At 50.4% G+C, this 71625-nt stretch overlaps 1 protein-coding gene and 2 pseudogenes across 1 annotated transcript; 1 reads left to right on the top strand and 2 right to left on the bottom strand.

The window, feature by feature from the left end:
• LOC129651723 (rho-related BTB domain-containing protein 2-like) overlaps positions 1-2624 on the top strand; it is a 12571-nt pseudogene extending 9947 nt beyond the window's left edge.
• Positions 2625-19615: 16991 nt separating this feature from the next.
• On the bottom strand, positions 19616-57936 carry LOC129651024 (liprin-alpha-1-like). The gene is given in 21 exon segments (XM_055579754.1): positions 19616-19866; positions 19869-19905; positions 20017-20057; positions 20060-20097; positions 24414-24432; positions 28702-28895; positions 29746-29897; positions 31779-31808; positions 34048-34258; positions 36077-36300; positions 38036-38119; positions 38462-38536; positions 39343-39477; positions 43924-44070; positions 45980-46201; positions 46421-46522; positions 46873-46964; positions 47613-47781; positions 48252-48353; positions 50745-50839; positions 57789-57936. Coding segments are annotated over 21 exon segments (2568 nt in total).
• A 4395-nt stretch (positions 57937-62331) lies between these two features.
• LOC129651722 (2-hydroxyacyl-CoA lyase 2-like) lies at positions 62332-64383 on the bottom strand (annotated as a pseudogene).
• Between the last annotated feature and the right edge of the window lie 7242 nt (positions 64384-71625).

The following is a 71625-nucleotide window of genomic DNA, read 5'->3' as shown; positions in this document are numbered from 1 at the left end:
TTGGCAGCAAATGGGGAGGGTTCGGGAGGTGGTGGGTAGGAAGGAAACCCATTGACAGACTTGGTTCCCCCAGTGGGCAGACCCATCTTATCCTGCAGGCCAGAGGATTCACCCCAACATGCCAAGAGAAGAGGCTGGCTGTGGCAGGAAGGGACGGAGACTTCAGGCAACCGTTGGGCCGGAGAGGGAAACCAGAGCCCTGTATAGACGTGGTTGCTGCCTGCTGGGGTCATTTAAGGCACACTGGGGACTCTCCATCTAAGATGGACTTCCTTCCTCCATTTTCCCAAGTGACAGTGTCAGTTGCTCAGTCATGTCTGGCTCTCTGCGACCCCGTGCACTTTAGCCTGCCAGGCTCCTCTGTCTATGGGATTCTCCAGGCAAGAATACTGAAGTGGGTTGCCATTTCCTCCTCAAGGGGATCCTGCTGACCCAGGGATTGAACCCAGGTGTCCTGCATTGCGGGCAGATTCTTTACTGTCTGAGCCACCCAAAACAGGCAAGCAAAATCTCCCCTACCAGCCCTCAGGGTGCCAAACATTCTAAAGATTAGTTTATGAAGTTAAAATATGGCAGATATGCCTGGGAGGTCAGCTCTCTAAGCCCGGTTGTCAGCACCTTAATGCAGGCTGCTCTGGTCCAGCATGGAGGATGAGGGGTCAGATCTGAGGAGGGCAGACCCAGTAAGAGGCTACCTCATAGGACTGTGGGTTTCTGGGGCTGCTGGGGGCAGGTCACGGGTGAGGTGGTGGTGGTGGTGGGGCCAAGGAGCAAATCCATGTCATTCCGTCATGGTTTTGTGTGGCCTTGCCTCTCGAGGTGGGTTCTTTGTGACTCAGGGCCTTTGCCCACCTGCGTCAAAGCTCTGGCTCTGAAGGCAAAAGTAGACATCTGTGTGCAGACCTTGGCCCATGAGTCCCAGCACAGACATGCTCCTGTCTGTTCCCAGTTCCACTGTGCGTACCAGTCGGCTGACTGGTGTCTTCACCACATCTGCACCAACTACAACAATGTGTGTCGCAAGTTCCCCCGAGACATGAAGGCCATGTCCCCAGGTGAGCATCCCCAGCGGCATTTGTCATCTCCCTCTCCTTGGGTCCAAGCCTCTGACCCAGGGCGCCCGGAGGCTTCCAAAGACCCTTGTGGGTGGGGAGTAGCCTGCAAACATGCACCCAGCCCAGCGGAGGGGGTCCTGGAAAAAGCGCTGGTGGGAAGGGCGGCCCCCCCGCCCCGGCCCACCAGAGACCTTGGGCAATTCACTCTGCCCCTCTGAGCTTCTGCTTTTCACAGGTACAGTCAGACTAGAGGTGGTATTTTTTAGATGTTTGTGGACCAAACTCCACATTAAGAAAAACATTTTTGTTTGTTTGTTAATTTTTACAATGTTGGTTGGTTTCTGCCAAACAACAATGCAAATCAGCCATAATTATACATATATCCCCTGCCTCTTGAGCCTCCCTCCCATCCCCACATCCCACCCCTCTAGGTTATCAAGAATTACATTGTATCTTGTGACCTAGTACACATATTGAAAAATTTATCAGTTGTTTTTAATACTGTTCACGACTCATGACATTAATTTCATAACCTAGGAATGGGCACAAGTCACAGTTTGGACAACACAGATCTGGGCATCCTCTGGGGTCCCTGCAGCTTGGTCTCTGCTTAATTGATGTCTCAGGTCCTGGGGCCTGACAGGAATCCAGGGGTCCAGGATTCATGGGATCCAGGGAGAGGTGTGGCTGGCCTCCCCCAGTTTCTTCACTGGGCACCGTCTGCTCTGCTGTGACCCTACTCCCCACTAGTGCTCTACCAGGTCTCCCACTCCTGCTCTCTCCTCGTCACCCTTCTAGCATTTTCTTTCTAAAGCACAGCTCCAACTGCCTCACTTCCCTGGTCCCAAACTTTTGTGGAGCCCCCACACCTTCTAGAAGAAGTCCAAACCCCTCAGCCTAGCCTTCCCTCCCATCTGACCTCCTGCATACCCCCACCCCCCACACCTCCCCTCTCAGAACCTCATCTCTGCCAGCTGCACCTGCTGTTGGCCCAGCCAGGCTGAGCATCTTCTTGCCCACAGCTCTTCTCACCATTTCTCCCTCATCTGTTGTTGCAGCCTGCTTTATTCTCCAAGCCTTGATAGGATCTTCCCTCTGCCTTTGAAGAAAAATGCAAGTGGAAATGCCTTTCCCCAGTGTGGACTGTCGGCTCCACTCCCTGGGCAACTGACTCTCTTTGGGCGCTCAGTGAAGGCAGGGCTTCCGCTTCTGGTCCCCAGGGGTTGGCATGTGGGCCTAGGAGGACCAGAGGCATGTTCCATGGCAGCGGGGCAGGGGTGGGAGTCCCTCTGCCCCTCCTCCTGCATCTTCCTCACCCAGCCCTACTGCCGTTCTGCCCCAGAAAACCAGCAGTATTTCGAGAAACACCGGTGGCCACCAGTCTGGTACCTGAAGGAGGAAGACCACTACCAGCGGGCCCGGAAGGAGCGCGAGAAGGAGGACTATCTGCACCTGAAGCGGCAGCCCAGGCGGCGCTGGCTGTTCTGGAACAGTCCGTCCTTGGCGTCCTCTTCGGCCGCCTCCTCGGCATCCCCATCCTCCTCCTCGGCTGTGGTCTGAGATGCTGCCACCCTCTTCTGACCCTGCTGCTGTTGTCCCCACTTGTCTTTGCCCCTCTGCTCCTCCGCATCGCCGCCTCCACCTCCCAGGGACAGAGGACTCGCATAACCAGGACCCTTTGGGTGGAGCTGCTCTCACCAGCCAACATAGCTCAGCACAGAGAGGAGGGAGCCTGGCCTCGTGGACCAGAGCAGTGGCCCTGTGCAGAGGTCCTGATTCCATGGCTGGCCGGGAGACAACTCTTGGAGGCGGGCATCGGGGAGAGAGCTGAGGACTGTGGCATCTTGTCTGTGGGTCGCAGAACCCTAGCATCAAAGGGGAAACTCTCCTGCTGGGAAGCTGTGTGTCCTGGTCTGCGCAGGCGGCCCCCTCCCAGGGAGCAGCAGTGGGCAGGCAGGGTCCTACCTCTGTTGGCCCCACGTCTCCATTTATGGACTTGAAGGGTTATAGTGGCTTTGTGGGCCTTTCCACGTGGAGCCTACTCAAACCCTCACTGGAAAAGTCAGGGTAGAAATTAAGCCTTCAGAGCCCAACTCCAGGCTTCCACCTCTGTGGTGCAGCTGCCAGAAGCCGCAAGCAGAAGGCTTGCCCTCTGCCAGCATTGCTTCCGGGGCTGTGGGCAACCAGGCCTGAGAAGGTGGCAGAGGTTTTCCAGAGCTTCAGCCCTGGAAGCAGTGCTTCTTGGTGCAGTGAGAAACTTCTCTTTCCCCCCATCCTTTACCGCTCAGGTTTGGAAATGGAAACAAAAGGAAACACTGGAACAGGGGGAGAGAAAGTAGAGGGTGATGGGACCTGAGTACAGCAATCCCATGCTCCTTTGGGCTCCTCCCCCCTGCTGCTGGCCAGCACAGCTTCTAATGGGGAGAGGGTAAATTTTGCAAAAATACACAATGAACAAAATCACCACCGACAAAAACACTGTGGCCTCTGTCCCCTCAAAGGAAGAAAAGCAGAAAAAGACCCTGGATGGCTCTCATTCTTACGAAGCCAAGCAGGGGTCCCCATGTGGATGAGGCAATGGTCGAGGTGGGAGAATTGACTCCGATGCTTTTCAGGAAAGCAGTGTCACCGGCTGTGACCAAGGACGTCCTGGTCCCACTGACTGACTCTGGAGGGCACGGTGCAGGCCTTCAACATGCTGGGGATGAGGTTGCAGGGGCGGGGAGGGTGGGCTCGGGAATCACCATGGTGTTGGACCCATCGTGAGAATCAGTCTGTTGTCAACTTCAGCAGGTAACTCCATAGGATATGACCATGTTGAAGGGGTGGGATGTGGTAGGGGTCAAAGGTCAGGGAAAAGGGCACTGACATGGAGGATAGGAGTCTTTGCAAAGAAGGATTGTAATGAAGTACGTGACCTTACCCAGTGCTGGTTGGTGATAACAGGGAAGAATGGGGGAATTGAACAGGAGCAAAACCAAGGTCAGTCCAAAGAAGAGGAGGGAGGAGACTGGAGGATGGTGGAGGATTAAGACAGTATCTTGCAGCCCCATGGGGGAAAGCTGGGCCACAACTGACCCTGTCCCCCTTTTCTGATTCTGATTTGTATCTCATTCCACACACCCTTGTTAGAGTCAGAACACAGGGTCCCTCTGATGAAGGTGGAGCCAGAGAGACTGAGCTCCTGTCCTCAGCACTCAGGACTCATCTAAGAAAGATGCTTTAGGGAGAGGAACTGGGTTTTGGTCCCAGGGCCCGGTGTGGGGGGCTCCACCCCCAATAATGTGGCATAGAGCAACCCCCCCCAAAATGGAACCTCTGCATGAATTTTGTGGTGCCAAGACCTAGAGATTTGAGGTCAAGGCCTTGTCAAGAGAAGGAGCAGGAGGTGGCAGGTCAAGTAGGTCTTGAATGGCTGTGACCCTTGGTGTCTGAGCCCTAGACTTCAAGGCCGTGGCTGCCTCCCCTCCAAGTCCTCCAGGTGGCAGGCTTGGAAACCAGACATGTGCTGCCCTCTACTGGCTGGTCAGCTCACTTCTGCTGAGCTCAGGCTGAAGCTGAGGTGAAGGGGACAGAAGGGGACCCTCTGAGGTGGGGTGTGCTGCTCTGCACCAGCCCCTTCACTCTGGGAAAGCTGTAGGAGGGGCCGTGGGGGCCTCTCAAGAACTCTAGGGGGTTCCAAAAAAAAAAAAAAAAAAGAACTCTAGGGGGATGGGAGAGCCAGGACCTGAAATCTAACGGCAGGGGAATTAGGTCTCCATGAGCTTGCAGGCCTGAGTCGTCTGGCCCAAAGATGAGGATGCAGAAAGGCCAGCAGGGACAGAAAGGGAAGGCGGCTCAGGGGTGGCAGGAGGCTCACAAGTGAGAGGCCACAGCAGGATTCCAGCAGGCAGGGTCTTGGCACCCCTTCCCAATAGCTCCGTCAGAGCCAGTCCATACCTCCAGGAGCCCAGCAAGCCCAGGTGGGACTCAGAGATACCACCTGGGGAGGCTGTGAGGGACCTGGGCCAGCCCAGTCAGGGGAAGGGCAGGGAGGAGAGGGATGGAGGAGGGGCTGAATTCCAGTCCCCCAGGAACCTGGTGCCCAGAAATCTTGAGTCAGAGCGGGAGACACATTCATACAGGGCAAGCTTGAGCCTGAGGCATAAAAGCAAGAAGGAAGGAGTGGGTCACACGGCAAGAACACACACACCTGCACCCGTATCACTCAGAACTCTAGAGGAGAATGGGAGGATGGGGGAGGAAAACACAAACATGCCTCTTTTTATATAAAATTGCATATTTAATTTGGTCATGAATTCATAAACACATGAGGATTTTGTACCTAATGGCCTTTCTTGTACTGTTTGATATTTCCAACAAACTCTTCTAAAATAAGAACTTCCAATGGAGAGAAGAGTGAAAAGATAAACAACCACTAGTGAAACAATTAAGTGCCTATCGTGGGTCAGGTGCTCTTTGGATTGGATATAAAACAAGGCACCTTCATGCTCTCATCAAGCTTACCTTAAATAAACATGATGAACACTGACAAGGCTAATACTTTAGGTGGGCACTAAGGAAGTCCTCTGAGAAAGGGATAAGTGACCTGACACTTGATTGACAAGAATTCATTTCTATCTTCCTCTGAAGATGAAGGCAGAGTGTCCTCCACAAAAGGAACAGCAAAAGCAAGAAACACGTGACTTCCAGGGAACAGGGGGCAGTAGGGCAGGACCTCTGAAAGGGAAGAGGAAAGGACTATTGCACCAAGGCCACTGAGGTAGGACCCTTACCAAACTCCACTGGAGCACCATACCCTGAATGTCCCTAAATATTCAGCCAATTCTAGTTTGGGTCCAGCCATGCCAGTCTTGGGCACACAAAGTTTTGAGATGGAAAAGATCAACTGAGAAGTACTACTTTCATAACATCATCCTGCCATGACTGGAATACTATAGAGATAGGTGTGGTGGAAGGAGGGCTGAAGTGCTTACAAAGTATTTTTTACAGTAAGAGGAAGTGATCTGCCCTCCCTGGGCTGAGGGTGCTGCAGTGCATCTTCCACACTAAGAGTACTCAAGCAAGGAGACCTCCCACGAAGAACTGGGAAGGGCAAATGGAGGAGGAGCCAGAGAAGGGGAGGAGACACCAGGAGAAGCCCGCTTGCATGTCTTCATTCTGAAAACAAGATCACAATACAGATGGGGCAAGATGACAGAGCAGAAAGACCCTGAGCTTGGGTCCTCTCACGGGCAGCCCAAATTACAACTATTTGCAGAGCAAGCACTGATAAAAAAGACAGGAACCCACCAGCATAGATCTTCAACAACTAAAGACATAAAGCAGGAACCACACTGAGATGGTTGGAGTGGGCAGACTCACACTATCATCAAGTACCATACTCCTGGGTGGACAACCCACAAAGTAGGGAATTATATTGCAGGGTTTTTCCACCGGAGAGTTCTGAGCCCCAGGTGGGCTCTCCAGCCCAGGGATCCTGCATCAGCAAGATGAACCCCCAGAGCCTTTGGCTTTGAAGGCAAGCAGGGTCCTAATTTTGCGTGTCCCACAGGACTGGAGGAAACAGACACTTCAGTCTTCAAGAGCACACACATGCACTGGGACCTAGGGCAAAAGTGGTCACTTGATGGAAAGCTGGGTTAGAGCTGCCTGCTGGTCTTAAAGAGGGTCCCAGAGGGGCAGTGGGTGGGTGTGGCTCAGGCTGTGGGTATAGACACTGGTAACAGCTGTACTTTTCACACTGTCCATGGGATTCTCATGGCAAGAATACTGGAGTGGGTTGCCATTTCCTTTTCCAGTGAACCATGTTTTATCAGAACTCTTCACCGTGACCCACCCATCTTGGGTGGCACTGCATAGCATAAGCTCATAGCTTCATTGAATTACGCAAGCCCCTTTGCCATGACAAGACTGTGATCCATAAAGGGGATTGACAGAGGAGCCTGGCAGGCTAGTCTATGGGGTCACAAAGAGTTGGACACAACTTAGCAACTGAACAGTAACAGCCATACTTGGAAGCTTCTTCTATTGGTGGACACGGGTGCTCATAGGCACTATTGTGGGATCTTCCCACTAGCTCATAGCCCCAGTAGCTAATGAGTTGGGTGGGGTTGATCAGCCCCACCCAACAGCCTGTAGTCACCACTGCTGGGTTGTTGTTATTGTTCAGTTGCTAAGTCATGTCTAACACTTGCTGCTACTGCTAAGTCACTTCAGTTGTGTCCGACTCTGTGCGACCCCATAGACAGCAGCCCACCAGGCTCCTCCGTCCCTGGGATTCTCCAGGCAAGAACACTGGAGTGGGTTGCCATTTCTTTCTCCAATGCATGAAAGTGAAAAGTGAAAGTGAAGTAGCTCAGTCGTGTCCGACTCTTAGAGACCCCATGGACTTCAGCGCACCAGGCTCCTCCGTCCATGGGATTTTCCAGGCAAGAGTACTGGAGTGGGGTGCCATGTCTAACACTTTGCAGCATGTAAATGGACTGTAGCATGCCAGGCTTCTGTGTCCTTCACTATCTCCCAGAATTTGTTCAAATTCATGTCCACTGAGTCAATGATGCCATCCAACCATTTTACTCTCTGTTGCCCCCTTCTCCTCCTGCACTCAGTCTTTCCTAGCATTAGGGTCTTTTCCAATAAGTCAGCTCTTGCATCGGGTGGCCAAAGTATTGGAGCTTCAGCTTCAGCTTCAGCATCAGTCCTTCCAATGAATATTCAGGGTTGATTTACTTTAGGATTGACTGGTTTGATCTCCTTGCTGTCCAAGGGACTCTCAAGAGTCTTCTCCAGCACCACAGTTCAAAAGCCTCAATTCTCAGCCTTCTTTTTGGTCCAACTCTCACATCTGTTCATGACTACTGGAAAAAATACAGCCTTGACGATACAGACCTTTGTCGGAAAGTAATGTCTAGGTTTGTCACAGCTTTTCTTCCAAACTGCAAGTGTCTTTTAATTTCATGATTGCAGTCACTGTCCACAGTGCTGGGATGCTTCAGGCCAAACAACTAACAGTCCCACCCATCATCAGACAGCTGAGTAAAGACGTCCTGAGCCCACCGCCACCTCTAGGCATGCCTCTAGACATGGCACTGCCCACCAGTGGGCCAAGACCCAGCTTCCCCCGCCAGTGGGCAGGTAAGGGCCCTGCCCTCCAGGAAACCTTCACTAGCCTCCAGACAGCCTCACCCACCAAGGGGCAGAATGCAAGAAAACCACAGTCCTGCAGACTGTGGATGCAACCTGTACACAGCAGGTGACACCCTGTCCTAGGACCAACTGGGCCCCAACCCTGCCTGTTAGTGAGAGGGTAACAGGCAGGAAGGCAAGGGGTCTCCAAATGGAAGAAATAGCCTACAAGTGTCAGACATTTTTATCTCTCTCTTAAGCGGCAGGAGGAAACATACTAGCAATATTTTTTTCCTTCTCTATACAAATTTAAAGAGAGGTTTCTCTTAAAATACTGTGTTGCCATAATGACACCTGGTTTCACCTGAAGTTAGCTATTCTTGAGCCTAGAGATAACCAATGTCTTTTTCTTATGGAAATGTTTGTCTTAAGCTATGCTAATGTACTATGTCTTTACCCCAAACTCTGTCTCCAAGTTGGTTCCGCCTCTTGGCCCAAAACCTACTTGACAAACCAGTATGTTATACTCAGATATTGTTCCCCTAATCTATGTAAATGAAACTATTTGTATGGTCGTCTGCCCTTCTTTAAGATTCAAGTTAATTATTTTATGGCCCAAGATTATCTCAAAATGCATCTTATGGGCGAGGGGCCTGGTGCTATTCTGAATTATAAGACATTTCTTTCTTTTATTAACAGACTGCTAGTGACTATATAACATCCAACTGAAGACTAGCAAGGGGGTGCTCTTTCTGCCCCCTTCTGATGCCTATGTCAGAAGCTTTCTCTATCTCCTTTATACTTTAATAAAACTTTATTACACAAAAGCTCTGAGTGATCAAGCCTCGTCTCTGGCCCCGGATTGAATTCTTCTCCTCCGGGGGCCAAGAATCCTGGTGTATTCGTGTGATTCAACAACAACCTTTCATTAGCAGGCCAATACAAGCTTCAGGACATGCCAGATTCGATCCCCAACTGTGTCAGGAACTACCCCCTACCCCCACCCTGCACCAGTGATCTGACCCCAACTCGGGATACTTGGGCCCTATAGCCAGACTCCAGGGCATGGCTCTGTCTGCCAGTCATCTGGCACTAACCCCAGGACCTGGCTTCACCCACCAGTGGGTGGGCAACAGCCCTGGCGTTCTCTGGACCCTGGCCATGCCCACCAGTGAGCCAGCACTAGCTCCAGGTCCCATGGGGCTCTGCAGCCAGCTTCCTTGGGACCAGGCACCACTAATGAACCGCTGGCAGCCTCCACACAGGGTAGGCCCCAGCAACCAGGCCTGTGACACCGCCTACAGAGCCCACCCCCAACAACAGAGGGAACACCCCCTAGAGCAGGGCTCCCCAACCTCCAGGATCTAATGCCTGATGATCTGAGGTGGAGCTGATGTCATAATAGCCAAAATAAAGTGCATAGAATTGCCAATAAGATATTGAAGAGAAGTAGTAAAACAGCGCATCCTGGTCTTATTCTCGATCTTACAGGAAAAGCTTTTTGTCTCACTACTGGATAAACTCTTTGAAAAAGCCCTTTGATTTTTTTTTTTTTTTTTTTTGATGATTACTTTTTCCTTCTAAAACCCAGGAACAATATTAAGCAAAATGAAGAGGCCAAGCCTCAGAGAAACGTGGTTCGGTATTTTAAGAAGGATGAATATATAGTTGGTCCCTCAGAGGACTTACAGAACAAAGGAGTTTGACCACAGTTTAGTTTGCCACTTCAAGCAGAGCTGTATTGGAGAATCCCAGAAGTTTTAAAAGCAGATAAGTTTTCTGGACTCTTGGAATATCTTACCAAAACTTCGAGATCAGCTTCGAGAAGTCTTACAATAAGTAGGAATGACTTGTCAATATTACAAAACTTATTTCCTAGCTTCCCTTTCATTCTGGTTTGAAAACCAATAGCCAGGTCAAGATTCTAAAGTAATGGAAAAGTATGTTTAGTCACTGGAAAATTCTTTCAGGGACAATATAAGCATATGTATCGTACAAAGCAACCAATTGTCTATTTCTTTCTTGGGAAAGGTAATAATATGAACAGACTTGTTCACAAAGGAAAAATCGATCGACGTTTTAAAAAGACTGCTGCTGCTAAGTCGCTTCAGTAGTGTCCGACTCTGTGCAACCCCATAGATGGCAGCCCACCAGGCTCCTCCGTCCATGGGATTCTCTAGGCAAGAATACTGGAGTGGGTTGCCATTTCCTTCTCCAATGCATGAAAGTGAAAAGTCAAAGTGAAGTTGCTCAGCCGTGTCTGACTCTTAGTGACCTCATGGACTGCAGCCTACCAGGCTCCTCCGTCCACGGGATTTTCCAGGCAAGAGTACTGGAGTGGGGTGCCATTTAAAAAGACAGCTGATATGAATTCCTTGTGGCAGAGTGGAGATGCACAAAAGGAGGGAAAAGCCCAAGAACTTTTGCTTTGGTTCAAGGGACGAATTGAAAATAATTGTTTGTGCAAGGATATAGATCAGTGGGAAAAAATTACAATACCCATCATACCTGCTTTTTTGGATCAACTTAGAAGTGGTAGAAGCATAGAAAAAATAATCTTTTTATAATACCTGGGGTTTTCCACTGGAGACCCACAGGCTTCTGACAGGTTATGTGAAAGTCTAATCTTCTCCCTCCAGTTATGTGGACACAATAGCACTTAATTTTTTTTAGACCCAAGATCTATCCTTTAATTTGACAGATTTATAGATACAGCCTCTGACTTTTTGCCCCTGTATGTGCAATATTTATATTTCTTCTTAAGCATGCTATGAGTCCCATACGGACTGTGGTGAAAAAGGAAGGAATGAGAGATGTGGAAGCTATCAAATGTCTTCCTTGGTTTGGACAACACCACTGAAGGCAAACTAAGGGGGAGTTATGGATGGAATTGAGCTTCCCTGGTGGCTCAGACGGTAAAGAATCTGCCTGCAGGGCAGGGGACCCGGGTTTGATTCCTGGGTCGGGAAGATCCCCTGGAGGAGGAAATGGCAACCCATTCCAGTATTCATGACTGGGAAATCCCACGGACAGAGGAGCCTGGTGGGCTACAGTCCATGGGGTCACAAAGAGTTGGACATGAATTAGCGACTAAAACAACAAGCTCTTCCCTCTTCATATCCTGACACCTTGACAAGCCCACATTGTACATGAAAAGGAAAGGCACAAGAACCTTTCCTGTGATGTGAATGGAAATTAAAACCACAATACTGTGGTGCCCCATTTTTACTTCTTAGACTAGCAAAGGATTTAAGTTCAATGTGGCGAGGGTGTAGGGAGACAGGGAAACTTGTTTACTCTTCAGTTCAGTTCACTTGCTCACTCGTGTCCAACTCTTCGCTACCCCATGAACCACAGCATGCCAGGCTTCTCTGTCCATCACCAACTCCCAGAGTTTACTCAAACTCATGTCCACTGAGTCAGTGATGCCATCCAACCATCTCATTCTCTGTCATCCCCTTTTCCTCCTGCCCTCAATCTTTCCCAGCATCAGGGTCTTTGCAAATGAGTCAGCTCTTCATACCAGGTGGCCGAAGTATTGGAGTTTCAGCTTCAGCATCAGTCCTTCCAATGAACACTCAGGACTGATCTCCTTTAGGATGGAGTGGTTGGATCTCCTTGCAGTCCAAGGGACTCTCAAGAGTCTTCTCCAACTCCACAGTTTAAAAGCATCAATTCTTCAGTGCTCAGCTTTCTTTATAGTCCAACTCTCACATCCGTACATGACTACTGGAAATACAATAGCCTTAACTAGATGGACCTTTGTTGACAAAGTAACGTCTCTGCTTTTTAATATGCTGTCTAGTTTGGTCATAACTTTCCTTCCAAGAAGTAAGCGTCTTTTAATTTTCATGGCTGCAGTCACCATCTGCAGTGATTTTGGAGTAAAAAAAAATAAAGTCTTTCACTGTTTCCGCTGTTTCCCCATCTATTTGCCATGAAGTGATGGGACCAGATGCCATGATCTTAGTTTTCTGAATGTTTACTCTTAGCGTGAGTTAAAATGGTCCAGCCTTTTTTTCTTTTTTTTGAGGGCTTTATCATTATCTGAGCAAAAGTATAAAATTCTCTAACCCACTGACACAACAATTTCACTTTGAAGCATTTACCCAGTAGACAATACACATACATGTATGACTCATACAAGTATATGCTACCCACTCCAGTACTCTTGCCTAGGAAATCTCATGGACAGAGGAGCCTGGTGGGCTACAGTCCATGGAGTCACAAAGAGTTGGACACGACTGAGCGACTAACACACACACATACACACACACAGACAACAGCTATTATCTCTCCTACTCACTTGACACAAGCATGTATTATTGTTGCTGTTGTTCAGTCGCTCAGCCGTGGGCAACTCTTTGTGACCCCGTGTACTGCAGCACACCAGGCTTCTCTGTCCTTCAGTATCTCCTGGAGTTTCCTCAGACTCATGCCCATTGAGTCGATGATGTCATCCAACTGTGCATTACCTTCTATTTTATTTTCGTTTTGTAGACTGCTTGTATTCTGACCAGACAATTCTGTCAATATAATAGCTTTCTCATTCTCCCTTCCCATTTTTTACTTCCGAAGTCTTTTTCTTTTCCATACTGTGTCTTACATATGTTGTCTAACACAGAGTTTGTTCAGTGGTCATCGATCTTGATTTTATGGAGACATTTTTCATTTCCTGGGTCTATTTAAGCTTCCCATATGGCTATTATTGGGCCTCGCAGGCTGAGTCAGCTGGGGGCTGTGTCTGCTGTGCAGAGAGGACAGTAGACTGGAGCAGGTGTGCTGCGTCTGCAGTGAAGTGGGTGCGAGTTTCCCAGGCTGGGTAACTTGAGATGTCTGCCTTTACTCTGTGCTGAGGTATCAGCTGGGGTCGGGTTCCTCTGTAATTCCACTCCGTCCCCCTTGTGCCCAGATCAGACTCAGCCCAGAATGACAGGGCTTTTCATTCGTAGCCCAGCACCTGCTTGAGAGAGGGGCGCCCCCCACGACCAGAGTGTCATCCCTGCTTCCTGCAGTGCTCTGCCTGGTGCTGACTGTCTAATAAGAAATAGAGTCTCGTCAGTGTAAGACCAAGGCCAATCTGGGGGAGAAAGCTGTTTTGATCAGAAAGTTGGGAGAATCGCTAAGCTTTCACTCTGGCCACATTTTTGGAAGAGTTTGCTCTGACTTCTTAGTGATGAAGAGTCATGCTGGGAGATCCTTTGGGTGCTGCTGCCTCCATGTTCCCTTGTTGATGTTTTCCGGGTGAGACCCCTGAAGCTGCAGATGGGTGGTCTCTGCCACAGGTTTTTGGAGGTCGCGGTGCTCTGGATTGGCTGTTAACTGTGGGCATTGGATCCAGCCTGGGAGGGAGAGAAAGTAACAGCTCCAGACTGGAAAGTAAAACCTGCTTTGCTCCCCGGCTGTGGAAGAACGCGCTCCCTGAGCTGCCTGCAGAGTTGTCAGAAGTGGCGATGACCCTGTGGGGGTTGGACCCTAAGCTGCCGCTGAAGTTCCAGATAAACAAGTGGGAGAGGAGTTGGTAGTGGGCCGGCAGGCCCCTTGCTTTATTGTAGGAGGGTGCCAAGGTGGGGGTGACTCCCTAAGTAGGAACTAGGCTTTGGACGAGCCGCCTCCTCGCCTGGCATTGGGTCATGCGTCAGTCATCTGTCCTGTGTCCTCAGTGTGCACAGAGAGGTCCATGACCACTCTCCATTCTGCCGAGGGAGCCTGGTGCCTTCCTCTAAGGGTCGGGCCTGGGCAACTAGAGCAGCACGGGGCCACTCAGGGTTCGGGGTGTAAATATTTTTAGCTTCCTGGCCACCACAGGGTCTCGGGTGGCTCCTGAACTAGCTGTAGTGTCTTGACACAAAGTTAGGCATCGATTTTCTGTAAATGAACAACTGTTCAGAAACATATGTATGTTCCAGAAAGCTTTATTTACAAAGAATCTCGGTGCTGGAGGTGGGCATGGGCCATGGCTTGCTGACCACACAGCGCAAAGCTCGGGGTGGACTGCTCAGTCAGCATGTGGGCTTCGGAAGTCACCAGACCCACTTCCCTGACTGGGGTCTGATGAGGCGGTGGCAGGCCCCACTGCACACCTGGGCGGGCTGGATGTGTGGCAGGTGTTGACCCTGAACGTGGGGTGTGCCTGAAGCATGTCATCCATGTTCCAGTTTGTGCCCTGATTCCTGGGTCACGTGCTTTGACAGTGTCCCACCTGAAGAGGGTGATCACTGCCAGCAGTCTTCCTGGAAGTGGGCTTAGGAGTCGTTGGCAGGCTGCTGGCTCTGTGGTTCTGGTTGGGGGCTGGCCTCCTGTTTCTTCATGCTCAGGCACCTCAGAAGGCTCTCTATGGCTGGGGTTCTTGGGAGACTTCTGGGGAGCCTGGTGTGGAGAGGGTTCAGGAACACCTGACTAGGGGGCCCTGGTGTTGCGATGCCTCCTGGAGTTACCTCCCTCTGGGCCGGCTTCCACGTTGAGTGATTTTGTTTGCATCACCCACACTGAGCAGAAGGGCAGGCTGCCTCAGGGTTGGGGGGCGGGTCCAGTGTGGCAATGCTGGTGGCATCTGATGCTTCACTTTTGCCCCTGTTCCAGTCAGCTGTCGGCCATGAATACCAGTCAAAGCTCTCCAAGCACTGCTTTCAGGTTGACTCCGTCTGGGGGTTTGGAGGCAAATTTGGTGTCCAGATGGACAGGTGAGTGAAATAGGTGAGTGAAGCGTTGTGAGCAGACAAGAATCAGGGTAGTGGCTTACCCTTGGGGATCAGGAAGGGGGCTCCTGGGTGCTGGCCGTGTGCAAGGGCTTCATTACCAAAAAGATATCGTGTGTGCCTGTCTCTGGCCCATGTGTGAAGCTCCCACAAGATGGTTTGAAGACATCAGGAGAGGGCAGTGCTGGAACCCACCCCTGCTTCAATCTACCTCCGCATTCTCACCAACCATGTAATCCCACCATGGAATTATCCATAACATGACTTCTGTCTACACGGGGTATCCTGTGTTGAGCTTGCTGCCAAACCCTACACAAGGGTGAGAGACCAACGGCAGGGTGGTTAGGACAGATGTCAGGCAGCTTCCGGGGTCTTCTCTTGCAGAGGTCGTAAAAGAGCCTTGGTCAGAGACCTGCTTCTCAGGTACAACACCAGTCTCAGACACCAAAACTCACTCTTTATCAAGCAAAGAGTTGGCATATGTTTTAAGTAGGGTATCCAGTAAACTAAGAGGTCTATGCTAGTGGGATCTTAGAGCAGAGAAAACTGTGCCAGAACCTTGAGTCCATGAAAGAGAACAAGTTGACATGGATGAACTGACCACCCAGAGCCACCATAAGAAGTATATTAGTTAGCTTGCACTGTGTAACAAACAACCTCAGATCCTAGTGGCTTAAAATAACATGTATTTATTATCTCAGGTTCTTTCGGTGGGGTCAGAAATTCAGAAATGGCTTAGCTGTGCGATTCTGGCTTGGGAGTCCCTCATGAGGTTATCGTCAAGATGTCATGGAGGGCTGCGGGTTTCTGAAGGTCGTTCTGGGGCTGGAAGATCAGCCTGCAAGATGGCACACTCACAGGGCTGTTGGCCGAGCCTCAGCTCCTCCCCACACGGACCTCTCCTCAGGCTGCTTGAGCGTCCTCACAACATGGCGGCTGGCTTCGCCCAAGGCAGGAAGTCCAAGAGAGAGTGAGGAAGAGTCTGAAATGCCTCTGACGGCCCTCTTTTCAGTAGTTACATGCTGTCATTTCTACCTTATTCTATTCATTAGAAGCGAGTCACTAAGCTCAGTCCATACTTAAGGGGAGGGAGATTGGGTTCCCTTCTGAGCAGAGGAACACCCCAAAACTTGAGGACATAATTTAAAACCACCTCAGCAAAACCCCAGGGACAGCAGTATTCTGGGAGCTTCTTTCGGCTTAGACTTTGTGACGGACTACGGGACGGTACCAACTGTCGCTAGCCCCCCTCCCTCCTCCCCAGTCAGAAAGTGGCCTCAGCTGGCTGTGTCTACAGGGCCTAAGACCTCTGGGTGTCGGCCACCGTGTCCTCACTCTGGAGATCACACTCATTCTCCTCTAAGCATCGCACACCTGGAACCCAGCATCCTGGGCAACCCAGGGAGCATACCACATCCTCTCCCACAAGTTGGCTCCAGCACCAGTTTTTAAATATTTACTAATTTGGCCATGCTGGGTCTTAGCACCAGTTTTTAAATAGTTACTTATTTGGCCACGCTGGGTCTTAGCTGCATCGCGCTGGATCTTTTAGTTGCAGCACGTGGGATCTTTAGTCATGGCATGTGGGATCTAATTCCCTGAGCAGGGATCAATCCCAGGCCCTTTGCATTGGGAGCATGGGGTCTTAGCCACTGGAGCATCAGGGAAATCCCAGTAGCATCATTTTTTGAAGCAATAAGACAAATGGAGCCTTCGATTTGATAAAGTCTCAGCCAATTCTGATAAAGAGTGCCTGGTCACATTTCTGAGTTTTGGGCAACTCGGCAGGATGTCAAAAAATTGGGCCCAATCACACGTACAGGCTCATTCTATGATTTCCAGGACACAACTGTAAATAACAGTTCATGTTCAACAGGCCCAAAGAGAACAGCCATTGTGGGTTATCTACTGTTGCACAGTGAACCACCCAGAACTTAGTGGCTGCAAACAGCCACACATTCTCTCTCATCAGGCTGTGGGTCGGGGGGCTGATGGGGGCCTGATGTGTGGTCGATCTCCAGTGGGGACACTCCTGCGTCCACAGTCGGCTGGTGGGTTAGCTGAGGTTGGCTGCTCAAGGGTGGCCATGGTTCATGATGGACAAGCTGGCTGTTGGCAGGGATAATGATGGGAGTCTTGTCCTCCAGCAGGCTGGCCTGGGCTAGTTCACAGGGAAGTGGCCAGAGAGCAATGCTCTCAAGGCCCTGGAAGCTTGTCACTTTGCCTCTTTCTGTTGGCCAAGCCAAGTCACAAGGCCAGCCCAGAAGCTGTAGAAATATGCCATGCCTCTTTACAGGAAATGTTGCGAAGTAATGTGGCAAAGGGGGCAGTTACAGGCCAGGGCAGGAGAATCATGGCCTCCTACAATCCCCTCCATGTGTGGTCTTCTTGACTTGAAGCTGAAGAAGAGATTGGATAGAACGCAACATCTTTCCGCTGTTGTTATTGTTGTTCTGTTGCTAAGTCGTGTCTTACTCTTTGCAACCCCATGAACTGCAGCACCCCAGGCTTCCCTGTCCTTCACTATCTCCTGGAGTTTGCTCAAACTCATGTCCATTGAGTCTGTGATGCAACCTGACCATCTCATCCTCTGTCTCCCACTTCACTGGATAGAACTGAACATCTTCCTGCTAAAAACTCTTTAAAAGCAAAAAAGACAGCTTTGAAACAGAGTTAGAAAGATCTATTTCAAGCCAAGGGCCAAAATCGCACTGAATAGTGATGTGTTACTAGTGGTCTCATTAAAGTCAGGGACAAGTCAAGGATGTTGTGATCACCTCTGCAAATTATCAATGCTCTGAAAGTTCTAGAATGTGCTATCAGACAAGAAAAGTCAATAATAATTGTAGTTGCTGAAAGAGGGAAATAAAATAGCCACTGATTGAAGATGATATGATGGCCTACCTGAAAAACTCAAAAGTATCAGCTGAAACATGGTGATAATAGAACAGCTCTGTCAGGGAGTCAGATGCTAACAACTCTCCAGAGTTATTGTTGGCAAAAGAATCAGTGTACCTGCTGGAAACTGCAGCGGAGAAAGGATGCAATCCAAAAAAGCAAGGTGCTGGGAGAAATAGAAATACTCTATGATTAAACTTAAGAGGAATAAAATACCAATATGCACAAAATCGTAAAGTTCTACTGAGGAACGAAGGATGGAAGGAAAGGATTGGGGGAGGGAGGGAGGAAGTTTGTATAGATGGATGGATGGATAAATGAACAGATAAATGGATAAATGAACAGATGATTGGATGGATTAATGAGTTGATGGGTGGATGGATGGATGGGTGGTTGGATAGATGGATGGATTGATAGACAGATGGAAGACGGATGGAGGAGTGGATGAATGGATTAGTGAGTAGATAGATGGCTGGACAGATGACTGGCTGACTGGATGGACAGGTGGATGCATGGATGGGTGGATGGATGGATGGATGAATTATTGAGTGGATGGATGGATGGATTAGTGAGTGGATGGATAGATGAACAGATGGCTGGCTGGCTGGAAGGGTGGATGAACGGAGGATGGAATGAATAAAGCAGATGTTTACACTCCAATTCTAGAAACATATTCTACAAAATTGAGTAGGAGCTGGGCAATAATTGTTTTCCCCAGAACAGTGACAAGTGTTTGGAAACGGCCTAAGTGCTCATCAGTGAGCGGGGAGGTACAATCTGTGGATACCCCACAAGGAACAGCCCTCCCCCTCCTTCCTGCCACCTTCCCCATCCCCAGGAGCTCATCAGGATTCTTCGCATGCCCCACCCCCAACCCCATCCTCACGGGGGTGCTGCTTGAGTTCACCACCTGTTAAACTCAACTCATAAGAAGCTCCCTTTACTGAGATACTTTAATAAAACCTCCGGGGAACCCTCAGCACCTTCATTTCTAAAAAGGTGGCTCTGGTGAACCCTCGGGCACAGAGAGCAGAGCAGATACTCTAGGAACAAGCGCATCAGCGTGGGGTGATTGACCACCCTCACGCTCACACTTAGAAACAAGGAAGACAAACGGACGAGAAAGCCTTCACGCTTTTTGTGTAAAATAACCATGAGCCTGAGTCAGGCTCCACCTGCTCCTCAGGGCAGGTACCTCTGGGAGGTCACGTCTCCTCACCAGGGTTCCTCTCCAGAGTGGACACACCAAGCGTGGGGACTGAGCTGTGTCCTGAGTCTGCACTCGAGAAATGAGGAGCTGGCCGGCCCTGATCTCCTGGCAACAATCCACGTTTCCACCAGATTCGTTTTCATTTTTCCAACTAGGAGGACCCTCTTACAGGACTTTCAAGGTCTTCCCACGTGGAGGAAACTTGGATGAGCACGATACGACTTGGTGTGACCTGGCGGATGTACGGACTCTTAAACCCTGAGAGCCCAGGGTCTACAGCTCCTGAAAAGGAATCTGCTGAAGAGGACAGGCCTGACAAGTCAAATGAGGGAAAAACAATGCAGCCTGGGGGCTAAGCCTTTTCTCTTTCACTTTCTTGACATTTATATTTACATTTCTTTTAATACATTTTCAAAAACTTTCTTTTTTTTTTTTTTTTTTTACAATTTTCACGTTTGCAGAAGTCCCTTTTTCATGTTTTCAAAAGCTCCCGTTTCTCTATTACACTGCCGCTGCAGCCCATCTGTTACAAAGATGATCTGTCTGAAGTATTCAATCATCTATCTTTTAACAACACAACTGCCGCAAATGAAAAGCTGTCATGGTTTTGAATGCTAGAACCTTATTTAATCTGGAACAGTGGACATCTGTATAGAGAACCCCGGAAGCGACACAAACGGGGCGCGAACTCTCCCTACGGAAGGAGGGAGGTGCACCGTTCTGGACCTGGGAGGGGCGGAGGGGCCGGTCAGGGACATGATCTCCTGGATCGCCAGCCGCAGCTTCAGCAGGTGCAGCGGGTTGCTGATGCCGATCTCACGCTGGATCTCCGTGTCCAAAAGGGGAGGCACGATGACGCCGCTCTTCACGTTGGCTCGCAAGCAGCCACGTACCAGGCTGGCATCCCGACTCAGAACTGGGACGGGAGACAGGAGGCAAGAGGTTATGCATGGCGGTGGAGGGACTGACACACGGGGCCCAGGACGGGGGTGCGGGTGCGGGTGGGGGTGGGGGGGCGCATACACACCTCCAGCCAGACCACAACAGTTGGCCCGTCCCACTGTGAGAAGGCACGCCTTGTCTCCAGGCTTCCTCCAGCAACTCATGCCTACAAGTAACGAAACATTCAAAATTCAAGAATCACTACTACACACGGGTATAAAACAAGTTAACCTAAGTATTTATTCTCTTTATAAATTTGCAAAAGTGAAATAGTATGCATCTCATCATTTTCCTTTAATCTTCTAAGCCATCTACTTAATGAGAGTTCAGACATATTACAAAGAACCCTGAGTCATGAAATGCTGAATGAGTCCCCGCAATTCCTTATAGAATCACATCCTTCCCGATGAAAGAGTTATTGCCAACCTTAAAGGATTCAGAAGTCTGCACATCCAAGGGAGGAGGGTAGTCAAGGAAAAACATCCACTCTTCCCTTTCTAAACAGTGAGGACAGATACATAGAAGAAGAAACCACACCGGGGTCTGAGCAGAGGAACCTGTCCCTGAGAGAGCTTCAGGGATGCACAGCATTTCACACCAGACACACAAAGAGCAGTGCAGACTTTCAACACAGAACACTCTAACACAGCAAGCAAGGAGAGGGGTGGATGGGGGCTGTTTCTATCCTACACTGCTGTTCAGCTAATTAGCTATGTGCTAAATTAAGATACTGGTCATTCTTTTTTGACTAGGCCCCTGTGTGGCTTGTGGGACCCTAGTTCTCCAACCAGGGATCAAACCCCAGGCCCCATGCAGTGGAAGTGCAGAGTCCTAGCTATTGGACCGCTAGGGAATTCCCTAAAGATACACAGTGGCTTTTCAATACACTCAAATGGCATTAGACTTTACTTAAGATTGTGAAGTCTATGTATGGTTAAAGCTCGAAATGGTTCACATCAAATTTCAAGTAACTGTTCCTTTAAGTCAACCTTAAGTTTCCTAGAATAGTAAATATTCTGTTTTCTAGGAATAATTATACCAGAAAACACAACAGGTATCTTAATAGCTCAAGAAGTGAAAGTGAAAGTGAATTCACTCAGTCCTGCCCAACTTTTTGCAACCCCATGGACTGTAGCCTAGCAGGCTCCTCCACCCATGGAATTTTCCAGGCAAGAGTACTAGAGTGGGTTAGTTACCATTTCCTTCTCCAGGGGATCTTGGATCTCCCAGGGATCAAACCCAGGTTTGCCACATCGGTGAAGGCAGATGCTTTACCGTCTGAGCTACCAGGGAAGCCCCTTAATAGCTCAGGGAGAGTTTTTAAAAAAGGCAAACTTTTTAAATTCCCATATCCCAGGGGAACAAGGCATGTATCACGTGCCTGGAGTTTGCGTCCCAACCACAACCACCATCCAGAAGCAAATGGAAGACTCGCTTGGCTTCTGCTGGGGTTTATTTCCTTCCTCGGCTATAGGATATTGCATCACTCTGCTGTCACCGGCTCACTCTCAGCTGAAACCTAGCTTTACAGAGACAGCTTCAGAGACGAGCCTGGGGGGCTACCTGCTCTGTGGAACGCTGTGATGACCCTACTCGGGCCACCCTGCGGGGCTACTTAGCTCAGACCTCCTCTGCCCCCTCGAGGGTCAAATTTGAGACCCCAAGTACAATTCGTTAAAACGCTTGCTTAGCAGTCAACTGACGTGGCATGCTTCCTTGCCTTAAAGTTAGAGTCACAGGAGAAAGACATTCGGAAATACCGTGAATTCTATGGGGAACAGACACGCCCGAGAGAAAGCCACACCATCTGTGGATGACAACGGGCACTTTAAAGCAGGACATGAGCACCACGGTCAAGCTGTCTTTCCTAACAAGATGGCTGTGTGAGCTTCTTCCCATCAAATGCTACACACGTGGCACCACCCAGACAACAGGTGTGGCCTTGTTTTCAGAGACTGACCGTCCACACAGCCCAGCACCTCCTACGAGGGTTCGCTGGGCTCCCCTTCACCAACACCATGCCCCACTCCTGCAGCGCTGCTCAGCTCAGAGCCTGGAGCTGGGGACGAGCCCCACGGGGAGGCTTCAGGACACACACAGCTCAGCACACCTGCTGACTCGGCTTCCCCTGGAGCTGGCGCGTGACAGTGTCCACCACGGGGAAGAGGAAAGACAGCATTTGGAGCAGGAGGTACGTGATGCCTGAGGGGAGTCCCCGCACGCCCGGGACACTGCGATGACCAACAGGGATGCGGACGGTCCCGCGGCCTCGGCCTCCCTTCCTCACGGAGCGTGTCCAGCACCTGGTGAGCCCGCAGTGCTCTCCCTGCGAGTTTCCACACAACGTGAAAATCTGAGATTCACCAACCCTCAAAAATGCTCTGAAAGTGGATGCGTTGGCTGTGTACATTTAGCAATTAAAAGAATAACTTTGAGACAAATTGGGCTTAATAGAAAGAAAATAGTTTTGAGAAACAAACTGATTCTCACATCTATAATGCCAAAAATGTTAAACTATATTCAAGTGATTTTTTTTCTGGAATACTAAAACATTTTTTCACGTTTTATAGATAAGGCATTTTCCCTGAGTCAATGTTGTCTCTGGTTGACTGACAGAACTAAGATTATCCTCTGTGGTCAGAAAATCTTCGTACTTTGAATTGTTCCCTATGAAGCCACCAGAACCTCCTAGAGTTTGCCACGTGTAGCAACAGAGCAAAGAACAACCCACTTGTGCATGTGCGCACACACACACAGAGTTAGACATCCACCTTAACACCAGATCCAGAGAAACCTGCCTACCAGAAAACACACACACGCACACACACACCCCTAGACACAGGCACCAAATCCACTGGGATTCCTTTAAAATTATCCTACCATCACTTTCAAGAGGCACAGGGCTCCTGAAACTGACGACGAGGCGCACAGGCTCCTTACTTGCGGGCGTCCCTCAGGTCCCCGTGGCTGGCCGTGCACAGCACCCCGTCTGCAGACGGTCCAGCCGAAGGGACCGCAGAGAGGTGGGGGTCGAGGTTTCACATTTGATGGTGGTCTTGTCATCTCGTACCTCTTCCCGTAAAGCTGGCAGCTGAGGGAATGACGTAAGTGTAAAACTGGGTAACAATAGACTGTGTCGAATATGTGAATCTGGAGCTCTGTGAATCTGGAGGTCTCAGGAGACACTGGCAGCTAGCTGGTCACGTGGAGTAGCTGTCCCCATGATGGCGTTTCTGTCATCGAATGTGCCGGTGCTGCTCTAGTGTGACCACCCCGCCCCCCCAGGTGGCAGGGACCCCCACGTGACAGCCCCCAGGCTCGCTCTCTCCGCCTCATCCACCCTCTAAAAGTTTCCCCAGACCCTCAGTAGGAGTGGGCGCTGCTGCGGGTGTGAGTGTGAGTGTCCTTGTGCCCCATGTGACGTTCCACGACTACCCGCAGTCTGTGTTTGCACGCTTCCTCCCGCACTCTTGGGACCAGGAAGCGTGGCGGGAATGCAGAGGCTGGATTCTGCTACAGTCAGGACTTACTCCTGCTGAGTTTCGGGGTGAGTACAGGCTGGCCTGGTCCCGCAAGGGCATGGAGGCGACACCCTAGGACTGGAGGGTCAGCGGGTCTCCGGAGGTCAGCCCGGGAGAGCCCTCAGCAGCAGAGAACATGACCTTGGCACCTGGCTGCCGCCGGAGTAGTCAGAACACGGCCCGAGTCTCCCTCGCGTCCATGCACACGGGTGTCCCTCCCACAGCGGCAGTGCTGCTGGCCACGCCCTGCGTGCACGTTCTCAGAGGGAACAGGGCCCAGAGCATCAGGGTTCACGAGGCTGCCCTGCCCTGGGCCTCTCTGTCCGGAGGCCAGTGTTTAACACTGAAGTGCACCAGCATTTGGGGGTCGGCTGCCGCTGAGGGGCCACCGTCCCTTGCAGGTGCTGCTCTGGGTGGTCCTCTGGTGGGTCCAGCCCGGGAGCCCAGCCCTGCTCCAGCCGCTCTGAGAGCACGAGGCTGTCTGCTCTGTCCTGTTCACGGCTCAGCTGGAAAGCTGGATTGAGTTTTAAGTTTTTTTACCAGCAGCTTTTAGCTATATGTCAGAATAAAGTCAGCCACAGAGTTCTCTCCTTGATCTGCTTGGTCCTTCGTGTTTCTCTGGATTCTCAAAGCAGCTGAAGCCCAGAATGGGGTGGGGGTGGGGTGTCTGAAGGGGCAGGGGCTCCGGCACCAGCCGCCGTCCCTGGACTGACTCGTCTGTTTGTTTCCAGTTTACCTGCACTAATTCTGCAGGCGATTATACAGCGTCCAGAATACGACAAAGACTACATTTTGAACTCAATGCAATCTTTAATCTGTGAATACTTGTTATATGGACCCTAAGATATTTTATTACAGAGTTTTTAATTAGTGAAAAATTCATGAATACCACAGAGAAAATATTTTAAAATTTAATGTTTCTTATATTTATGTAAACTTATGACTTCATTTATATACTTACTTTTTCTTGTATATCCGGGCTATGAATCTCCTTTCAGATCAGTTCATGTTCTGATACCTGATTTTAGTCTTTCAAATGAATGTACTGTAATGCTTGTCTGTATAAATCCTATGAACAAATATAGGGCTTTTGTAAATGATGCATTTATTGTAATTATTCTTGTTTAATTTTTAAATGTTAAACCATGAGAGAAGGGGTTTTACTGCGATTGTAAAATCATCATGACGCGGTGTGCATTATCCTTCCAGAATGTAACCAAGCTGTCCAACAATCACTCTGAAATGAGCGAACTTAATTTCAACCAATTGTTGTATTTTAACGACTGACTTAAACTGTACTTTTTTTTCTAGGAAGACATGCTTTTTGTCTGCAGTGTGAAGCGAATTAAAAGTACTGGGTGTTAAATGTGAGCTTCTAATGAAATTTGGGCTGAAAGGATGACTAGAAGAAGACTATGAAAATCTCTCCTGTAACCTAGTCTCTGTGGACCTGGATCCCTCGCCTCCAGTGAGACTCTTCGAGGACCAACCGCGGTGCCCTGCACCCGCTGCGGAGCCATCGAGCTGAACACTGAGGGCGCCACATCCCAGACAGACAGACAGCAGAGTGCAGCTCTGACAAAGGCCTTATTTTTCTTACGTAAATCATCTTTTTACATCTGTTTGTAAACATGTTTAAAGAATGGACCTAGGGGTACATTTTTAGATTTTGATGACATAGCCATTTTGGATAGTTTAAGTAGCAAAGGTAACTTTTACTTTTTCGGCAGCACATTAAAGAAGCTAGTAAGAGATGCGTTCAGATGATGCTGCCTTATGCAGCTGATATCTCGGTAGACAGAGACAGCATGTCTCTCTACATGTGGGTTCTGCCTTTAATTTCCTTGTACAATTCATTGTTACCATTCTGTTTTTCTATTAATCTTTTGTGATCTTCCTGAATATGTGACAAAGTATGTCCAGTCTACTTTTGAACTATTTTTATCACAGTATTATTTATTGCTTTCTTTCAATAAAGTCAGAGCTTCCCTGGTGGCTCAGAGGATGAAGCGTCTGCCTGCAATGCCGGGGACCCGTGTTCGATCCCTGGGTTGGGAAGATCCCCTAAAGAAGGAAATGGCAACCCACTCCAGCATTCTTGTCTGGAGAATCCCATGGACAGAGGAGCCTGGCGGGCTACAGTCCACGGGGTGGCAAAGAGTCGGACACGACTGAGCGACTTCACTGCACTCACTGCTTCAATAAAGTACTGGAGCAAAATTTCCCGCTGCCAATAGAGAGTGCCGAGGGTAAGCTGCACTCTCAATGAGAACAGACCAGAGCTGGTAATGGGAGCCCGTGTCATCACACGGACATTCTGTTAAGAGAAACGGATGGATACAATGGAAAGGCTAGAAGGCGGAAGTATAGGTGTCCCCAAAGGACGACCGACTAGGTGTTCGTACCCTTGGCTCCGGAGACAAGAGGCTTCATCACTTCAGCATCTGTGGGGACAGGGCCCCTCTGCTGCTGAGGCGTGGGCAGCGGGCCGAGGGTGGGAACAAAGTGCAGGTGTCAAGGCTCACCGTGGATCCCAGGGCGGGGTGGCCGAGGGCAACCCTGACGCGGACCCGAATGATGCACTAGGGAGTGTGCGTGTGCATGCTTGTGTGTGGGAGCTTTTTATGTTATTTTAGTCAACAGTCTTTATTATTCATATATCCATAGAAACAAGAATGTAGCAAAGGGAGGTGGGAGGGAGATTCAAGAGGGAGGGGATATATGTACACCTATGGCTAATTCATGTTGATGTATGGCAGAAATCAAATCGATATTGCACAGCAATTATGCTTCAGAAAAAAAGAACATAGCAAGGTGGTCAGGAAAGTATGAAAAAACATTTCTCATATTTATAATCACAACTCTGTGTACATCTGGGAGCAGGCTGCCCACCATCATCACACCTCCCGCCAGCATCAGACGTTTGCCCCCAGCATCAGGCCCTAGTCCAGGATCAGGACCTCCCCCAGCATCAGGCCTTAGTCCAGCATCAGGCCCTCCTCCAGCATCAGGCCCTAGTCCAGCATCAGACCTTCCCCCAGCATCAGACCCTAGTCCCGCATCAGGCCCTCCCCCAATATCAGGCCCTAGTCCAGCATCAGGCACTCCCCCAGCATCAGGCCCTTCCCCAGCATCAGGCGTGGCAGCCCCACTTGTCTGACACTCCTGAGCACACTTAGGCAGCCCCAGAGCAGCAGGACGATAGCTCTTGCAGGAGGTGCATCTTTAGGAATCACCTGCGGAACAACAGTAGCAGCTGGGGCCTGTTTCAGGCCAAGGAGAGGCAAAGAAGAGGCACTTGTGCCGGAAGCAGCGGTGGGTGTGGGCACGTTTCAAAGCTCTGCTTCCTCCCCGAGGGGGCTTTGCTCTCCAGCTCTCTCACGTGGTCACTCGAGGGCCCCAGGGCTGTGTCCTTCCAGATTCACGGTCTCCTCGATATCTCAAGCCCAAGTCCTGAGTTGAGTCCCGGTCTGGTGTGGCAGAGGGCTGGGAACACACAAGCTCAAGGGCTGAAAGGATCCCAGGGGAACAGTCGGGCCCCAGCGGGTGGCAGAGCAGGGGATGAGGGTGGCCGCCCACAGAGGGCCCCGCAGCAGCACTGGAAGGAGAGCAGGGATGCCTTAGCTCACTCGGGGACGTTGCCCGGCCTCAGCGCCCAGATGTTACCACCAGCAGCTCTGGGGACGCAGAAAGCTCACTCGGGCCGTGTGAGTGGGCTCTGCTGACCATGGCCTCGGTTTTCATTCCGGTTCCATTCCGGTTCCAACTGTCCCTCCAAGGGCTCCTCTTCCGAAGGGCGCATTTTCTTGATGTGGGTGAACGCATCCCTGCTTGTTTCTGTCAGCACTGTTGTCGGTCATCGTGTGTTTTCCTCTTTACAATCTGTGCTTGCTGCTCTTCTAACTTAGGAGCAGCCCTTATTTTCTGCATTTCCTAGTTGTCAGCGTTCACTGGGGCTTTCCAGGTGGTTCTAGTGGTAAAGATCCTGCCTGCCACTGCAAGAGATAACAAGAGATGGGGTTTGATTCCCCTGGAGGAGGGCATGGCAACCCACTCGTCTTCTTGCCTGGAGAATCCCATAGACAGAGGAGCTAGTGGGCTACAGTCCCTGGGGTCACAGAGAGTCAGACACGACTGAAGCAGTTCAGCACACACTCAGGTTTTAGTTCAGTCGCTCAGTTGTGTCCGACTCTTTGCCACTCCGCGGACTGCAGCACTCCAGGCTTTCCTGTAATTTACTATCTCCTGGAGTTTGCTCAAACTCATGTCCATCGAATCAGTGATGCCATAGAACCATCTCATTCCTGTTGCATCCACCAGAGAGGTGGCTGGGGCTCGGCAAAGTGCATGGTCACACTGCATGGGTGTGAACCTGCCCTCACCACTCCCTAACCGCATGACCATCACTGTCTCCTCCTCTGTAAATAGGGAGGTGGCAGCACCTGTTTGGTAAGGGGCACACACAGCATCTGGTATATAATCAATGCACCATCCATCTCAGCGTTATATTTATTAATAATAAGGATAGCATTTAATAATCTGCTTTTTCTCTCTTCTCGCTTAACTGTGCTCCAGACCATATCTGTTTTACTTACCCCTATACATCCCACACCCAGCACAAACAAGACACTCAACAAATCTCTGGCTGAAGAGGCAGGAACATACCCTGTCCTTCAGGAGATGAAGCCGAGTGAGATGGGGGCCTGATAACACTGTGTGATGAGGAGATGCCAGGAGGACCTGTGTGGCTGTGGGATGGAGTAGGGGGCATGGGCAGAACCCATGATGAGCTCCTGGGGATGGGGAAAGTGGCAGGAAGAAGAGGGTGCTGTTCCTTGTGGGGTGTCCACAGATTTTACCTCACCCCTCACTGATGAGCCCTTAGGCCGTTTCCAAACACTTGTCACTGTTCTGCAGGAAACACTCATTGCCCAGCTCCTACTCAATCCATTTCGTAGAGTATGTTTCTAGCACTGCAGTATAAACATCTGCAATATTCATTCCGTGCTCTGTTCATCCACCCATCTGGCTAGCCATCTGTTCATCCATCCATCCACTCACTAATCCATCCATCCTTTAACTCTTAATTCTTCCATCCATCCACACATCCATTCATCAACTGATCCAATCATCTCGGACCCTAAAGAAGACAGACGCCTCCTCTGCTCCTCCCAGGAGGACACCCAGCGTGAGTGACAGGAGCCTCGTGGGGACAGTGGGGGAGACACAGAAGAGACACGCATGCAGACCCTCCTCCCTCTGAACGGTGAGGCACCCACCTGGTCCTAGCGCCTCCTTGCCGGGGTGTCCAGGCCGGCCCTTCTCCTTCTTGCCAAACAAACGACCGATGGAGGACTTGATGCCCTTCTTCTTTGGGGCTTTCTGCAGTGAGTCCTGGCTGCTGCTGGGGTTGCCCCCGGGGCTGTCTTGAGAGCCTGTCGAGCTTTGGGGAGAGAAAACAACCTTTAACCGGTGCCCTTGTGCAAACACACACCCCTCCACAAGACCTACTGATAGAACTGGCCACCCAGCAACACCCGTGCCTCAACCTCACAGCAGACAGTGGAGTCTGCTTCACCAGCCACACTCCACACGAGCAATGCAGGCTTCCGGCCACAAACAACGGCCCTGGGAAGCTGAGATTCTCTGCCTGGAGCTCTCCCCTGAGGAGGGCTTCACTCCAGACGAGCTGGTGCAGAGGGCCCTCCAACCCTCCCTCAGGGTCGCTGCTTGGCAGGTGACGACCCTCCCAGAGAAGGCGAGCTCCCCTGCTCTGGGCAGTTCCCCCCGCCTCTCACAGGGTGACCATCCCCGGCCGTGGCAGGAGAGTGACGGTCACCGTGCGCAGGGCTGCAGGTCAGGTGACCACATGTGCCCTCCATCGAGTGCTGCCTGGCTCACGACGGGAGCTCAGCAGGTGGGGGTCTGAATGAGGACAGGGTCAGTCACAGGAGGTGACAGACAGTCTCCTGAGAGGAGACCCCTGAGAAAAAGGGAGGGACCCTCAAGAACAAATCCGAGAGGCACGGAGCCATAACCATCAGGAACGCGTCCCAGACTGGGCAGACCTCTAGCAAGAGCAGGAAGAAATCTCCCACAGGAGTCAACACATAGAGACGGATGTTTTTTAAAATCACTGAGGTCACTGAACTCTTCTACCCCGGCACCTGAAGTTCACCACTAAACACAGGCACCGAATCCAGTGGGATTCCTTTACAATCATCCTTGCAACTCTTTGAAGACAAGAGGCGCAGGGCTCCTGAGACTAACGACGAGGCGCACAGGCCCCTTACTTGCGGGCGTCCCTGATGTCCTCGTAGCTGGCTCTGTGCGGTGACCCCCTGTCCAGCCGGTCTAGCCGAAGGAACCGCAGCAAGGCGGGGGTCGAGGCTTCACATTTGATGGCGGTCTTGTCATCTTGTACCTCTTCTGGTATAGGTGGCAGCTGAGGGAGTGAGGTAAGTGTAAAACTGGCTAACGATAGACTGTGTCAAAAAAGGCTATCACACAGGCTTTACATTATAACCAGAAACTTATTTGAAAACATATTAGCGATGCTATCCGCCAAGTACAAAAAAATGTGTTGTTCTAGCTTAATGCCATCTTAAAGGACTGTCTTGTTCAAGAGAAGCAGGGCCATGGGGCAGCGAGAGCACCCTACTGAGTGCAGAGATCCTGGCCAGGAGCCTCCCTGCAGCCAGGCTCCGCCCTCCTTTGCATCCAGCGACCCGATGGCCCCGACAGGCAGGACAGCGGAGCCACGCCAGCACTGTGAACCCTGCATGGCATGAACTGCCCTGATGAAAGGACTGTGTTCATCGCCAGATGCTGCTCAGGAGCACTACTAGCAAGAGCAAGAAACCTCTCAGCAAAGCCGTCCAGACCTTTCTGTTTGAAGGAGAAAAGGAAACAGCTTGTACCACCACCCAAGATCATGTTTAGTGATGATGCAGGTTACTGAACCCATGACAGCAAGTGAAGTACAGAAAAGGTACCTAACCCCTCCATGCGAGCACCATGTGTCTGGCTTGTATTTCTCAGTAACATACAGACTGGGGGCTACACACTGAAGTACTTGCAGTTTGAGTGTAGTTCGCTCACTGTGGTTTACATAAAGTAAACTGCTGCTGCTAAGTCACTTCAGTCGTGTCCGACTCTGTGTGACCCCATAGACGGCAGCCCACCAGGCTCCCCCGTCCCTGGGATTCTCCAGGCAAGAACACTGGAGTGGGTTGCCATTTCCTTCTGCAATGCATGAAAGTGAAAAGTGAAAGTGAAATCGCTCAGTCGTGTCCGGCTCGTAGCGACCCCATGGACTGCAGCCTACCAGGCTCCTCCGTCCTAGGTCTTCACTAAGAACTGATTGGTTTCAACCTAGAGGGGTGGGATGGGGAGGGAGATGGGAGGGAGGTTCAAAAGGGAAGGGATGTATCTGTACCTATGGATGGTTCATGTTGAGGTTTGACAGAAAAGAACAAAGTTCTGTAAAGCAATTACCCTTCAATTAAAAAATAAACTAATTAAAAAAAATGATCTCGCCTGGACTCCCAGCTTTTCCGCTGGTCCTGGGTCTGAAGACAGGAAAGACAGTGGTGGCAACAGTGTGGGGAACAGATTAACCCCTTCGGGGTCCAGACAGGTCTCACTTATACAGTTGCTACTGGGTGTGCGAGCCTGGGCACGGTGCCCGGCCTCTCGAAGCCTCAGTGTCCATGTCTGCTGAATGGGGATAACAGCAGCCTGGACCTCACCTGGGTGTCTGCGGGATTACATGACAGACTCGGAAAGCATTTGACACGGTGCCTGGCGCACAGAGTCACCTGCACACTGCTACCCACCATCATTAAATTGGCTTCCTCCAAATCTAACATCTATGGCTCTGAGTCAGTCATTTGTTTTTAAAAAACTCTAAGCGGAGATTCCATGGTAGTCCAGACATTAGGACTTGGCATTTTCACTGTCGGGACACCAGTCTGATCCCTGGTTGGGGAACTAAGATCCCATAAGCTGTGCAGCATGGCCAAAAAAATAAGTAAAGAAAATTTTAAAAGTAATAAATAATACTATATCTACTATAAATAAGCATGAGATGATTAGAAGGCAAACAAGTGGGATATAGGCAAACTGTTACAATGGTCCCAACGAATGACCTATTTCCAACAGAACCATCAACATATTTTAAGTGGTGGGTGAGTTTCATTACTTCCATTAAAATGTCAATTCTTCACCAGTACATAACCACACAGTGTTCATTCACGTAAAATGATAAGGACTCTCTAACACTTCACAGAGAAACAAAGGCATGCTAAATTACTAAATAGTTTACCTTTCAACAATGCTTCCTTAAATCACTAGGCTGATAGATGCATGCAAAGAAAGGAAGAGAAACCAGATTTATTGTGACTTTGAAACTAAAACTTCAAGAATCAGCATAGACAAACACAGTATAGCAAAAATGATGGCAAACATAGAAGTGAGATGACGATTTAGAGAACGTGTAACTGGAAACAGAACATTTTTTTTGACCACAGAAATTAAATAAGCTATTCAAGATTTACTAAACACTATAAATTATTACTCAGGAGGATACAATTCTATTACAACATCATGATTTATTAAAGCACAGCATTCTCTACAATAAAGGGCCTTAACAGTTGTCTCTTCTCAGCCAAACTTCTCTATACGTTAGTTTCTCTTAATAAAAAAGATGTTATACTTTAAAATAGTGATTTAACTGATGAGGAAGTTACCATAATACCTATTTTAACACTGAACAAATCTAACCACCTATTGGATATTAATGTAAAATGCTTACCTAGAATTTGATTTAAAATTTCTCAAAATAAATTGATTAAAGCAGGTGCCCTGTGAAAATATGTAAGAATGGAAGCTAGCATAATAGCAGGTGCAGTCTTTACATTTTATTCACCATAGAAGATAGTTTTTTAAAGAGTCTAGTAGAGACATTAACTGTGCAAAAGCTGATGAGATTTATAGTCTTAAATACAAGCACCAACATAGAAAGGATATTGTGTCAAAAGTCCATTAATTCTACACTTAAGAAGATCATTTCTATAGGTAAGGATAATCTCATTTATGAATTACACATGATATGTAGTTGAGGATCCATCTACATTATGCTTGTAACTGCATAGTGATAGGCTAATTCAAACTTACTGCTCTGGGGGAAAAACACCATTTAATGAGACATGAAGACAAAGCACAAACCCGACTAAGTGCACCCACAGCACTGCTATGACCTGAACAGGTGGGAGGACGGGGAAGGGGAGATGGATGGGTGAACTACAGCCTCGGGGGCGAGGGGGGGCAGTGGTGGGAAGCTGCGCTCTGAATTGACAACCACTAAGCAGACAACAGGATGAGCCAGGAAATCAAAACCAATGATGAAAGCAGACGCACCGTCAGAGAACTCCAACAACAGGACAAAATATACACAACTGTTCTTTTACAAATACTCGGAAGGAAATCAAGCATGAAACCACAGAGAAATCGTCAAAGAATTTTAAATATCAACTAATTAGCCAATGATGCAAATTAGAAAAACAGTGTCTCCAAAGACCACACAATGGACTAGTTACCACTTCACATACCGCTACAATGATTCACACTTAATTTAATGATATGCTGACTAACAATGCAGCTAACATGAAGTGGGTGGAACACCAAAAAAGGGACAATACAAGTGCAGTGACAAAGCAGAGTGTTGTGAACCTGATTTCATGGGTAAACAGCAATGCACAAAACCTAAGCAAGCAGGGAAGAAAGCTGGGACACGTGCTTCAGAGCCACACACTCTGTCACCAAAAGCCCTAGGTCGTCATCCCGTTTTCAGACTCGGAAGAGTGAAGAAGCCTGACCTCTTCCCTGGGGCCCTGGGGCACCGGGCTTTTAACCTGGTTTCACACGCAGAGCTGGCCTGAGCGCACGGCCAGGCCCATCAGCAAGCAGACCAGTTTAGATTCCTGGTTTGGTTCCCGCCGCACGCCCTGCACCCTGCAGCCAGGCATCCCCAGTGGGAAATGTGCTGCCCGGTTTCCACACTCCGTGAGAGCTGCCTACGGTTACTCTCACGAAGCAGTCTGCTCCCTGAGAACAGCAACTTCCCTGCAGCTGCTGTTGTCCCAGCACAGGCCAGGCCCAACGTTACAGAGGCAGGCTCTGGCTGAGTTCATGATGACGTGCTAAGCTGGTGGTCCAAATATCAAGACTAATTTGTCGCTGTGCGATTATGGAATGATCTCGCTCAGTTGTGTCCGACTCTTGGCGACCCCATGGACAGTGGCCTACCAGGCTCTGCGGTCCATGGGATTTTCCAGGCAAGGATACTGGAGTGGGCTGCCATTTCCTTCTCCAGGGGATCTTCCCAACCCAGGGATCATACCCGGGTCTCCTGCATTGCAGACAGATGCTTTACTGTCTGAGCCACTAGGGAAGCCCGATGAAAGCCTAGGCAGTTTTAAAAATCTTAGACCTCTGAGTGTAGCAAATGTACCTGATTTTCTTCTGGGTGAAAAGAGAAAAAACAAACAAACAAAAGAAAAACAGTGTGCTCGGAGAGAAGCACAGACACATACCAGAGTCTTGATGTCCAGCTTGTCTACTTTCCGCGCCAGCCTGCGCCGCCTCCTTCGGGGCTTGGAGCGCCCTCTGCTGGGCGGGAAGGAGCTGGCATGCGAGGAGGCGGGATTCAGGTTGAGGGAATTCAAGGTTTTAAAACGACGAAGGTTACTTGGGCTCCTCTTGCCCACCCTGCTCTCAATCCCCTCGGCCTTTTCTTGGATCAACCTAAAATAGAATAAAATCACCACCTGCATTTGTCACCAGAGGCATGTGTCTGGACAACAAATTTGGGCTTGCATTCTGTGTCACGATTAGCAAATTCCACGAACAGTTGCTCAATTAACATCTCAGCAAAAAGGTTCAACTTTCCCTCTTTGGAATCTTCTCAAACTTAAAATAACTTATCATTGAGTCTTACAAAGTGGTCCCTGATCATTCACGTTTGATTTGACTTATTTACTCTACCATTCTGATGGGGTCTGGGTGGCGACTCTCTCCATGTGAGGAGATACCTGAAGTTGACAACCTTTACCTTCCCTGCCCTCAGGGCAGAGATGCACGTCAGTGCCTCAAGTCTTTTCCATTGGGAATCCGGAACTCTGTATAACCAAAACAGCTATTCATGAGCAAGCTGGAGTTTCTAAACACGAGTCTCCAGACCAGATGAAGTGCTGAGTTGATCTTTTAATTTTTTTTTAAAGGTTGTATATGTGCAAACGCATCACTTGAAGTTCTCCACCAGCTTTGTGTGAGTTTCTGGATTCATGTCAATCTGCTGTATTAACCTAGAATTTAGTTACTGCTCTTCTCCCCTAATGTGTCGTGGATGATTTTATATACAGGTTAAATGCATGATTATGCAAATGGTTTCCAAATTAAAATACAAGATCCTTACAGGTAGTAAACTCTCAAGTTTCACTTCTACTTACACATCTTGAAAGTTTTTCATTGTTGACAAGTTGATGGACAGAATTTACCATTTACATCATGTCAACTTGTTGCATAAGGAAAGAATCACTTTTACCTGACCACCTGCTGTAAAAACAAAAATATTAATATATAACCGTTCCAAATTTCCTACAGGGATGGGGAAAGACAGTCTTTCTGAGCTTGTCTGTGGCTCAAACACGGCCCATAAGGCAGTCTGTCTCGGCATCAAAAGTGCAGGCGGCACTATCTGCGTTTGCTGGCTGTGCCGTTCACCCCTGCCTTTTGCCCGAGCCCCCCGCACTCGACCGGCAGAAACAGGCACCTCGGCCAGGGCTGACGGGACGAGAACAATCTGAGCAGCAGCTCTGCCAGGTCCTGTGCAGGGTCACCGGCCTGCGGCCACTCTGAACGTGGACTCGGGACGGGAGGCACAGGTGCGTGGGTGTGGCACCAGGCAGGCCTCAGGGCCCCCAGCCACCCCGCTGCACCCAGACCCCAAGGCCCCCTGCTCACCACAAGGCGGGCCTTTGGGTTCTATCCTGTTTTGTAAACTGTTAGAACTGCCAAGACTGTGTCTAAAGAAAACATTTTAAATATATTGATGAGATGAGAAAAACTCAAACACATGTCCTGAGAGTAACATACAGTAACATATCACTATCTTACCACAAGCCAATCTTCACACTGTATTAAGTTAAAAAGGAAATGCAGATCTGAGTGGGAATTTGCCAACCCCAGAACCCCAGCTTTTCTGTTCCAGGTTGCTTTTCACCAGAACGTGGGAGGCTCCGAGGGACACACGAGGGCGAACCCTCAGTGCCGGAGGATGCACGGGCCGCAGGAGACACCGCCTCGGCACCTCACCCACCTTGGGGCCCAGAGCCGAGAGGGGGACACCCCACAACACCCGCCCCCGCAGAGTGCCGACACCACACTGTGGACAGAATGCCCTGGCTGACTGAGCTCTATAATCAAGGGCAAGCTCAGAACTGAAACTTCTGGAAGCAGACCTGAAGTCCGTTTTCTTACTAAGGAACACTCAGACTTCTCTAAGCAGAAGACAGCTCCTCAGAGGAACCGAGTTTCTGGGGAGTTGGGCTCAGGCACACCCACCGGATCTCTTCGTTGATCTTGTCCAGCTGCTCCTGAATCATCATGGCCAGAGTCTCGGCATCGGCCTGCCCGCTGGGCGACAGCAGAGAGGCCGAGCTGAAGAGGGTGACCCCGTCACCCTCGCCGTCAGACGCGCCCTCGTCACTCTCGAACGCCTGGGCCACGTTGGCTAGCACGCTGGCTTGCTGCCCGTGCTCCCGGTCCTGATCCTTCAGGGGCTGCACCTAGGCACGACAGGACCACGTCTCGTCAGCGACATTCTGGGCAGCTCAAGTCTATCAGGAACTGAACACAATTTTACATGGAAGCCCTGACTTTGGACACATGGGCCATGCTTATGAGACACTGCCATCTCTTAAGCGAGCAGTACTGAAGAAACGGGCAGGAGGAGACTCCAGTTCCTAGATGGCCTGGTGACACTCAGGTCTTAGTGTGGACGGAAGGCAATCCTATGAGGTTATTCACAAGGGTGGGCTGATGGAGTCAGAGACAAAAACCGAAAAGTAAAAAAATACATCCATGCTTCCATCAGCCACGCTGAAGGAAAATTAGAAAAAAATCCTTCAGCTCCGCAGCCGCTGGGTCCCCCCTCAGAGGTTATCACTGGTACTAGTTCACCGGGGAGTGCCGTCCTCGCAGGTTCCCAGCCCTCTGTTTCCCATGCTGGTCTGAACACACACAGACAGGAGCGAGCAGGGGCAGCCGGGGACGGGAGGGCCAGCACCCCCGTGGCTCTCCTCTCAGGGCACAGGCCCTCGGGCTGTTCTGGGGATGGCCCCTCACACCGCGAGGTCGGCTCTGTCATCTGAGACGCACGGGAGAGTGCCTGCTGGGCCCCATGCCACCCTCCCGCTCTCACACCTCACACCCTTCTCTCCACAAGTCTCTCCCCCCTGCCCCACTCTCTCCCAGGTCCTGCCTTGATTTCCCAGATATGACCTCAAAGCAACCAAGGGGCAGCCTCGAGGTGCTGGCTTGCCGGCTCCCTGTCCCCCATGGGCAGTACCTTCGCCCTCTGTCTGTGTCACGACCCCTCCCCAGGGCTGGGCCACCCCTTTTTGAGCCCATGGAAATAAAACCTGTCACGGCTTCCCCAATAAGGCATCGGCATTCAAATATTTTTAAAGCAAAACAAAAATTGACTTTGAATTGGCTTAGTCATAAACAGCATCCCAATCGCAACAGCCTCTGAATAGCAGTTCTGAAAGTAAGGAAGTGCACCCCCGATCAGGAGACCTTGTCCTCTCTGCCTAAGCAGGGAGGGAGCCTCACTGCAGGTCTCATGATGGGAGTCAGAACCACAGCCCCCCGGGAGCCCGCGTGTGAGGCTCTGCAGTCAGGCCCAAGAACACAGGTATGGTGGGGACAGTACTGACACTTGAGGCTGGACCTGGGATCCCCACTCCATTTCCTGAATGGTCTGCATCACCGTGTGGCCAACCCTTCTGGGAAACCTCTCTCAGGACTCTCTGATGCGAGCCCCCACCATCGCCCTTTCCTGACAGGCCTTCTGTCACAGCAGAACTATGGTTCTCCTCCTGCCTAGGAGCAGCCATCCTACACACACACACCATGTCTGGACCAGCAGTTGGGCATGTGGGACTCCAGCGCCATGTCCGAGGCAAGCACCTCCACAGCTGGGCACCATAGGCCTCAGGCTGTCACCCTTAGGTTTGTCTGAGGGGCACTAGTAAGGTCCAACTGTATCCCGAGCAGCTCCCCGGCCTGGCTGGTCAGAGCAACAAGCAGCCTCTTTGAACGTGGGGACCCCCTGGCCCCTGCCCACCACCTACGGGTGACCACATCTGGCCCTGCTCCCAAGGTTGGGTGCCTGGACCAGCAGACAGGGCTATACACACACACTCGACGGCAGAGACCTGAGCGGCAGAGACAGCAGAACTGGCCCCCGCCCAAGCCACGTCTCTGGCCCGGACGCGGCCTCCCCATCAGCACACGCACCCACAGCAGCTCCTTCTTGTTCTCCTCCAGTTGGGCCTCCATCTGGCGCAGCCTCTCCTTGATGTTACGGTGTCTCTCTTCCACCTGTCGGCCAAGAACAGCGTCAGCTCCGCTCGCAACGACCCTGTCCTGATGACACGCGGGCTGTGACCGCAGGGGTGGCAAGCGGGCTATGCTCTGTGCAGACCACTGGCTCCGGGTTCGCGGGGGGCACGCCCGCTCGCCTGCTCACGCAGCCAGCGCAGCTTCGCGTGTGACACGTGGCTGACGGAGGGTGATGGTGACCGGCTCGTGAGAGGAGACGTGCTCGCCCCCGCCCCGGGCCCCGCACCCGCGGCCGCTGCACAGCCTCCTCAGACTGCCTGTGGCGAGCCAGCGCGGGCAGGGCAGTGGCAAGCACGGGACGCACAAGAGCACACATTCTACCTTCCTAAGCTGGGAGGTCAGTTCCAACAGTTTAGCCTCCTTAGTGACAGAGCTTCCGGAAGACCAAAGTTCAGACTACAAGGCCGACCGGGGACAGACAGCAGAGATGTCAGGGGAGAGAAGAAACCAACCCTTGAGAGGAAGATCACAGGCAGAAGGGTGCCCCCTGGCGGCTGTTAGTGACCCTGCTCTGGGAGGGTTTGGGAGCACCCGGCACCACCGGCCTCCCGCGAATGGCAAGCCCCTCAGCCGCTCACTGAGCTCTGGGCAACGCTCCGGACAGCCGCACCAGCACAGGCCCACCTCTCCATGCCCAGCCAGTACCCACCAGCAGTGTGGGGCAACACCTTTCCCACCAGAAGGACGGGGTGGCTGGCGGGCTGTGGGGAACATGCCCCCAGCAGCGCCACGGGTCCGGGACGCGGCCTCTCACCCGTGGGCTCCCGGGGACTGCAAGCTGGGAGTGGGGCCCCGGGTCTGCACCGTGCCCCGCTGTGACTTACTCAACAATGTATGAATCAAGACTTAAAACTGTGTTCATTAAAGAGCTATTTTGGCCATCTCTTAAACGAGAATGGGATTTTTCTAGCTCTCTATCCTGCTAGGCTTTGAGGTGCTGACTGAACTCTGAGCAGCAGTGACTCGGAGCTGAAGCGTCCTGGGGACACTCAGAACACAGGACAAAACTGGAGGGAAATTAACGGAGGGATGACACGGGAGCCGGGACTGTCTGACACTCAGGGCGTGCTCCCATCTCAGCCGGGCAGCACGCTCCCCGCGGCTGCGCTCCTCTGTGGACTGAGCAGCACGGGGAGGGGCACGGTGGGACAGCATGGAACAGGCCCTCCCCGCGCCAGCCCCGCAAGGACCCAGAGCAGCACCTTGGAGAGCGCGGCCACCCGCTGAGCCAGCTCAGCCTCCACTTCTGGCAGCGTCTCCGCCCTGGGCAGCGTCTGCTGCAGCTTCTGCTCCTCCAGCTCCAGGTGCTCCTGCAAAGGTCGGTTTTTATCCTCCTCCTACAAAGGGAGAGCAGAGCATCCAAACAGGCCAAGTGGTGTAGCCGCTGCCGTTTTTAGTAAGCTGAGACAAAACCTAAATGCACGTGTCTACTGGATTAGTTCTGTTTCGGAAGCTGCGTCACGGGAATTTTTCTCTCTGTTCCTGGGCTTGGTCTCAGTGGGCAGAACACCTCCTGCCAGAGTATTTGCTTTTCCTAAACGTCCCCATGAATAGTATGAAAAGGCAAAATGATAGGATACTGAAAGAGAAACTCCCCAGGTCAGAAGGTGCCCAATATGCTACTAGAGATCAGTGGAGAAATAACTCCAGAAAGAATGAAGGGGTGGAGCCAAAGCCACAAGAATATCCAGCTGTGGATGTGACTGGTGATAGAAGCAAGTTCCGATGCTGTAAAGAGCAATATTGCATAGGAACCTGGAATGTCAGGTCCATGAATCAAGGCAAATTGGAAGTGGTCAAACAAGAGATGGCAAGAGTGAATGTCGACATTCTAGGAATCAGCGAACTGAAAAGGACTGGAATGGGTGAATTTAACTCAGATGACCATTATATCTACTACTGCGGGCAAGAATCCCTCAGAAGAAATGGAGTGGCCATCATGGTCAACAAAAGAGTCCGAAATGCAGTACTTGGATGCAATCTCAAAAACGACAGAATGATTTCTGTTCGTTTCCAAGGCAAACCATTCAGTATCACAGTAATCCAAGTCTATGCCCCAACCAGTAACGCTGAAGAAGATGAAGTTGAACGGTTCTATGAAAACCTACAAGACCTTTTAGAACTAACACCCAAAAAAGATGTCCTTTTCATTACAGGGGACTGGAATGCAAAAGTAGGAAGTCAAGAAACACCTGGAGTAACAGGCAAATTTGGCCTTGGAATACGGAATGAAGCAGGGCAAAGACTAATAGAGTTTTGCCAAGAAAATGCACTGGTCATAACAAACACCCTCTTCCAACAACACAGGAGAAGACTCTACACATGGACATCACCAGATGGTCAACACCAAAATCAGACTGATTATATTCTTTGCAGCCAAAGATGAAGAAGCTCTATCCAGTCAGCAAAAACAAGACCAGGAGCTGACTGTGGCTCAGACCATGAACTCCTTATTGCCAAATTCAGACTTAAATTGAAGAAAGTAGGGAAAACCACTAGACCATTCAGGTATGACCTAAATCAAATCCCTTATGATTATACAGTGGAAGTGAGAAATAGATTTAAGGGCCTAGATCTGATAGACAGAGTGCCTGATGAGCTATGGAATGAGGTTCATGACATTGTACAGGAGACAGGGATCAAGACCATCTCCATGGAAAAGAAATGCAAAAAAGCAAAATGGCTGTCTGGGGAGGCCTTACAAATAGCTGTGAAAAGGAGAGAAGCGAAAAGCAAAGGAGAAAAGGAAAGATATAAACATCTGAATGCAGAGTTCCAAAGAATAGCAAGAAGAGATAAGAAAGCCTTCTTCAGCGATCAAGGCAAAGAAATAGAGGAAAACAACAGAATGGGAAAGACTAGAGATCTCTTCAAGAAAATCAGAGATACCAAAGGAACACTGCATGCAAAGATGGGCTCGATAAAGGACAGAAATGGTATGGACCTAACAGAAGCAGAAGATATTAAGAAGAGATGACAAGAATACACAGAACTGTACAAAAACGATCTTCATGACCCAGATAATCACGATGGTGTGATCACTGACCTAGAGCTAGACATCCTGGAATGTGAAGTCAAGTGGGCCTGAGAAAGCATCACTACGAACAAAGCTAGTGGAGGTGCTGGAATTCCAGTTGAGCTATTCCAAATCCTGAAAGATGATGCTGTGAAAGTGCTGCACTCAATATGCCAGCAAATGTGGAAAACTCAGCAGTGGCCACAGAACTGGAAAAGGTCAGTTTTCATTCCAATCCCAAAGAAAGGCAATGCCAAAGAAAGCTCAAACTACCGCACAATTGCACTCATCTCACATGCTAGTAAAGTAATGCTTAAAATTCCCTAAGCCAGGCTTCAGCAATATGTGAACCGTGAACTTCCTGATGTTCAAGCTGGTTTTAGAAAAGGCAGAGGAACCAGAGATCAAATTGTCAACATCCGATGGATCATGGAAAAAGCAAGAGAGTTCCAGAAAAACATCTATTTCTGCTCTTTTAACTATGCCAAAGGCTTTGACTGTGTGGATCACAATAAACTGTGGAAAATTCTGAAAGAGATGGGAATACCAGACCACCTGATTTGCCTCTTCAGAAATTTGTATGCAGGTCAGGAAGCAACAGTTAGAACTGGACATGGAACAACAGACTGGTTCCAAATAGGAAAAGGAGTACATCAAGGCTGTATACTGTCACCCTGTTTATTTAACTTATATGCAGAGTACATCATGAGAAACCCTGGGCTGGAAGAAGCACAAGCTGGAATCAAGATTGCCGGGAGAAATATCAATAACCTCAGATATGCAGATGACACCACCCTTATGGCAGAAAGTGAAGAGGAACTAAAAAGCCTCTTGATGAAGGTGAAAGTGGAGAGTGAAAAAGTTGGCTTAAAGCTCAACATTCAGAAAATGAAGATCATGGCATCTGGTCCCATCACTTCATGGCAGATAGATGGGGAAACAGTGGAAACAGTGTCAGACTTTATTTTTCTGGGCTCCAAAATCACTGCAGATGGTGACTGCAGCCATGAAATTAAAAGACGCTTACTCCTTGGAAGGAAAGTTATGACCAACCTAGATAGCATATTCAAAAGCAGAGACATTACTTTGCCAACAAAGGTCCGTCTAGTCAAGGCTATGGTTTTTCCTGTGGTCATGTATGGATGTGACTTGGACTGTGAAGAAAGCTGAGCGCCAAAGAATTGATGCTTTTGAACTGTGGTGTTGGAGAAGACTCTTGAGAGTCCCTTGGACTGCAAGGAGATCCAACCAGTCCATTCTAAAGGAGATTAGCCCTGGGACTTCTTTGGAAGGAATGATGCTAAAGCTGAAATTCCAGTACTTTGGCCACCTCACGCGGAGAGCTGACTCATTGGAAAAGACTCTGATGCTGGGAGGGACTGGGGGCAAGAGGAGAAGGGGACGACAGAGGATGAGATGGCTGGATGGCATCACTGACTCGATGGACATGAGTCTGAGTGAACTCTGGGAGTTGGTGATGGACAGGGAGGCCTGGCGTGCTGCGATTCATGGGGTCGCAAAGAGTTGGACACGACTGAGCACTGATCTGATCTGATCTGATCTGAAACGTCCACAAAGAAGTCTTTAAAAAAAAAAAAGTTCTTATATATTAAAGAAGATCAGTTTTCTGTAGAAGCATATTCATTCTTATTGACAAGTTAAGGGAATAAGGGTTCAGTACTGACCCTTCTTAAAACATCACCAGAATCATCATTTGAAGGGAACCCTACCGACCGCAGATGGCCACGGGCTTGTAAGCCACAACACGGCTTTCATCTTCTCTGAAATACAGACCTGATCAGAGTGTGCCTGGTGAAATGCCAGTCAACTAATATTTGTAAATGCACGATTATTCTTTTAACAGATCTTCTTACTCTGAAAAACTTTCAATGTAGAACATTTAGATTCTTGTTTGAAAAAGAAAAAAAATTAAGTTATCTATACGCTCGGGTTCCTGAGAGGTTAGCATTTGCTTCTAAGCAGTTTTCTTATGCTTTCTGTGTGGGTATTACTCTATGTACACACATAAACAATATGATATGCTTTAAAACCCTCAGAAAACAACAGCATATGGTACATAGTATTTTCTTATCTGCCTTTTACAGCCATTATTTTGTATATCGTAATGCTCTTAATTAGCATTTCGCATCATAAATTTCAATGGCTTTCTAGGATTTTATTTTTGTGGTGGGGCCAATGATACACTTTGTCACACACACCAGACTGACTCACTTTGTTTTGGAGAAGCCAGATTTGGTTTTCCTGGGTAAGTCCTGATTATCTGAGACCACACGGGAACAGGAGCGAGTAAAGCTCACCAAACCATAGGAAGTACACACCCTAATCAGACTGGAGCTCTAACCCTGCCTTTTGTCACAGAGACCCCAGTTCCCAACAGGCAGCCAGCTGCCCTGAAGTTCCCTGCTGCTCTCTGCTCTTTCAGGAAAAATGCTAACAAGCCAACAGATTCAAGTCAAGTAAAACAAAAGAGTCAGGAGTGGAATTCCACAAAATGGTTAAACCAAATCCCAAACCATTCAAACCTGTAAGTTGCAGTCACCCTCAGTTTTTAAACATTGTATTTCTTTTCAGTACAGTTGATTTATCATGATGTACATCCACACTTTCGAGCACAGTATTTTCAGGTCATAAGAACTTTACACTGGGACTTGATTTCCAACATGGGAGTCACATGAAAAGGTCTTTACCTTCCTTCCTCAGTATTCACTACTATAAAAGTCAGACACAGGTCAGTAAAGGCCATTACCTGTCGATGCAGAGAATCCTTATTTGTGATTTCATTTTCAGGTTTATCATCAAGGTCATGCACAGAGGAGGCTTTGCGCTGTGCGGCAAGGTAGCGTTTCTCAAGTGTAGTGATTCTCTTCTCCATGTCCTCCTTCTGGGCCATGGCCTACACCGGGCATTACAGAGGAGAAAAGTAAGTCATTATCATGGAATACTCCAGCACACTTAAGAGTAAAAAAGCTGGACTAAATCCTAAGTTTCAAATCAAACACAAAATTAGCATCCTCAAAAGTAAACTCCTAGACATGGCAGTTTTCTTAGACGTGAGCAAAATCGCGCGTACCTCAAATGTCACATTTGCCACAATGGCACCCATCTGTCTTAATGTCTGTCTGGCCACTCGATTTACCAAGCTTCTTTTCTACATAATAAACCCAAACAGCAAACAAAAAGTACACTAAACTACCCTGTCATTGCAAGAATTCCAGGAGGGAAGGGATCTGGCATGAAACGAGGACCTCTGTCTCCTACACCATACAGGCGTGCTTGACCCAGAACAGGGAGGGACCTTCAACAGATCCAACAGGGAGCTCTGAGGTTCATTTCCTCAGGTAAAGTTGGAAAAATCTCATGCAATTTCCTCAAAATTAAAGTAAGAATATCAATGAGTGGAAACACAAGTCAAAGTGTAACACAACTGGAAGCAGCCTTCTCAAGCCTAGTTCTTCTAAAGCAGAGTTACACCACATGTGTGAAACGCTCACACCAGGACCAGAACTTGCTGCCGGTGCAGCTCCTGTCCGCCAGCTCAAACTCCATTTCAGGTCCCTCCGTAGTCACTAAGTAACCAATGTAGTCCTGACATTAAAAGTGAAAGGTTCTAAAAACGCTTTTTCCAGAATTCTCTACATATTAAACTCTGCCACCTAATCTCCTCCTATTGCCAAAGAGTAATGTGAACAGGTTATACAAAGATGTGCAAATATTTCTGTTTTGAGTTCTCACACAGAATTACTCACACCAAGCTACTAAACAAGTCCACCTGCTGGAAAACATGTTGGAGGGGTTCTCTCTGAGACGGTCTCACGGTGGAGGGGTGGGGCAGGGTGGGCTGTCTGCCTGTGTACAAAGGAAAGCTGAGGAGGAGGCCTGAGCCCCCAACACTCTTCTGTTTTCACAATCACTGTTAGGTAGTTTCTCATAAATCATGATACCCGCAGACATGACCACCAGAAGCATCATGATTCTACATGGTTACACAGCACGGGCCTGAGGATCTGAGGGTGAGCAAATGCCACTCGTCTTGTCTGACCGCCGTGTCACTGTCACACATCCCTTCAAGGAGCGGAACCTCAGAAACTAGAGAAGATGGCCAGGCAAGCTGCCTCAGCAGAGCCCACACAGCATGCTCCCATCTCTCCGAGAGAACGGGCTCCACAGACGTCACCAGGCTCGCCTGAGTGAATCAGAAGGAAATTTCAGCATCATCGGGAATACATTCAACAGGCAGGTAGGGGGATGAACTGGGAGACTGGGGTTGACACATATACACTACTGATACTATGCATAAAGTCAACAATGAGTAAGGACCTACTGTACAGCACAGGGAACTCTACTCAGTGCTCTGTGGTGAAGTTAATGGGTAGGAAATCTAAAAAAGGAGATGTGTGTGTGTGTGTATATATATGTGTATATTTATGATTGATTCACTTTGCTGTACAGCAGAAATTGACACAGCAGTGTAAAGCAACTATACTCAAATCAATGAATGAATGGATGAATGAACTTTTTAAAAAGGAACACACTAGGCCCCCTAGAACTTGTAGAAATGAGCAGCCCACACCCAGGGTGCAGCACAGCGCTAGGGCTACCCTTATGTTGGTCCACTGCCAACGGACCGCCTGGACCAGGCCTCTTCTACCCCGAGACCTCGACGCAGAGGTGGGGAGGCAGCCAGTTGCGGTCTCGCCAGAGCTCTGCTCTTGCTCACGCAGCCATCCCCAGGCTGAGACCACCGGGAGAACGAGGGACCCACATTCCACCTCAGGACAACAGACACGTCCACCGTCACTCACTTCGCGGAGGTCCCGCTCTAGTTTCACGTTTACTTCCTCGGACTTGAGGAGGTCCTTCCTGGCCGTGTCCAGGTCCTCCTCCATCTCTGTCACCTGGGCAGAGAGGGCTGCCAGAAGCTCCTTCATCTGGCTCAGGAGCTCCTTCCTCTGGCTCTCCCGCAATTGGTTGTTTATGATTTCCTGGAGCTGGATCACCCGAGCCAGAGAGCCGTCGCGGGTTCTCTAAGGGGGAAAGGAAGCCTTAGACAGCCTTGTTTTGGGAGGCAGGGAACACAGCACTTCCGGGCAACCGGTGAGGTCAAAACTGCCTTCTGTGCTCTGGAGCTCACACGACTGCCACAGTCTCACAGAACTACATGGTGCTTTGGTGAGAGGTCCCAACAGCCCTGCACAGACTGGATGGTAAGACGAGAACCAGATCGAGTGGGACCGGGGACTTGCCTTTCCATCGGCGCTTGGCATGTTTTCTTGCTTGGGATTTACATCAAGCACCCCGTCCATCAGTATCTTTTCCGGGTTTTTCTTCTCTTTAAGAATCATCAGCTAAAACCAAAAGTTTGAATCAGAATAAAGAAATAAGTCAAGACAGCAAAACTCCATTTGGAAAAACTCAACTCAAAACTGAAATACAGCATAAAAAGAAAATACATGGTGATGCTATCCATCCCAAAGAGAACCAGGTGATTAGAGTCAGAATTTTGTCTTCTACTGGACAAAGGGGGTACTTAAGAGATCCTGCAGCTCTGAGCCACAAGTCTAGGTTACTAGTCATTAAAATAACCCAAGTGGGAGGGTCCTCAATCAGAAAGATAAATAACATCTGATGTCCACTACAGCCTTCATACTTCTTTTAAATGAAAGGATACAAATGACAAACCCTTCACGGAAATTACACGATGACTGATCAAACTTATCTCTTTATGTGTGGCACCTAATTCTTCTTCTAACAAACTACACCTTTCAAGTGCTCCTCGTAATCGCTCTCAACTGAAATAAAAGGGGCCGAGTCACTGTGTGTTGAAGTGTGTATATATGTTAGTGCACGTCTTAGTGTACACTCACCCTAATTTAACACGGCTACTGTAACAGAAGACATTTAATACATCTCATTGATCTTAACGTCAAGAAAATCTGCTTATTAACAGCTTTAAATTCTAAGTTAGAGAGGGAAAAAAAAGTTCCTAAAATAATCCTATTACCTAGTTTTTAATTGCAAATTGATATACAGAATACAATAAATCTTGAGACATTTATGCCAACTAATACTTTTTACCTGGGGCTTCCCAGGTGGATCAGTGGTAAAGAATCCGCCTGCCAATGCAAGAGGGCAGGTTCTGTCCTTGGGTCGGGAAGATCCCCTGGAGTAGAAGATGGCCACCCACTCCAGTATTCTTGCCTGGGAAGTCCCAGGGAGAGAGGAGCATGGTGGGCTACAGTCCACAGGGTCGCAAAGACTTGGACATGACTGAGCATGTACACAGACAACACTTTACCATATAACATTCTGACTTCTTACAGAAAAAATGTATTTACAAGAATTCAAGAAGCTCAAAAGTCAACCAGTTACATAAATACATGCATCATCCACCTAACAAGGCAGCAAGTGTCCAAATCCAGGACGGCCGGGTGGCGGGTACCTTCTCGTCCAGGGCCTTGTGGTACTCAAACAGTGATTTCAGGGCCGTGAGCACCTCCACCTTGCTTCTCATGCCGGCCGGGGACTGCGCCTTCTGCTTGCCCATCTTCATCCGGAGGGACGGCACATAGCGTGAAACCAGGCATTCCAGGTGCTCCAGCAGCAGCTGCAGGGCGGGGCCAAAGGAACACCTTCAACCTCATACTTGAATTCAGGGCCGATAACTCCTCTCAGCCTCATGCTAACACCGAAACCATGCTAAGGCAAGTCGCAATCCCGCCAGTTCAGTCGAAAGTTAGAGTGGACTTCCCCAGTGGCCTAGTAGTTAAGACTCCACACTTCTGCAGGGGTCCTGAGTTTTAATCCCTGGTCGGGGAACTAAGACCTCACACACACTGTAGCATGGACAAAAATGTAAGTTAAGAGAACTCCCCCCTCAAATGTACTAAAATTATATTAGCTCTCATCATCAATTTGAAGCAAAGTATGAGAACCCCGATCTGATCCCCCCGGTCTGCTCAGTGGGAAGATGTGAAAAATGACTTGAAAACCAGACAGAGTTTAAAGACAGCAACACGGAACCCAGTGGTGACCCCCGTGGGGCAACTGTCCACACGTGAGAATCCCCCTACTGACCCTGGTGTTGTTCCTTTCAGCTCTCATCTCGGCAATCTCTTTTCCTCTTGCTAGAAGCTGCTCTTGGCATGCACTGACTTCTTCCGTAGGTGATGCCAACTCCTAGAAAACAGTTAAATGAGTAAGTAACTAAATGCAAACACAAATTAAAAAGAGAGCGAGACTGAAGACTGACCCTGTCAAGTCTCTCCAGCCTCCACACAGAGGGTCTCCCTGCCCCTCCAGAGAAGAGGGGTCCGCTGACCCCAAGACCACACAGACCACCACAACTCAGACCAGCCTTTAGCCTCCACCTCGATCTGGCAGGCACGCGGCAGGGGAGAACCTGGAATCCAAGCCTGCCTTCTCAAGACCCAGGGAAGTCTGAGAAACTTTCCTAAACATAAACCTAACAACAAACTGGACAAAGAGGTTCTTAAACGACACACAGACCAGTGACCTAGAACCACTGGGGACAGGGCAGAAGAAAGGGAAGATCTACAAGGCCACCAGGCTTTGGAGTGTTCCTCTGGGAAAAAGGCTGATGGCACCCCACAGCCATCTGTTAGCCTGACCCCACTGAAGTCACACAGTCATTCAATAAACTGGTTAAAGGGTTAAATTCATGTTTTATGTATTTTATCACAATTTTCGTGCACACGGTGCCATCTACGTGGGGAACTTGCTCAAACTGAACCACACGGCATCTTTCATTCTTCTATTTTTCTTCACACACATAAAAAAATCCTGGGCTGCATATCCCCTACTACACACTGAGCATTCAGCACCTAGAACACTGCCCAACACTTGTAAGAGGCATGTAGTAGACATGTGAACTATGAGGGTGTATGTTATACATGTAAGCAGTAGGTAGCCATCATTAAAATACTGGACACACTGTTCTGTGCTTTGTAAGATGGGAGACGATAAGGGGCTTAGCCTTTCTGCTTCAAGGACTGACTCTATAGCTCAATCCACGTGCCCCAGTGACTCCTCCAGCCAGCGTTTCCCTTCAGAAGGTGGGGCCCCCGGCCATCCTCCACGCAGCACCTGCACAACCACTTACAAGGTCAACCTGCTGGGGTCGATCTTGCCCAGAAGACCAAAACGCCCTGGCTGGCAGGGACCCCCGGCAGGGCCCACAACCATGCTAACAAAATGAAACACAGCCCCAATGCTTCACTGGGTAAGGGACAATCCCACGGGCCCAGCCCCCAGCTGTTCTCACGTCAGTCCACTCCGCTTCCAGAACTTGGGCCGAGGCCGAGGTCTTCCTTGTCTTGGCTTTTGCCTTGGGGTTGCAGCGCTGGAAAAGTGCCCATAGGCGGGCCCTTCTGCGACCCATCCTCGCGTATGGGGGCAGTCCCCCACTCGGGGGCAACTGCTGTTTCACGGTTAGATAGCTCAGCACTGGAGCTATCACCACCGATCTCACACTACGGCCACCGCTATTCACACTACAACCACTGCTCTCACACTCACCACTCTCAGACACCACTCTCAGACACCACTCTCACACACACCGCTCTCACACACCGCTCTCACACCCCGCTCTCACACACCACTCTCACACACACTGCTCTCACACTATGACCATCAGCACTGCTGTCTCTAGAAGAAATGGCACGAAGGCTCTGCCTCCAGCATGTCTCCCAGGAGCCCAGAACCTGAAACCCACTCAGTCACAAGGGGCTCCATGGCAACAGGGGGGCTGGGCTCAGGCCCATCATCAGGGGTGCACAGAGGGGGGAGGGGCTGCCAAAAAGACGTCAGGGGAGTGTGGTGTGTGGGAGAAGGAAAGCCATGCCCACAGCTCAGGCCCACCGTCAAACATAACCCTGCAAGGATACTGGTTCACAGTCGAACCAAATAGTATAAACTGCTTCAGAAACCACCAGCACTAGGAATGAGCATGTCTTCTAAGTGGGCTTCTGCCTCCTTCACCCCCCAAACAAGTCTCCAGTGAGGCTACTGAAAGGGCACCCCTGAACTCAAGGGTGCCCCCAGAACCCACTCAGGTGAGGAGGACTCACCGCGCTAGCTGCCCCTCACTCTCACCCTGAGCTCGGTCCTCCCTGACTGACTCCCTCCCTCGAGCTCAGCAAGGGCTTGACCAACCTCGCTCCAGGCACTTAAAATGAACCCACAGTGGATACAGGAGTTCCGTCAATCTGCTGTGAACTCGCCCTCTTAACTTCGACCCTGGGATGCCAGACAGCTCTGCCCCGTGGCGGCTGCACGGTGGAGGTTCAGGGGTGTCCCTGCCTCGAGCCGTGACAGCCCGCGCCTCCCAGACCCAGCCAGGTGCTGCCCCTACCTCCGCGCCCGAGTCTCCCACCCCCTCTCCTGGCCCCACTCCCAGCCTCGCGGCTCTCCACTCACCAGGGCACAGGCCACACTGCTCCTGGCTCAGCTGGGACCTCAGCTCTTAGTTGAGGACCTCGGTCCCCAGGGTGCTTGGGACCCTCTATCCACCCATCTCAGCAATTACAGACTCTGGGAGGGACAGAGTACAGTTTGGGGTCCCGCCCGCAGTTCACCCTGAACACATTCTCTTTTTTTTCGCTTTATCTGCTGGAGTTCTCGGAGATGTCTTTTTAAAACCTCAACTGTTGCTTTCAAAAAGACTGTAAAATCACTGTGCTCAACTTTAAGAATAAAATCTTCATTTTCAACCTTAAAGTCAAACTGGAGGGAAGACTAAAAGCAGTCATTTTTTCAAACTGAAAAAGGAAACACGCATGTGACCACGTCACAGAATACAGTTCACGCAACCCTTGCCTCCTCAGCCTTCTCCTGGACCACAAGCAGCCCGTCATCACAAGGCCTGCCCTGGGCCGTCAGGGGCAGGGGAAGAGGGCAGACCGGCTCCTCTGTCCCCAGGCCGCATGGGCCGCTTGCTCCACCTTCTTCCCAAGTTGAAGTGGCACTGACACAGCCCAGGGAAGCTGGGGATTCTGATCAAAAACACAACCGTGGGTACTAAGCATGGACCTCTGGTTCTTGTTTTCCCCGGTATCAAAGATGATCAATATAATTACTGTGCATTTTACATGTGGCTTCAGATGAGAGAAGACACCCAGGGCTTCCCCACTTCCAGTTACAGACACAGGCAGCTTGTGGGTCAGCCTACCAAGAGCTAGAGAAGCTAAATACACTTTAAAAAGAGGTCCGTAGGCAGCCACAATCCAAGATTTCAAACAAAAGCCCAGTGAGGGAGCTGGACACTGAGAGGGCCACTCCTTCCCTCGCGGCATCTGAACAAAGCTGACTCTTGGAAGAAAAGGCAGGGGAAAAGTCAAGCAGAGGGTACTGGCTAACACAGCTCTGGATGGTTCCTTGGGCTGGGAAGACAAAAATTCGAGCTCAGGCCTGACAAGTCAGTCCGGATGTTAGAGACTAAGCTCCCCAAGAAAAGGGAGGCACAGAAAACGTACCCAACACTCTGCCCAAACCGGCTGAGCACTGAGTATCAATCACCTCGTGATGCTCGGGAGACAGATGGTGGGCCTCAGGACTGGCCGAGAAGAGGCCATGGGAGGCATCCCAGGCTTCCAGATGGACATGCTGGAGGGCTCCTCCCTGCGGTCGGGGGGAAGGTGGGTGAAGGCTGCTGAGACTCAGCTTACAAGGACACCCCAGCCTCAAGTCACTCAGGCCCTGAGTGAACAGACGTCTCTGTCCCCACTAGAGGTCTGCCTCAGAGGAACCTCTGGGGAAGACAGCATCACCAGAAACTCTAGGGTTTTCCATAGATAATGTCCAACATGCAACCAAAACAAGCAAAAAGGGTGTAACAACAAACAGGACCAAGAGAAAAAGAACTGAAACCGATCCAGAGGTATCAGATGTGTATCAGCATATCAGAGGTATGCTAGAGGTATCAGATGCAAACTTCACCAGTTCAAAAATATACTTGACAAAAGGAAAAATTTCTGAGAATCAAACCCGATTCTAGAACTTTCAAATAATAGTGACTGAATTTAAGAACCCAGTCTCTGGGCTTAACATCAAATTGGACGTAGCTGAAGAGAGGATCAGTGAACTGAAGAACAGATAGGTTAAAATATATATATATATATATGAGGGAAAAAAGTATAGAATATAGCGAAGGAGCCTGTTGTTAAACCACATTGTTAAAATGTGGCCCCTCATGGTAGAGAAAAGACAGAAAGGGGAATAAGAAATGCCTCCAGGGGCTGAAACTAAAGAGCCTCTTAATGAAAGTGAAAGAGGAGAGTGAAAAAGCTGGCATAAAACTCAACACTCAAAAAATGAAGATCATGGCATCCAGCCCCATCCGCTGCTGCTGCAAGTGGCTTCAGTCGTGTCCGACTCTGTGCGACCCATAGATGGCAGTCCACCAGGCTCCCCCATCTCTGGGATTCTCCAGGCAAGAACACTGGAGTGGGTTGCCATTTCCTTCTCCAGTGCATGAAAGTGAAAAGTGAGAGTGAAGTCGTTCAGTCGTGTCCGACTCTTAGCGACCCCATGGACTGTAGCCCACCAGGCTCCTCCATCCATGGGATTTTCCAGGCAAGAGTACTGGAGTGGGGTGCCATTGTTTTCTCCTAGATCCATCACTTCATGGCAAATAAATGGGGAAACAATGGAAACAGTGACAGTCTTTATTTTCTTGGGCTCCAAAATTACTGCAGATGGTGAAATTAAAAGACGCTTGCTCCTTGGAAGGAAAGCTATCACAAACCTAGACAGCATATTAGAAAGCAGAGACATTACTCTGCTGACAAAGGTTCATTTAGTCAAACCTATGGTTTTTCCAGTAGTCATGTATGGATGTGAGAGTTGGCCCATGAAGAAGGCTGAAGGCCAAAGAATCGATGCTTCTGAACTGTGGTGTTGGAGAAAACTCTTGAGAGCCCCGTGGACTGCAAGGAGATCCAACCAGCCAATTCTAAAACAAATCAGTCCTGAATATTCATTGGAAAGACTGATGATGAAGCTCCAATACTTTGGCCACCTGACGCGAAGAACCGACTCATTGGAAAAGATCCTGATGTTGGGGAAGACCGAAAGCAGGAGGAGAAGGGGACGACAGAGGATGAGATGGTTGGATGGCATCACCAACTCGATGGATATGAGTTTGAGCAAGCTCCAGGTATTGGTGATGGACAGAGAAGCCTGGTGTGCTGCAGTCTGTGGGGTTGCAGTGGGTCAGACACCGAGCGACTGAACTGACTGACAGGGACAGTGGCAAGAGTTGGTTCAAGAATCAGAGCATTGACTCAAAAATGAAAACTACACATTGGTTTCAGCAGCTCTGTGGGTGTCTAAGGGAAGAAGAAAATGTTCAAGCGCTCAGAGGAAAAAAGGAGTGGCTTTTAATGGCACAGCAACACTGAAAGCTGACTTTTCAAGTCAAAGGAAGTCAGAAGATAATGGACTGGCATCTGTAAAATGCTGAATAAGAAATAACCACCAACCTGGAATTCTATACTCAACAAAAACACTCTTCGAAAGTGAAAGCAAAATGAAGACTTTTAGGGCAAATGGAAATGAGACAACTCATCACCCACAGGCATGAACTAAAAAAATATCAAGGCAGTGCTTTGGGAGAAAGAAAAGTAGTCTCTGACTGAAATATAAAAAACAAGGAAAGACCAACAATGAGGGAACTGTGAGGGTAAATATTAACTCTACAATGATGATAACGCCAAAAATATATCTAAAATTTTAAAGGATAGCAGTGACAAGGAGGAAACAGTCGTGTCAGGGAGGCAGTAAAAGTGCTAAGTTAGACTTCAATGTAAAACACGCGCTGTGTGTGCGAATGTGCCCCCAACAACCTGACAGAGGAGCACAGAACCAGAGAAACACCTCACACTTCTAAAGGACGGCAAGAGAAAGGAGCACAGACTAGGTGGGGCGAACAGAAGACACACAGTCACATGGCATCTACAGACTGAAATATCAACACTATAAATAGAGCAAATATTCTCATTAAAGGATAAAAAGTGTCAAACTGAGGAAAATGAAAACTATACACTATTCACAGAGGTACATGTTAAGATGGAAGACCACAGACAGGTGAAAGTAAAAGATACCCAGGCCAACAAGGACAGAAAACTGACGTGGCAATATCACCGTCAAATAGTGTCTAAAGTAAGAGGCATTACTAGTGATAGAGAGGAGCATCTCATACTAATACAAGTTCAGTCTACCAAGAAGATGAGGATTCTAAATTTGAATGTACCTAATAACATAACCTCAAAATATCAATACATAAAAACTGACAGAAATAGAAAAGGAGTGACAGCCAAGTTCATAATTGCAGTGGGAGACATTAAAGGCACATATCCCATGCAGCTGGGCTCCCTGGTACGTAGTCACCTGCAGCCACGAAGTACCTGAAATGCGACTGGTTCGACAATGAGATGTGCTGCAAGCATGAAACACACACTGGATTTGAAAGGCTTAGCATGAAAAAATGAATGTAAAATATTTCATTAGGTTTTATTATGTTATTACACAGTGAAATAATCATATGTTGAGAGTGTAAAAATAAAATATATTACAGGTAATTTCGCCTACTTCTGCTTTATTCAACATGGCTACTGGAATCTGAATTACGATTGAGAAACCTGATCTAACTGATAGGCACGTAACACTGCATTCCTACTGATACATATTATTTTCAAGAGCCCAAGGACATATAACAAAATGAATATGTATTGGGTCCTTAGGAAAGCTCGAATTATTTCAAAGCACTGAACGAATGCAGGGTATACTTACGGATTGCAATGGGCTGATGGTTTATGTGCCCTCAAATTTCACCCTGCACGTGGTGATGATCCTAGGAGGCAGGGACTCTGGGAGGGGTCAGGTCAGGAGGGAATGGGCTCCCGTGCTGCGAGGACAGGGAGAAGCAGCAGGCAGTCTAGGAACCAGGAAACAGGCCTCACCAGACGTGGCACCTGCTGGTGATCTTGGGACTCTGCAGCCTCCAGGACTATAAGAAACAACTTTCTGTTTATCAGCTAGTCTATGGTATTTATAACCGTAGCCCCAAAAGACTAAGACGGGGCTCTTCATGGAATTCATAGAGATCAAAAAAGGGTCACTAGAAAAACCTCCCCAAACATTGGGAACATAAATGACATACTTCTTGTAGAATTTCATGAATAATCTTTAAAAACACAATGTAAATTAGAAAATACTTTTACATAAAAGATAATGAAAATTTGGCTTATTCAAGCTTGTGGGACCCAGCGAACTGTGTTTAGATGGTAACTTAAAGCCTTAAACACATATACTGGAAAAGAAGGAAGGCTAAAATCAATTGAGCCTCTCCCTCAAGAAACCAGAAAAAAAAGCATAGCCAACGAAACACAAGGCAGATGGAAGAAAAAGGAGTAGAAAATAAGGAAACATAAAGCAAATATGAAATTTTTTAAAAAACAAAGCCAAAAGTTGGCTCTTTGAAAGGACTGATAAAACTGATAAGCCCCTAGACAGACTGATTAAGAAAAAGCGACAAAGCACAAATCACCAGTATCAAGGATTTTTAAAAGGGGAGACAACACATCTTGCAGATAAGAAAGATATCATGAACCACAGTTCACTTACTAATAGGAGAGTCTGCTGCCTAGCAAAGGGGAAATGCTTTACCTAAATATACCCAAGAAGACATACAAAATCAGAACATTTTATTTGCATGAAAAAAAATAAATCTGAAATTAAAAGCCTCCCCACAATGAAACCAACTGGTTTTGCCAATCAATTCTTCCAAAAATCTAGGGACAAAAACAGCAAGCTCACAGGAACTCTCAGGGTAAACAAGGAACACTCTCCACCTTGTTTTATAAGACGAGCATACTGCTACTGCTGCTAAGTCACTTCAGTCGTGTCCGACTCTGTGTGACCACATAGACGGCAGCCCACCAGGCTCCCCCGTCCCTGGGATTCTCCAGGCAAGAACACTGGAGTGGGTTGCCATTTCCATCTCCAATGCAGGAAAGTGAAAAGTGAAAGTGAAGTCGATCAGTCCTGTCGGACTCTTAGCGATCCCATGGACTGCAGCCTACCAGGCTCCTCTGTCCATGAGATTTTCCAGGCAAGAGTACTGGAGTGGGGTGCCATTGCCTTCTCCATGGATTATAAGAACTTTAAACATACACAAACACACAGAGTTAACTGTGTGAGGCGATGCATATGTTGGGCAATCATTCCATGATGTCTATGGGCATCAAGTCATCACAATGTAGACCTGAAATACACAAAAACTGTATCTGTCAGTGACTCCTTAGTGAAGCTAGGGTTCTAAAATCAGGGCCTGGCACCTTATAGCTGGCAGGTGTGGGAACTCGGGTTCATGTGCAGGCTGTACACACTCTTAATCACAGGTGAGACCTGAAGCAACCAAGCCACTCTCCATTTTTCTTTTTCTGTTTTTCTTTGTTCCCCTTGCCATTTGTATTTAACAGATTCCCAGTATGGAGTGAGCAGCGTCAATGCAGCAATAATGTTCCCCATCTAAGGCAGGAGCCTGTAACACCAGCAGACTTCCCAATCGCCCCGAGAGTAACTGGGGTGCTGCATCACACAAAAAAGCAAAGAAACACAACATTTCCCGAGACAGAGCTGCCCAATGGCAGTGGGGACTATGGTCCACCAGATGTCCCAAGGGGACCCCCAGGGGCTAGGAGCCCACGCTGGGCCCCCCAGCTTGAGGCCACACTTGCCTTTTCACCATTCTGAAGGTCCTGGCAGAAGAAAGCCAGGCCATGGAAGGGGGATGGTGTGGCCGGGCCGTGGGACTCAGGGCAGGACTGACTTGGGTCTGTGCTGGGCTCCACATCCAGTCACCACCACCCTTGGAGTGTACAAAGTTCTTGGGACCATTGTAGGTTTCTGGCAAAAAGCAATGGAGCCAAAGTCACTTAGGATGGTTTTTAAGGAAAAAACCTCACTGAAGATTCACTCAGTGCCAGCCTCGCCCCTACTGAGATGCACACTCCTGGTGGGGAGTCTGGGTGGGGAGTCTGGAGGCCACAGAACCACAGGGGCCTCGAGCCTTGGCGTGGGCATGGGGAGGGCCAAGAGGCTCGGGGAGGGGACAGGGTCAGGGCCCTTGCAATGGACCGCCACCAAATGCTGGACAAAGACAAGAAATAACAAACCCCACACCTTAAAGTTCCTAAAGAGCCAAGAAGGCCCAGAAGAGTGACCAGGACTGTGCCGTCCGAGGTGGGGGAGGGGAGGGGGAAGGCTTGCCCATGGCAGACTGGATGGGGTTCAACCTCTGCTCCCAGCTCAACTCACCGGAACAGCGACCTCACCACAGTCATTCCCAGCACTTTCCTTTTAGAAGGAAGAAGGGAATCACAGGACAAGCAAAAACTTGCCCGAGGGGGATTCCTGGTGGCCGAGGATGCCAAGGCTCCCTCTTCGTCCCCACGGCTGCCTGAGCCGGCGTGTTGTGTGTCACGGTCACCCGTTTCTGCTGAAGGGCAGCCACCTAGGTTGTTGGAAGGTTGGCCTCAGTGAGGCCGAGCCTGGGGTCCCTAGCTGCCCCCAGAGGGCTCCTGGGCAGCACACCTCTCCAGCCCAGCCTGACCCCACAGCTGCCGCCCACCACAGAGGGCCCTGTCACTGCCATCAGGGAACTATGGGTGCCAAGTCTCAGGCCCGAGGGTGGTGTGGGAGCCTCCATGGCATCCTGTGTGTACACCCGTCCCCGGCTCATGGTCCAGCAGGAGCTGCGGGGAGCGTGTGTGCACGGCAGGTACACACAGGACGGCTCCCGAGCACCGCCGGGCCAGGAAGCCACGGAGCCCCAGTGAGAGGCCTGGGTCGGACTTCTGACCACCACAGGGGCCTGGTCAACTTCCCCCCTGTGCCCTCGGCTTCCTCAGCTCCAATGATAATACCACCACTCAGAGGGCCTCTGATGCCAGGGCTCCTCTGTTCTCCCCAGACGTGTTCAAGGCACGTGATGCCTGGTCAGTCCCTAATGACCGGGTGCATTCTTGGTAGCCCTGGGTCCTGCCTGCTCTTCCTGTTGGCACTGGGGTCCCACATGGGTGTGAGCTGGAATGCTGGTTCCAGGCTGGGTCTGTCTGCTTAGGTGACCGACGGGCCCCCCAAGAGGGAGAGTGTCTGGCATGGGGTGGGCCTCACCCCCTCCTTCTCCTGATCGGCGCCAGGACCACCCTCCTTCCAGTTCCCGGAGTTGGAAGACAGGGGCCCTTTCTGGGTCACTGAACGTGTCATCTCATGGGAGCCTTGATTGATGATATTTGCTGAGTGATCCAGGGGGCCGGGGGGACAGTCCTGCTGAGCTCCTACTGTGTGCCGGCCAAGGATGTTCCTGCGGTCCTTCCCCAACCTCTGGCAGCATCCTCGAGTTCATTTTAATACTCATGGACGAGGGGGCAGGCTGGGACTGCCACTGGTGGCTGACCCTGACTTGCTCACGCCTGCCCTCCACCTGGACAGCTCCCGAAGGCGACAGCAAAGTGCTCAGTCCCTGGGCAAGGGTCTGCAGGGAGGCATTTCTGCACCGTGGTTCCTGCTGACCATGTCTGCACCCCCCGGGAGGAGCGGTCACATGGGGTGCTGGCATAAGCATGCCTTCTACACATCCTGGACATGGTACCCTCGACTGTCTCCAGTAAACCAGGACCCAGAACGCGGTCTCTGAGGGAGCTGGGGCTGCAGGACTGGCTAGGGCGGACTTACCCCTCAGCTTCGGCATAGGGTCTGGCTCTCAAGGCCTGGCTTGTTGAAGGAATAAAAGACATGTATTCATTCACAGTTCTGCTTTGATGATTGGTGGGTAGGTTACTCAGATCCACCCTCTCATGGAAAACAACAACAACAAAAAGTGTCACGCCTTTAAGTTGCTGAAGACCTGAGAAGACCCAGAGGGGCAACTGCCAAGAGGAAGAGTCTAACAGAAGACCCCTCCCTCCCCATGGAGCTGGACTCCCAGGAGACGACACTTTCAGGTGACCCAGAAACCACCTCCCTCCTCCAGCCACGGGAATTACAAGGAAGGTGGTTCCGGTGCTGAGCAGGAGAAGGAGCGGGTGAGGACCCCAGGGGGTCCAGGCATGTCACCTTGGTTCAAGGTGATCCTATTCATAACACCCTCAGATGAGTGGAGAATGCAAGTGCCAAGTCTTTCTGGATAAAGACACCTTCTTCCCAGGCTTGGGAACTGCCCCACGGGTTATGGAAGGGTGGTGGCCATTGTGGAAGAGCATCAGGCACACCAGGATGAAAGACAGCTGGAGGAGAACCAGCAGAAGTGACCCCTCAGCTTTGGGATTCTGAGAGGATTTGATGGATAATAAATCTAACCAATCAGCTAAGCTCACCTCATTTAGAGAAATTAACCTCAAGATAGAAAGGTCCTGCACAGGACAGGAAACCATTAAAGAAAAGCACACAGCCAACTTGGAAGAGAACCAAACAGAATGCGCAGAAATAAAGAAGTGTCACAACGAGAAGCGAAAATACAACAGACACGTTTGAAGACACTTGACCTCTTCAGGAAAAGGAGACACGTGGCCACACAGCAGGGACATGCTGATAACGTATGCAGCCCCCTGCCCAACCCCTTGCTCTCCAGGAAGAAAAACCAACTCTGATCTGTAGCTACATCATTTGCCAGTTTCCGTGGTGTAAATACTCCTGCCGTGGCCTGTTTCATGTACCAAAGGGTTAACACCCAGCTGGCAGAATTCCCCATGAGCCAGAAAGAGCTGACTCTGGCACACAACGACCTAGAGACATGGGAGGACGTCAGAACCGCCACCAGAGGGGCACAGATTTCAGCCCGACTACCTGGGACCGGGAAGAGCCGTCCTTAGGAACTTTAAAGACAAGACTCTTAAAACATGTCCAGAATTCACTTTATAACTTTGCCATTTCCTTCTCCAGTTTATAACAAGTACGCTTCCACAAAACCAAGAGAGGCCCAAAGGAAGCCAGGTGGGGTGTATAAAAGCCTCAGCACTTAAGACTCAAGAGACATAAAAACGTTATGGCCAAAGAAATGAATGTGTAATGGTGGAATTATGAATAGAGATATGAATAGCTTCGGGACTAGACAATGGCCCCTGAAACCTCAATGTAGGAGAGGCTCATGGCATAGGCACTAAGCCTGGGGGTAGGAGTGAGATGGGGGCTGAAGACCACATTTTGTTGTTTTTCAGTCACTAAGTCACATCCAACTTTTGAGACCCCATGGACTGCAACACACCAGGCTTCCCTGTCCTTCACCACCTCCCAGAGCTCACTCAAACTCATGTCCATGGACTCAGTGATGCCATCCAACCATCTCATCCTCTGAAACCCCCTTTTCCTCCTGCCCTCGATCTTTCCCAGCATCAAGGTCTTCCAATGAGTCAGCTCTTCACACCAGTGGGCCAAAGTATTGGAGCTTCAGGTTCAGCATCAGTCCTTCCAATGAATATTCAGGGTTGATTTCCTTTAGGATTGACTGGTTTGATGTCCTTGCAGTCCAAGGGACTCTCAAGAGTCTTCTCCAACAACAGAGCTCAAAAGCATCAATTATTTGGTGCTCAGCCCTCTCTGTAGTCCAGTTCTCACGGTTCAGGGAAAAGAGTCTTGACATGAGGACCCAGCACCCAGGTTCAAGTGCTGGCTCTGCCCCTGTCGGGCCCAGTGGCCTTGATCTCCTTGCCCCACCTCTCAGAGCCTCAGTGCCTTCCCTCGGTAAAGGGATCTGACCCCTGTACCACAGGCCAGGTCAGGATGCCCACAGAAGGTGGGGTGGGGATGCGGCTTTGCATCCAGGCTGACAAGTCCCTGAGAACATCTGTTGTTGCATTATCCTTACATACGGAGTTGTTGAAATTAGACTTGAGGTGCCTCCAAGTCGAGAACCCCCACCCCAATGTCCAGGCTATGAGGAGGGACCCCTGCCCCCCAACTCCATGCTTATCACCACACTTAGCCAAGTCTGGGAACTGTCTCGGACACCAGCTCATGCCCACTAGGCCTCAGCTGGAAACTGCAAGAAACATCCCCCTCTACCTTGTTCCATGTCCATGGCAACCCTTCCCACCCCCAGCAGATGAAAGCCCCTCCATTGTAAGATGGAAAAACCAAGGTCCCAAGTGGGGAAGCCACTTGCCTGAGGCTGCTCAGCCCCCAGGAAGTGGCCAGGCTGGGTCTGGACCCACACACGTGGCCTCAGAGGGGCTGTGCGCGGTCTGAGCCTCCCTGGGAGCTCAGGTACCCTCACCGCCTGACCAGCCATCCTGGAGTCTGGTGTGGAGGCGGCTCCCATCCTCCAGCAGGTAGTTGCTCGCTTGCTTTTCAAAAAACAATATCCACGAAGACGGGAAACAGATACCGCCACGGCCCACACCAGCTCCGGGGAGGAATGAGGAGAAACTACAGCGTGCCAGCCCTGGGGCGCCGTGGCGAGCCCTGAACTGCAGCTTGAAAGTAAACTGACCGTGTAGGGTTCACGTGTCTGCGGCCTTAACAATTCTGCCAAATCTGGAGTCAAGTTCAACATCAGGGAGGTGTGGACCTCGGTCACCCCCAGTACACAGCCCCAGTACACAGCTGGGAGTTTCCTGTGTGGCCTTTTCGGCAATTACCAGTGGACATAAAAATGCCCTGGCTTTGAGTTTGCACTTGAAAAATGCTGATGGGTTTCAGTTACAAGGAAACATGTTGGCCCACAAGCTGCTCCTTTTTTTTTTTTTTTTTTTTTTTTTGAGTACTTGGGCCCCCATGGACCAGACGTGGTTGATTCAGTGTGTGAGAAAGGAAGCTGCAATACTTTGGCCACCTGATGCAAAAGAGCCAATTCATTGGAAAAGACCCTGTTGCTGGGAAAGACGGAAGGCAAAAGGAGAAGAAGGCAGCAGAGGATGAGGTGGTTAGATAGCATCACCGACTTAATGGACATGAATTTGAGCAAACTATGGGAGTTAGTGGAGGGATGGAGGAGCCTGGCGTGCTGCAGTCCATGAAGTCACGAAGAGATGGACACGACGTAGCGACTGAACAAGTGAGGAGGGCAGAAAGGACACAGGTGAGCTCACAAATAGGCCCAAGGACTCCCCAGGGCTGTCAGAGCCTCTCTTAGCTCTGACTCCTTCCAGCCCCTCCCTGTCCTCAGGGAAGACTGCAGGGTCACTGGGCCTCATGGCTTAGGCCCAGGGCAGGCAAGGATGAAACTCCAAGCCAGCTAGGCACAGTCCAGGGGTGGGAAGAGAGCCAAGAGCACTGACCCACGAGGCCCTACATGGCAATGGAGCCATCCCGGAGTCCGTGCTCCCGACGAGGATGCTGACCACAGCCGGGGGGCTCTCTTGGCACCGCTGCTGGGCGTCACGCACCCTGACCACCTGATCCTCACTCTTGCGTGAGAGCAGCAAGCCCTGGGCCCCCAGTCCCTGGGCTGCCTTGTGATAATCAGTGTAAGCCAGGCTACAGGCCACACTGCTGCCCAGAGAGGGCACCTGCTCCCTGGAAATCTGGGTCCAGCCAGCATCATTTCCTATCAAGGCCATCACTGGGATCTTGTGTCCAACGAAGGTGTCAAATTTGATTAGGCTATAGCCAAATGCTCCATCCCCAAACAGGCACCAGACCTCAGCATCCGGCCGACACAGTTTGGCCCCAAGCGCAAATCCGGCACCAACCCCCAGAGTCCCGAAGGCCCCAGGATCAAGCCAACACAAGGGCCCACGGGGCTGCACCAGGTAGGCAGCTGTGCCCACAAAGTCCCCGCCATCGACCACCAGGATGGAGTTGTCAGGCGGAGTGTCCTCCACCAGATGCAGGACCCGCACTGGGTTAAGATGCTGGGCTACGGGCATCACTGCCTTCTCCCGAAAGTTCTGCTCCTTCTGTTGGTCAGTTTGCCGAAGCTCCTCTGCCCAGTCTGAGGCCCACATCCGACCCTGGAGGCCCTCCACCAGCTTCACCACGAGGAGCCCACATCTCCCTGCACAGCCTCTTGGGGCTTCCAGAAAATGTCTCAGTTGATCAGCATCTCCTTCCGGTCACGGTTGACAACAATGAGTTTGCTGCTGCAGCTGAGGACACGCCCACAACAGGCGGAAGTCACACACTGCTCCTGCCAGGACAACCACGTCTGCCTTCAGGGCCGCCCTGTGGTTCTGCCGGAAGAGGAGGGGGTGGCTGCGGCCCAGCAGTCCCTGTGCCATGCCCGCCAGGAAGCAAGGGATGCCCAGGGTCTCCACGGCAACCCGAAGTTTGTCTGAGGATGTCGAAGGCAGCAGGGCCTGGCTCCCAATTAGCATGAGGGGCCTTTTGGCCCGACTCAAGATCTCCACATATTGCTGAACCTGCTGGGGGGAGGCCTGGGGAATGTCCAGGGGCAGAGGCCCCTCAGGCTGAGGCTCCCAAGCTCCTGCAAAGAGGTTGGCCAGGGAATTCGCTAAGTACCAGTGGACTGCTCGACTCATGAGGCCCTTGGGCGGCTTACCTGGCACCATCTCCTTCTGAACGAGGAAGTAGGGGTACAGCACGTCCAGAGACAGTTCCACAAACACCGGGTCGGCGGTCCCCGACTGTGCAGCGGCCATCGCGGTGCTCAGGGTGGGGATGATATCCCGCACTCTCCACACAGAAGCACAAAACTTGCAGAGCGGCCTGAACAGGGCTATCTGATCAACTGCCTGGAGTGCACCCTGATTCGGCAGCAGGGTGCTGGCCCCACCACCCAGGAGCAGGACTGGGGACTGGGCTACCGAGCATTCTTCACCGCAGTCGCTGCGTTGGTGAGGCCGGGGCCGGCCGTCACTGCTGCCACGCCCACCGTCCCGGTCAGGTGGGCTACAGCATCAGCGGCAAAGACAGCTGTGACTTCGTGGCGGGTGTCCGCCACGCGGATGCCCAACTTCTCACAGGCCACCAGCAGTGGCGAAATGTGCCCGCCGACCAGCGTGAAAAGGAAGCACACACCGTGGGCCTTCAGCACGGCTGCCACATTCTCCCCACCATGCCGGATGCTTGCCGTGTCCACCTTGTGCATCAACTGATAGAAGAGCCCCAGGCGGTGAGCGGCGCCCAGCAAGGCGGCCACTAGCGTCCCAAAGGCCAGGAGCAGGAAAGAGGAGAAGCAGCCCCAAGTTGGGGCGGCAGCTGCCGCGGTCTCCATGAGCTGACACCTGCTTCTCAATGGGTCGGCGGGAAGCCCCGCCTCTCTTTGATATCAAGGACCCGAATCTTCGTCCTAGTGGTGAGACCACCCCACGACTACACCCCCAAGTCAGCGTGCCCCTTGTCCTGAAGCCGAACCCCCCGCTGCAGCGAGTTCCTGGACTTCAATCTGACTCCGGACCCCAGGCCCTGAGTCAAGGTCAGATCGTTTCAGGATGCTCCTCCTACCCCCGTGGCACTTTACCCTTCATCCATAGGAAATGGCGCTGGCTCCAGAGGAATTCCCCACAAGCTGCTCTTGTCCGTTTCCTGGGAACCCTGGCCACTAACCCCACCGCCATCGGAGGGACAGAGCAGTGGGGGATGGGCGGAAGAGGCGCTTCTGCAGAACGCAGGCCTGGGCCGCCTGCCTCCAGGACCTTTCCCCACCATTTCCATCCTGTCTGCCCCCCAGGGGTCTCTGGTATGACACCCCTCCTGGACCTTCATGCATGAAACTGACTTCGGGGCCATCTTCTGGATCAAGGTGTCAGATCCTAATTTGACAATGAGGGCCCCTCTTGTGGGTGGGTGGGGAAGCAATTTTTAAGCTGAGTTCCTCTGGGCCCACAGTGCCTGGCAGAGGGTGGGGGGGGGGGGCAAGTGGATCACCTGTGGTCACAGCCAGTCAGCCAGGCTCAGCCTCCATCTGTCCTATACCCAAAGTTATGAGCACATTTCTTCCAGACCCACCACTTCCCCCTCCACTGGGTTCCTGGCCCGGGCACCCAGTGTTGTGTACAGGTCTCTGTCTGGGGTACCTCTGGGGCACTGGACAGGGGATTGGGGACTTGCGTGGACAGTGTGGGGGGGGCTTCCTTGGGGAAGTTTCCGACAGCTCCTGGGAAACAGGCCTGCACGCTCCTTGCACCTCTAAGCATGGACCAGGGTCATCAGTTTATACACCCTGGGAGCAGGTGAGAAGCGCACTGTGGGGCACTCCTAGACCTGCTAAAAGTCAGAACCTGCATCTTGATGACCTCAGGGGCTTCCATGCACAGCCGGGGACCCTGCACTGAGGCAGCCAGGCCAAGGCTTGGTCCCCGACAGACCACCTACCCTGCTCAGCCCTCCAACCACGCACCATGTCTCCCCCACCCATGGCTGTACTCGAGGGGTCCCGTGTGAGCTCCCCCTACTCCTGGGATAACCGCTCGTGTGTAAGGGCTCAGCTTTGTGGCAGGGTGAATGGTGCCCTCCAAAAGAGACACCCACATCCCAACTCCCCATATTTGCCAGGGGGCCTTTTTTTGGAAATGGGGTCTTTGCAGATGAAATCAAGTTAGATAAGGTTACAGTGGATTAGGTGGGCCTTATGCAGGATGATGGGTGTCTTTATAAGAAGAGGAGAGGCACACAGAGACAAGGAGGCCGTGTGAGGAGGAAGCAGAGGTTGGGGGATGTGGCCACAAACCCAGGAACACCTGGAGCCCCAGAAACTGGAAGAGTTGGGAGTGATGCTCCTCCAGAGCCCAGGTCGGGGGGCCCGGTCCTGCTGACCCTTGACTTTAGACTTCTGGCCCCCAGAACTGGGAGAGAATCAATTAGTATTGTTTTAAGCCTTCCCGCCACCCCAGTTTGTGGTCGTTGGTATCAGAAGCCCCACCTGGGACACTCAATGTTCTGTGTCCCTAAGATCCACCAATCGACCACTACCTCATCCAGACCAGTCTTCCCCCGGTCATCGTGGGGTGTCTTCTCAACAATAAATCTCCTGACTCGGGAGAAAGGCTCACGCTGCACACAGGGGCCCCATCTGTGTGGGGCTCGAAGCCCATGTTGCCTCGGAGCGGCTCAGCCTCACACACCTGCTGGCCCAGAGGGAGCAAAGGGGGTCACACACCTCTGAGCCCCTGTGACCTCCACACCCTGCCCAGTCATAACTGCAGACGACCGGGCCAGCAGACATTTCAGGAGGGCAGACTTGCTTATCTGCCCCCATTCCTCTTGCTTCACTGTCCTTTTGCATCCCCCTACCCCTGCTCCTGGGCTTCCCTTGGGCCTCCCTTGGGGCTCAGCGGGTAAAGAATCTGCCTGCAATGCAGGAGACCTGGGTTCGATCCCTGCGTTGCGAAGATCCCCTGGTGAAGTGAAAGGCTACCTACTCCAGTATTCTGGCCTGGAGAATTTCACTGACTGTGTAGCCCTTTGGGTCGCCAAGAGTTAGACACGACTGAGCAACTTTCGTTTCATTCATCCCTGCTCCTGGTCCAGCCTGTCGAGCCGGCCCTCATGTTTGGGTCCGGGGGACACTGGTGACATCTGGGGACATTTTCAGTTGCATTTATGAATGCTGCAAGATATTAAATGCTAACAACGCCAAGGCTGAGAAATCCCACTTTAAGACTCTTCATCTTTTGGGGGTCATTGTTTGAGGATCCAATGGAGCCCATGGATTTCTTTCTCCCTGGGGAAGCACGCATAAGCCCCAAGTTTGTTTCACAGTGGGCAAGGTCGTGTGGCTGGGCTCTCTCCGAGGCTATCTTGTTCCCCAAACCCTCTCACTTCTTGGAATCAGAGCACACCTGGGAACGAGTCATCCCGGACATCTCTCCGCTAATCGGGCTGGTGTGGACCTGCACACACCCCGCACGCTGCCTGTGCCCAGCGGCCCCTGAATAGACTTTGGTCTCGAGCAGGGGCAGGCAACAGGCTTCCTGGGGCCTGACTCATCTCAGGGGAAAGCTCGGGGTTGCAGGGGCCATGGAAAAATCGGTAATGATCTGAAGACACCACAAGAAGATGGCTCATGCTCAGCTCCAGCTTTTCAAAATCTTGAACAATTTAGTTTATGCCACGATAACAGTTTCACCTAAAAAGGGCCCAATCAGGGACTTCCCTGGTGGTCCAGCGGTTAACACTCTGCCTTCCAATGCAGGGAGTGTGGGTACAATCCCTGGTTGGGGAATTAAGATCACCGCATGCCTTGAGATGTGGCCCCAAAGTTTTTTTTAAAAAAGGTCCAATCAACCGCTGAAAAACTTTTAAGGCTACAGAACCAAATCATCACTGACATTTGGGGTCACTGGGAGCTTGTGATTTGTATTAATAATAAGAAATACATTTTTGGCCTTTGTCCCCCGGTCCTGGCACAGGGCTCCTAAAACTCTGGGAATTATCTAAGTGGGGAGAACAGTCAAGGTGTCTCTTGTTAGGTGAATGAGGTGACTTTGCGAAGAGTGCCTCCTTTCCAAAGAGGGGCACTGCTTGCCAGGGTAACTAAGCACATGGTTAGACGACTGAAACTTTCGGTCCCTCCCCTGCCCCCGCCCACTATGTCTGGGAAAGCCAGAAGGGCTTCTGCTTGAAGCAATCACCAACAGCCAGTGATTTAATCAATTGTGCTTGTGTGATGACTCCTCCATAAAAACCCCCAGAGTCTGGATAGCTTCTGGGTTGATGAACACATGCAAATTTGGGGAAAGTGAGGCTCAGAGAGCGTGAAGTTCCGTGCCTCCCCCACACACACCTTGTCCTGTGTATCCCCCTCCATCTGCTGTTCCTGAGTTTATTACGTTTTACAATAAGGCTGTGATCTACCAGGCAACATGTTTCTCTGAGTTCCATGACCATTCGACAAATTAATAGAACCCAAAGTCATTAGAATCTCTGAACAGGTAGCCACTGGGTCAGAGCGCAGGTGACAATCTGGGCTTGCAAATGATGGCTGGAGTCGGGGGAGGGTCTTGTAGGGCTGGGCCTTTAACCTGTGCGGTCTGGAACTACCCCCAGATAGGCAGTGTCCACACTGAGTTAAGTTGCAGGACCCCCAGCTGCTGTCACAGAAGTGCTGGGTGGTGCTGGGGAAACAACGCATGCATGTTGGAACTGGAAGAAGCCTCGTCACTGATTAGTACAACTCGATCTTTCCTGGTGGCCATAACCAATGTCTTTAAGCTTGATGTTTATTTCAAAGTCAGAAGTTTTAAAGAAGATATGTGTGGTGAAGGATTTAATTGGACTTGGAAAGGCTATTCTTTCTCCTTTGTGAGCATGGCCATTCCATTATCATATGAGCAATAATGACATATGACTGAATATTCACATCACCAGTGAGAATGTCCTGAGTGCCAGACTCTAAGTTAAGTCCTTTAGGATACCCCGTGATGTACTGACTTGTTTCCCAGGTGGTTCAGCAGAAAAGAACCCACCAGCCAATGTAGGAAGTGCAGGAGACCTGGGTTCAATCCCTGGGTGGGCAAGATCCCCTGGAGGAGGAAATGGCAACCCATTTCAGTATTCTTGCCTGAAAAATTCCATAGAGGATAGAGGACCTTGGTGCTACAGTCCACAGGGCTGCAAAGAGTTGGACACGAATGAGCAACTGAACATGCACACTGTCGAGCAAATACTGTTGGTATCTCTGTTGCACAAATGGTGAAACTTCATGGCTGTTGGTGTTCAGTCATCCGATTTTGTCTGATTCTTTGCCACCCCATGGACTATACACTCCAGGGAATTCTCTAGGCCATAATACTGGAGTGGGTAGTGTTTCCCTTCTCCAGGGGATTTTTCCAACTCACCACATATTGTAAGACTAAACTTGAGAATTCTTGTTTTTTATTTCATTTCAAACAGCCTTTGGGTATCTGAAAGGACAGTGTAGGTACTTTCAAGATGCCTTCTGCAAAACAAAGCCCTTTTGGCAAATATGCTCATGATATCCAGGTAAGTGTTGCTGTTGTGTCACATCTCAGCCAGAAGGCAGATCCTAAGCTCTTCCTCTGGCAGAAACAAATTCACAAAATAAGCCAGGAAAGACAGCTGGAGAAACAAACCACACCAACAACTGGAAAAGCATTCCTCATGAGACAAAGCTAGAGAAAAACCCAACATCCTGGTGGCCCAAAAACCCTCTTGGCAATGAATGTTCAGTAAGGAAGAGATGAAACATATCAAGTTCTAAGGAGAGGAAATGCCCATGGCCAGTGTAGTTTAGAGATGGCCTGACTGCTCAGATGTAGACACACACCAATGTAAACCCTTTGCAGACAGGAGTGATGGTCATCACCATAGTGTTTACTCTGGTGACAACCTGCCCTGGGCACCACATAAGACAGCAGACCTGATGCTCTTCCTCTGCCCCCACACCATTCACTCATGAAGGCAGCTCAGGCGCTATCGTGCCCTGCCTGCCTGTCTGGCTCGTCCATGAGCTGTGACCACCTCCAGGGAAGGACTCTGCCTTCTCTTCTCTCTGCACCATGAACCTGCACACAGGGGGCCTTCAGAACCTCAGGAGATTCACCACACCCAAGTATAGCCAGAACCCTCCCCAGGCATTAAAACGGCTGTGGAGTCACTTTGGCCCAAGCCCTGGTTACGGATCCCTGGAACCTACTACAGCCTCTACAGTGTGAATAATCAGGTCCTTTATGCACAGATTCCCGGCTGTGAGATCTGAGCTTTGGATTCATTGTCAGCTCTGTCCCTCCCGTGGCAGCCAGGTGGGCCGTGATATAAACAAAGGAGCTCATGAGCTGAGTTTCAAGGGAGGCATTGAAAGGACAGCGATGGATGGAACCTGTTACAAACTGAGGGAGGGGCCCTACATGTCTCAGAAGAGGCCTCTGGTGTGCAGGTGTGGAGGAGGGCCCCCACACTGCAAAGGAAAGAGAGGTACTCAGGGGCAAAGGCTCGTGGCCTCTCCTGTAGCAGCTCCAGTTGGTAGCTCGTGCACAGTGGACAGCCAATGTGGTCACATGAGTGTGACTCTTATTCCCTCACAAAGCAAGAGAAAGGGGGCAGGGTGTGGGAGTACCTGGAGGGTGTGGTGGGGTGGATGAAGGGAGGTGTCCTTCCTCTCTTCAGTGCAAATTGCTTTTGTGAGTCTCAGAGCCGCCAGAAGGCAGTCAGCAAATCAGGTCCCCACAGTATCCAGTGTGGGCTGGGTGCCTTAGCCCCTGTCAAGCCACACCATATGGCTTCCCTGAGTTCTAACAGCAGGATCTGGGGATTTTGTCTAGGTACACACTTCCTTGCTGTAGCTGTGTTACCTGTTACCCCCTTCTTTGAGCCCCAGTTTTGTCCTCTAGAAAAAAGACATCGATTGCTACCTTAGCAGGTTGCTACCTTAATCCTGTGAAGACTAATTAGGGTAATCCTACAATTAATAGCTCGCCTTAAGAGATATCAGTGAATAGCTGGCCTTAAGAGATACTGGGCTTCCCTGATAGCTCAGCTGGTAAAGACTCCTCCTGCCATGCAGGAGTCCCCGGTCTGATTCCTGGGTTGGGAATCCTGATCCACTGCAGAAGGGACAGGCTACCCACTCCCGTATTCTGGCTTTTCTTGTGGCTCAGCTGGTAAAGAATCTGCCTGCAATGTGGGAGACCTGGGTTCAATCCCTGGACTGGGAAGATCCCCTGGAGAAGGGAAAGGCTACCCACGCCAGTATTCTGGCCTGGAGAATTCCATGAACTCTATAGCCTATGGGGTCACAAGAATCTTCCACGAATGAGGGACTTGCACTTCACTTTCAAGACATATGACCTGAATCCAGATTAAACTGGAGTCTCCAAGTGTCATCTGGCATTTCTTCTCTGAAGCCAGCCAAAACCCACACAGTTGCATTTCCAGGGTCTCCACTTAGCCAGCTGGACAGAAAACCCAGCGTGGTTCAAACAAGCTGACAGACAAGCAGGAGAAGACTCACAGGCAGAAGGCTTCCCTCCGGTTTCAGGTGGAGCTCCGGGACCACAGCAGGAACCGGCGCTCTCAACCGCTGGGCTCAGCAGCGGCCTCATTCTCAGGCCAGCAGCTCTACCCTGAGGGGCTCAGGAAGGCCACCAACCGCCCCAGGCTGACCTCACGCCCCTCCCACTGCTGTAGCCTGACCTCACCCAGCCCCACCCCTTCTGGCAGAAGGCCAGCTCCTCTTCCCTTGATTCCAGCGTGAGGCCCGGCCCTGGGCCCCGATTGGTCATCGCACCAGTCCTGAGCCAATCACGGTGGCCAGGGGGGAGAGAACACACCGATTGGCCAGGGCCAGGTCATGGGCCCATACTCTCCAGGACACGTGTGAGGTGCTGCCCCTGTGGCCGCGGTGGAGACAATGCGATACCCCCAGAGCAGAGCTGAGAGTCCAGTCACTGTGTCCATGTGCTCAGTGTCCTGGGACGTGCCTGCTCATCCTCTCTCCACACCACTTTGTCCTCTGCAGGCACAATACTCATGACACACCTCTAACCTTCCCAAGTGCTGTTTCACGCACCCA

The sequence above is a fragment of the Bubalus kerabau genome, chromosome 4, assembly GCF_029407905.1.
Source record: "Bubalus kerabau isolate K-KA32 ecotype Philippines breed swamp buffalo chromosome 4, PCC_UOA_SB_1v2, whole genome shotgun sequence".
In the NCBI taxonomy this organism is placed as follows: Eukaryota; Metazoa; Chordata; class Mammalia; order Artiodactyla; family Bovidae; genus Bubalus; species Bubalus kerabau.
This window is presented reverse-complemented; position numbering and strand designations above follow the sequence as displayed.